Genomic DNA, 72,089 nt, shown 5'->3' on the forward strand with positions numbered 1-72,089 from the left:
CCCCCAGAGCAGCAATGGATGCAGAGCAGAACCCAGCCAGCACTGTGCAACTGCAGATTGTCCTGCTCCATTGTGCAAGACTCTGCTGAGCAAACACAAGGACGTGTGGAACTCAAGGGCAAATGTGGGCCAGGGCAGTGGGTCTGGGTTAATGAGTAAACGACAGGGAAAATGTCACAACACTGCAGAGAACTATTTGCCTGTCCTACATAGGCTGATGTTGGGGAGGTCTCAAACACTCGAGATACCCTCCCTAACCCCACAGCAGGTCCCAGACACCAGAGCCTCTACACCTCTGATGAAGGTCAGCATCTCTTGCAGAAAAAGTAACCTGGACACAGCTCCTTCCACCACTTTGACTCTGAAACAAGGATCTCTGTCCTGATACCTCAGTACTGACCTCCCACAGCTGGTTGTTTTCCACTGCTCTTTTCCACTGCCTGAGCGCAGTCCTTGAGCCCAGCATGCCCTCTGCCCTGCTCAGTCCCTGCATGCCTGCCTGCAGGCTGGGCTCCAGCCTGCACCTGTTTACCCAGCCCAAGATGCACAGGACGACACAGCCTTTAGGGCAGGATGACCGTGGCCAGGTGGTCAGTGGTCCCAGCTGCAGCTGCAACAGTAGGAGTCAGGCATTGCCAGCCTGCCAGGGCTTGAGTAGAGAATGTCCTGTGTCCCACAATAGGAACAAAACTCCATAGTGAGGAGAGATCATTTCTGCTTCTCTTCAGGAAGGCAGGAAGGCCAGAGCACTAGAATAACCATAAGCCTCAGGTGCTCCTCAGTTCCATTGCAATGACACAATGGGGCTTTTGATCCTCTCCCAGGGGTGTAAGTCCCACAAGACAGTGAGGCTAAGGGCAGTGAACTGCTCTCTGCCTTGAGCAGAGACTTGAACTGCAGTGTGCAGGTCCTTAGCAGCAGTTTGCAAGGGACAGGTTGGGCTCCTGGCTGTGCTGGTGCTTCAACAAGAGAAGACCTGGTTCTGCTGCAAGAGCAGTTGCATGGAGCTCTGCTGGCAGCCACCTACAGGATTACAGCTCATTTCTTAATCAAAATGCTCAATTCTGCAAAAGGGACGAGGGAAACACAGAGTAAAACTACAGATTCTGCTCTATCTCCTGCTCATAGCAGCCCCAAGACAGACACATGGCCACAAACACAAAGCCAGCATTTACTGCAGAGAGGATATCCAACAGCTTGCGATTTATGGGAGCAAATTAGCCACAGGGCCATCTGTCCTTCCCCAGACCACTGGCCTGCTCCTTGCTGGAATGACTGCTTTTCCTTGAGAGGATGTGTATCGAATTACTCACTTTTTTTTTTTTTTAATTGAATGAACGTGGGAACCACAGGTGGTGGAGCAGAGGACAGTAACCCTCTCAGCAGCAGCATCTGCAGGCCAGCAATGCCTCACCACACGCGTGGGACAGATGCTGGCTGAGGGCAGCCTGACCCCCAGATCCACCCAGGGTCTGCCAGCCCACGTGGCCACCCCACTGCTCCCTGCTGACACCAGCCAGGCTTGCTCTTCATGGCAGTAAGATCCGGAGCACCACAGCTGCTCTGGCTTGACCACAAAAAGTGAGTCCTTCTTTTGTCCCCAGACTCTTTCAGTTTAGAGACTTACCATAGGGGTAGTCGAAATCAGGGAGTTCTTATCAACACCAAAACCCCATCCCTGTGCCTCACTGCTAGCCAACCAGCACGAGAAAGAAGCCCACCATGGCCTAAGTGTAGAGCACTCTGGGTTCATGGCTGCTCTGGTATTTTGCCCAGTGTTGCCTGGTGCCCAGTGGGACAGGAACTCAGAACCGGACCTATGAAGAGACAGTGCAGGATTTTAACTCTTTGGTCCGGATTTCTCTTTCCCTGAAGAGTCATGTCCTTTTTCTCCTGGCTCAGGGAGCAGGGATCACACAAGCCCCTTACCTAGGCTCCCAGAACTGGGCTCATCTCTGCTGCTGCTTTGCAAAAGAGGCAAAAAAAAATTACTTAGGGAAAACACAGCATGGATGCTCACCTTTGCCAGCAAGGAACCCACCCACCTCAACATGGACAGAGCTACCACATGTGATTTAGTTACATACCCTTCCCAAACACTGAACCATCCCCCATCCACAAGCATTGCCTTGGGTGGGGTTTACTGCCTGGCCATGCTGATGCCCAGCCTTTTTAAGCTATGATTGTCCTCACGTCCTCCTCTCCACAGTCAAGGAGATGCCAGGACACTTGTAAATTGCTGGGCAGTGACATTCATCTTACTGCCAAAACCACCAGGACAGTGATGGAAAAGTTTATGGTTATTATCAATACAAATAAAAATAAAGGTTGCAAAAGATGAAAAATTAAAAGGGTAGCACTGGGTTAAGCCAAAAATGTTGCAATATGGCCTCCTTGGCCTCCCAATACGTTTTGCCTTGGGCAACCTTTTCCAGCAATGGTATTTATCAGCAAAAAGATACAGTTATTGCATTTAGGTTTTTCAAATAATTGAGTAATTTAATCTTTTAAGTGCCTCTGAGATCACTTGCTGTAATTAAAGACAGAAGATGAATGACTGAAGTACAAGAGCATTGGAGGGCTTTAAAAATGAACGTCCTTGACTGCATCTCCTGTGCATTTATGTAACGATGATCCCACATTAATATGACCAAACAGATAAAAGGAGAAAATAATAAGAGCTTGGTTGCATTATTTTTCTTCCCACCCAATAATAATATATCAGCAGCCAGAGGAATGTGCCCATGAATACCAAGCAGGAGCAACCACGTGCTGCCAAGAGCAGGACCCCGCCGCCTCCTGCTGTGAGATGCCAGGAAAGACAATATCCGCTCATGGATCCTGCTGCTATGTGGCAGATAAATGAGTTACAAATGTCTATAAAATTCACAAAATTGCATCAGAAGTGGACTTAAAGGCTCAGCAAGTGCTGGGAAAGGTAGCTGACACACTGGCAGTTTCCTGTCTGAGCATTTGTTTTCTCAGCTTTTGGAAATAAGGCCCATCTAATCCTAGTGGAGAGAGGGAGGCAGAAGGGTTGCTGCAAAGTAAAAACTATCGACAAAAAGTCTGTAAGGCCTGTAAACAGCACTTTGCCTTCTAAGCTATACACGTTGATGTACCTATGTCATACCTCAGCATTTAGCTCCCCATTTCATAGCCCAAGTGTATACAAATATGTGTCCAAAGGGGAAAGAGGGGCTGATGAGAGAGCTGGAGCTCACTGCTCCATTCTTCACACAGCACTAAGTGCCTGGGCCACTCATGTCCCAGACTGGAGGAGCAGCAGCCTTGCACCCTCAAGGCATCCTCCAGGCTGCCCAGAGAGGCTGCAGCTTGCTGGGAAGCCCTCCTCAACCACTTGCTCCTCTCCCTTTCCTGGCAGGGCACCCGATGGCCTCCAGCTCAACTGCACTATTGCCAGACTACAAAACTTTGTCACCTCGTAAAACTTTACAGCGCAGGTAGTTTATACCATTACACCTCTTGAACTGAACACTCCGCCAATTCACGGTTTCCTCTGGCGGGAGGAAAACCAGATTTCTTGGGTCAGGTGTTGTGTTTGTGCAGCCCTGCTGGTTTACAGCACTGCCGAGGGCCTTTTACAGAGTCCTAAATGCAGAAGGCAGCAATGCACCAGCCAGCTCAGTGCCGAGAGCCAAACCACCATTTCAGCCGGGATTTCACGAGGACATGCCATTGGCTCTGCTTTCCCTCCAGGTCCCAGCACATGTCCCACTTGGGAGGTGCTGCTCCAGCTTGGACATGCACCCCATAAGGCACAGCCCCAAGGGAGGCTCTGGCTTGGAAGCTCCTGAGAGCCAAACAGGTGGGACTGAGAAGTCACTACCGAGGTCCTCTCCTCCCCTGCAAGGACTGATGCCATAAAAAACATCAGGGAGAAGTCCATCATACATCCCAGGTTACAGGGAAAGTGTCAAAACTAACCCTTCCCCATGAAAAACCAAACAAAAAAAAAAAAAAAAAACAAAAAAACAAACAAAAAAACCCCCCAAACACCTAAAGTTTTGTGTGTGTTACTCTTAATTAGGAAGAAACCATTTCCACTAAGAGAAAGGAACTAAAGTAGAAACTAATCCCACACACTGTGAATTTGCAGCATTTAGAAAACATCGCTGCTGTCATTCGCAGTGCTTTGCTCAGTGCTGGTGACTGACCACCCCTCCTGCACCTCAGACACAGGTCTCCTGGGACTTGGGCCAGATTTGGATGACCTCAGGAGAGCTGGCATCAGATAATGACACTTCACCATGTTGTGAGTAATTCTTGTGAAACTCAGGAAAAAGGCTTTTGATAGTTAAATTCCTCATGTGGGAGGTATATCATTGCAGGAGATGTATCACTGAGGGAGAAATATGGGAAGTAGGGAGTTCTCAGAGTATATTAATTTTTTTAATTTTTTTTTTTTAACAACGAATATTCTAAGTCCCATGGCCCATCCCCACAGAAGGGGACTGCTCACTCAGCTCCCAGGATGAGGAACTTGCACATCTGCTTGTGCCTGTGGCTTTTATGCCCTGTTTCATTAGTATTTTCCCTGGCTTCTCTCTGCCTCACTGGTGCTTTTGCTACTCCTTCAGAAACACAGAAAGCATCACAAAATAATAGCCAGCAAAATGTCAGCACCCACAAGTGTCCTGGCTGCAGGCTGCTGCTATTTCAACTTTCTGATTTCTTAAAAATCTTAATTTTTCTCAGAACTGCTTGACAGTGGTGTTTCTGTTCAACTCATGAAGCAAAGTAAAAGGCTCTGACACATTGGGCCCTGACACTTTCTTCTCACCTCATTATTCCTTTTTTCCAATCTCTTAAAAAGGTGGGCTTAAGAAGAAGGGTGGGCTTAACAAGCCTGCACCAGCCATAGCCTTGAGAGGGCTGAGGAAGGGTGGTTTGGCAATTCATGAGTGGCACATTAAAGACAGGAAGAGCTTTCCCTTTTCTTTTCCATGCCTCTTTTTCTTGGCTTTGCCTGAGCAAAGAAGGAACAGGATTGAACTTTCCTTGCCAAAGCTAAAGTTTGGCACCTAAAATTGACTTCTTCACCCTGAGTAAGGGCATTTTCACCTCAGCGGTCTCTGCAAGCAGAACAAAATCAAGTTTTCTAAGTGACTAGAAAGCAACACATACAATGCAAGGAGAAAAGGGCAAGTTGTGTGTTTAAACATGCTGAGACTTGTATGTCTCATTCATTGGTTTTTCCCTTTCTGCTCCCACTTCCCTTAATCTTGACATTTACATTCCTTAGGATGTTTAACAATGATGCCACAAACTGACTGCTTAGTGCAGAACTATGCTGACAGAATCCCTCAAGCCTGGGAATAAGTCTACTGGAATAGACGAGATGTCAGATTTACCGCAGTGTTACTATAGAATAAGCTATTGCAACAAAGCCCTCTTATATTGGTATGGTTACTTCCACAGGCTTTCTAAATAGCAACACTCACTTAAGAAAAAACAAAACAAAAAACCAAAAAAAAAAAACCAACAAAAAAAACCTCAAATAACAAAACCTCTCCAAACTCCTAGGTCTGTTGGAAAAACATCTGTTTAGCCACAGGCCCCAGCAATCTCCAACAAAAGTTAGAGTTATTTATGTGTCTCTGGAAATACAAACAGCAACACAGACTCCTTGCAGAGTTATCACAATAGCCTCTCCTGAGGTACTCTGTACTTCATGCTGCAGGCAGAGAAACGGGACAGATTAAATTATGAGATCATGTTACAATTTGTTACATTCAGTATCTTTATTTCACTTCTGAGATTGTTATAAAAACAATATAACATTCATCCTGTCAATTAGCAAAGACATCCCTCCCACAGTCACTCTGCACAATCTTTTCAAGAAATAAACCAGAAGTTTTGCACACATGTCACAAAAATATTTTGAACAGATACAATGTTTAATCTGGAGCATTGAGTAAACTGGCAACAACATTTCATTCTATAAACACAGTTAAAAATCAAGAAAGTAGTCTACCTAAAAAACTGCACATTGAACATGCTGAGCCTGTTGCTCTTCAGAAAATAAACCACCATCCGCCACTGAGCTGTCTTTGCAGCCTAAGTAGGGAGCCCCCTCTGCTCAAAGTCCTTGCTACTGCCTGCATTTCTGCTCTGGATGCACAGATGGGGTCGGGAGTGCCAGATCACTGCTCTCATGGGGGCATCAAAGGCAGCAAGTGCCCCACAGCAGGACCAAAGGAGGCGGTTGCCACATCAGTTTGCACAAGCACACGGCAGCTCACCTTGGATCTTTGCCTATTCAAGGATTTCTTTGTTGTTAGTGAAGAGTGATTTTTGTCAAGACAATTGACAGGAGACTTGCACTGTCCCCTGATTACATAAAATAAGGCAGATTCCAGTGGCAAAACCATACCTTTATCTCCATCTGAATAGCCCATCTTTGTGCAATTCACTGGCCCAGGCAGCAGGCAGGATGCTTAGGAGAAGGCTTTGGCAACCACCGTGCCCTGCGCAAGCCAGCTGTGCTCTGCAGTGATATTTAAAAACTCTTCTGAAGGCAACTACACCAAAGGCTGTGTTAGTTCCATGGGTCATGGCTCCGTGAGGGGATACAATCATATAGCAACAAATCCCAATTTACCCACAAATTAGCTATCCAGCTGGTGCCATCTGCCTGTCGGTGGTTACATATCACCCAGCCTCTATGGGAAGAGCCTGCTGTGTCTCCTCTGTGCTAGGACTGCTGTTTCACACATTGTGCTATGCCTGGGCCATTCCACAGCACACAGCAGCAGCTGGATGGATGGGAACTGCTCGTGAAACATCAGGTCAGGCCAGTGCCCATCAGCACTGTGCCCATGACACCTGTGCTCTTCTGGAAATGCCCTGCCCAGGCCTCCTGAGCCCCCTCAAACCCAGGGGAGGCACACACACCTGGCTCCCCAGAAACATCAGGTCTGGTTGTTCGACCAACAGCAAATATACAACACACACACACAAATACAGAACACACAGGCTGGGTATGACCCGGGTACAGTTTGTGCTAAATGAGTGCCACTTTTTGTTACGTACTGCAAAGGCATCTGGCAGCTGGCGTAATGCATTGCACGGTGATTCATCGCCATGCCAGGGAAAAGCCATTCCGCATTTCATACACTCAGGGAGAGCTATTTCTTCATAATCCACAGTGCACCAGGCACCAACGCATAAATATGCAGCAGTTTGAAATGTTCTCTTCTCCAGCAAGTCCTATCAGTCTATAAATAATTTTTATACAAATTTTTAATACTTCATCACTTACCCTGAAATGTGTACCTTAATCTCAATACCAAAATATACACAGTTGCAAAGAGAGAGACCATTTAAAGACTGAAAGTGGAGGAAAAATATATTAATCATTATGAGAAGATACGAATTATTTTCTTTTTCTATACATTATTTAATAAAAAATATAATCTCAAATTACAAATTAAAATCGTATCTCATATGTAAGTTTTAATTTACAGTATAGAATCATAGAATCATAGTGTTCAGGTTGAAAGGAACCCTAGGACATTATTTAGTCATCTTCTAGTAATCTAGTAGATAAACATCACATTTAATACAGCATAATCAGCTTTAGTAGATAAATAATTCTTGATTAACAGAGAGCACATTTCCTTTAAAATGCTCTTTCCAGTGAGTGACGTTGTTCACATAACAATAAAACTACAATTACAGCTGAAGGCAATGCAGACCTAGAGTTAGAGAGCAGAGAAAAATGACCATAGTGCTTTATACTGAGGACTCTCCAAATGCAGCAATTCACAAGGCAGGCAAAATTACATAGGTTTTTTTTCCCATTCTCTCTCTACTTCTACTAATAAACAATGATGCTAACATTTTGCTATTTTATCTTGTTGAGAGAAAAACAAGAGGCCCTCAGACATCCAGTAATACTTTGGGATGAAATGCTGCCAGGTCCAGTTGCTCAAAGAAGAACTGCCAGCCAACCTGTAAGAGGCTTGGCCCAACAGCTCCACAGTCTCAGACCCTGGCAGCAATGAAGTGCTGCATTATTACACCAAAATGCTGGCCTTTAAAGTCTCTGCACTCAACACAAATAGGATGCAGACACCAGCCTGCTAAGTTATCCCAAGTTTCCAGCAGGTAAGTAGCTGGGCAGAAGCAGTGGCAGCTGTGTGCAACTTGCTGTGAGAAGTGCAGAAACAGGGTGTCCCAGCTGTGCCATGTCCCTGGGTACAGGGCAAGAGGGCACAGGATCAGGCACACAGCCTTCTGTCAACTGAGACAGCGAAGACATCCCAGTTCCTGCTTTTTGCCTTTTTTTTCTGAGCAAATCAAAGAGAAGCCCTTTAACCCTTCCCATCTCTTCCCAGTAGATGACATGACCCCTGCAATCCCTGGATATATCCCTGCTTCTTACCCCCCTGAGACACAGTTCCTTTAGCTGAAGTTCCCCAATGGCATCTTGAAGTAACATGTAGTCTCAGCACTACTTAGCTGATTTACCAAGAGCTACCAGCAGCACAGATTCATTTCCCCCTGTTCTTCCTCCTGCATCTGCTTTAGGAAAGGGGTTATTCTTTCCCCTGGCACAGCTTTTGCAATTCTCCTCCATGTTTCTTCTTAGTCACGATCCCTGCTCCAGTCAGGTTCTGGCTCTGGTTAAGAAACATCAGTGTTAAACCCTAGTTTGGAAAAGTAAACCCTTTTGTTTCATGCCAGTCTTGGAGAATTTGACATTTAGGCTCTTCCATCACACCGTGTTTCCAAAACCTACTTTCACCTGTCCAGTTCAGCGGGGCAAAACCAAGAAGGGGAAAGCATCTGCTCAACAAAAGTTCCCAGGGAAAGTTGTGAGACAACTCCAACCACAGGTCATAAGCCAAATGTACTATACCAGAGAAAATGATTTCTGGAAGCCAAATGCAAGCAATAGTTTCTCAATGTCAATATCCTGCAGTATCAGGCAAAGTAAATGCGTTCCTAATGTTGAAGCAATCACAGCATTGCGCATTCTTATTTCAGATTTCCCAGGGAGATGCAAGAAAAAGGACAGTGAGAGTTATATTCAAAGGAGCAGCTCTATTTATACCTTCTTTCTACCCTCTTGGAGTAGTAAGTAATGAAGAATATAGTAACAATAAAAGCAACAAATAAAAAAGAGATAAAGGCTAAAAATGATTTTCTGGTTCGGAAGAAGTGGCATTTGGGACATGAGGCAACCTCTTCTGGACACAGCAACTCAGGAGTTTCAGGACCAGGAAAACCATTATTGTCAATTATTTCTCTGTAATGTTTCAGAGAAGGCTTTGGTTCGTATTGATTTGCAACGTAGCTGTAGAGACCATACTTGGGGGCAGTCTTGTCATTAAAAGAATAGACAAAATATCCTTGAAGGTTAACGTTATCCAAGGTGTAAGCTGCAAAAGAAAACAAAGGGTTGAAGAAATGAATCAATGTCACTTTGCATTCAAGAGCAGTACCATACACCCATATGAAAAGGAGGGGCAGGGGGATGTTAAACCCACATCTGCACATCTCCTCTCAAAAATTAGGTAAGGTACATATACATCTATGAAGTGTTTCTCATAAGAAGTAAGAGTCTATCAGCCACTGCCAGACAGTGTGATCTGTGAGTATCCTGCAATTTATTTCCTTGTGCTTGGTAAACACAGCTGTGAGTGCCTGACTGTGTTTAATGATCAGCATGAAGCCTATCATGAAAAGATGGCTCTCTTTGTTATGTATGAAAGAATACAGGTTTTGGGTTTCCTGCCCCTCGTTTTCCGCAGCCTGATTCTCTGATTGCTCCTTCTTCCTTGCAGGACACGTCCTGATGGGGACAGTCAAGGCACAGAGGACATCAGGCCACACTTCTCACTAGCAAAGGCACAGTGACACCAGAAAAATCGCACAGCCACGCTGAGGTCGTGTACTGGGGTATCACCAGTGCAAGGGGAAAGGTTATGCAAATCACAGCCCTCTCCTGTTATTAACCCAGGTTTCTGATCCAAGATGACCTGTGTTAGTCTTTACTGAGAACATGTCCACAATCCATACTGCTACTGGAAGAGGCCCAGCAGCTGCAGTGTTAACCTTGAGCCATCTGTCCCGCTTGACAAAAATATCAATCCAAGGTAGTAAACTCAAACTGTAATACTTTATCTCTCAAAAATCACTGTTTTAACAAATTAAAGCAATATCTTCTAACAGATGAACACAGACCGAATTTTCATATGCCTCTCGAAATAATCGTTTCTGAAGCCACATGCAAGACTTTAGCACCTCTAACCTACTTTTCATGTATAAAATGAAATAATATTTACCTGCCCTTTTACAGAGCTGCTGGCCAGGATAATTATTTGTGTTTGTAGAACTGCAGGTGGATTTAATGGTGTTACATAAATAGTTGCTGCTGTTCTTTGTTTTCAATTGGCAAAGATGTACTTAAACAGAGTACAAAGCGCTTCAAAATACAGCCTCAATCCAAAGGGTCCTGTACTGTATCCTGGACTCATTTATCTGCACAAACCTGTTGGCTCTCCTGGAACAATGCAGGTGAGCAATATTACATGCACAAACATTTCCACACGCAGTCCCTGAAACCAGCTGGAGGAAGAAGGCAGAATAGGGACTTTAAGGCCAAGGCATACATGTACCAATCCCACTATTATTCCTCTACACTGTGATACTGAGGTAAGGACACAAGATTTCTAATTCATCTTAGCTACTGCACCAGGTCTTGCAAAAAAGAAATGCAAGTCTTGGAGAAACCTGAATTAGTCATGATGCCAAGGTTATGTAACAACAAGATGGACAAAAGTGCAATACCAGAGTGGGAGAAGAAAAAAATGGAAAAGCTGATGGGCCAAACACTATGGAGGAGTGTACGGTACCTAAAGTGGGAGATTAAGCTTTAGGAAAAGTACTATAGCTAGTTAGCAGAGACATATTTATCCATGACAAAGAAGGTGAACAGATAGGAAAATAGGTTAAGCTGAGAAACACAGGAGCTATTTACAGGCTGGACAGAAGAGGGGAAAAAGAAGTGACTGGGAGACAGTGGTACCAGAACAGTACAAAGGGCAAAGTTCTGTAAAAACAGATGCATGTGTAGGTGTTCTCGCTAATGGGAACTGGGAGAAAAGCCCATATCCACAGACACTTTGAAAACAGAAGTGCCAAGGAGACAAGCAATACAGAATAAAAACAGTTTGAAACCATAAGCCCAAATACAGCCAAAATATGGTTTTTAACTATACATTTATAAAACACACACCCAGTGCTACAAAATGCTGGACAATGAACTCTTGGGCACTTAATATTGATGTTCAGTAATTTGTGAAAGAGGTGGAAATTAGAGAGGAGGAAGTTAAGGCCAATAGTTAATAAAGTGGACAGGAACTGCCAGCCATCCTTCACTACCTATCAAAAGAGTGGAACAGATTATATAAAGCTTGATAAATATGAAATTTAGGAGATAATACATGATCAACACCAATCATCTTAGCTTTATGAAAAATAAATCTTGTCAAACTAACTTGACATCTTTTTTTCTGAGATCAGCAGATCAATAAAAGTAATGATGTTTGATGTTATATACTTAGAGCTTCACAAGGCAAATGACTTGGTATTATATGGCATTTGGATCAAGAAAATAGAATGTTATGAGGTCAAGGGAAGACCATAATAAATAGATTTCAACTGGTCTCAAGTAGAATTAAGTAATAGACTAGAAATGTAAATGCAGGTATTTCTACCACATGTAGTGTCACAGTGGGTATATTTCTACCATGGTCATGGAGCTCAGCTTTTAGCACTAAGTCATTTAATGACTTAAATATATAAGCAATCTGAAATAAATGTTAAAACTGTTTCTCACAGAATCTGCAAGTATCACAAAGATTAGAGACATAACTTAGCTAGTGTAGCAAGGCTTGCACAAGCAAGCAGCTGGCATTTGAACATGACCAAACATGAAGATGTCAAAGAACAAGCAGACCTACTTTTGAAGAGGCAGTCCTCCTTGGAATGAGGGGCAGAAATCTGTAACTGAGTTTAAAATCTCAGTAAATCACCACAGAATTTGTGTAACCAACCTGTTGTCATGGCCAAGAAGGCCAAGAGCCTGCTTGCATGTAGAAAAAGAGGAAGGTAAGAGGAGGTTATGTTATACCTGCCTAAGTGTGGCTGTGTCTGGAACAGTGTGTCCAGATCTGGGCTTACCCCTCTCATGACGAATCCTAACATACAGGGAAAACTTAATAACTCAGAGCTTTGATATGATGTTTTATAGCAAGGGACACAAAGAGCTTTGTCTGTATTTTCTATCAAAGAGATAAATGAGAGATAGCTTGTCTTCTGTCTGCAAATACCTACACAGGTAAAATAAAGGTGGAAATGCACAACAAAATTGCTGAAAGTTGAAGCTAAAGAAATTAATAGTAGAAGTGAGATGTATATATATATCTATACACATACTGTGAGGTGCCAAAGATTCTTCATCAGTAAAAATTATCTCATTTGGGTCTTGTGCCTTTCTGAAAAAACAGCATGTGTTGTATGACAGGATGACTCAAAATGCCTCCTTTTTGCCTTATAATTTATGAATCTTTGAGACAGAGAAAAAGACTGGTTTGTGTTCTGAATAGCAGGAAACAGTCCAGGAAACGGCATAATGAGGTAGACAGCTGAATTATTATTAAGATCACTGTTGGATAAGATACAGAGACAGCTGAGGAACAGAACTCATACCCAGCCGTAAGGCACATCAGTGAAGAGAAGCAACAAAGCAAAACAACAGCAGAAGTGCAGTAAGATGAAAATCTGACTAAATACATGTGGAGCTACTCGCATAACTTCTATTTAAATTTATTGAATCTATAAAAAAGTTCTTCTGCTGTCTTATGCAGAATATGAGCAAGGTCAGTCTTCCTGATGTTTAGTAATATCAATCAGTCATAAATCAAGGGGAAAATCACCTGTTACACTGTAGTAACATCTCATTTATGGAGTATTCTATAAAGGACATGTCTTTTAAAGCTAAACATACTCTATCACACTGTGTATACTAATAGTGGGATTTGTGACATATAAACCATCTGTGGTTCCTTACCTTTTAAAGCTTCATTGATGTAATTCTGTATGTAATACACTCTGAGCTTATCGTGCACCATATTCTGGTCATCATCAATCCCATTAGCCATAACATAAACTGGGACACCACCGTACTTTGATTTCACCCACTTGAGCAATTTACGCAGTCCCCAGGGCACTACTGCAACTCTGCTGGGAGAGTGAAGCCATGTGATGTCATTGATCATTTGAACTTCAAGGTAGTGGTCATATTTTACTGCATCTTCTTTCTCTGAGCCCACAAGGGTAGTAGTGTAGTGACTCAAGGCAAAAAAATCAAATGAGCCCTGTATTAATTTCTTTTCATCTTCTGAGAAGTAAGGCAAGTGGAAATTATACAGGTCAACACTATTTATTCGGTGAAGCCATGCTCTCATCACTTCTGGGTAGTCTCCATTCCCAAAGATGGGCTCTGCAAGCCAGCCAACGTCAAACTCTAAAATCCTGTCAGCAACATCTTGGTCATTCCTGGAAAAAGGACAAGCTGGTTCTACCCAGTCAGCTTGCAAAGCTATAGATATTTTGCCCTTCTGAGATCTCCTGAATTCTTTGTCATAAAGATGCCACACTTTTGCATGGGCTTTCAACAGGTTGTGCCCTGCTGTGTATGTCAGGTTTTTCACAGATGGTTCATTCATGGTGATCCAAAATTTGACATGATCCCCAAGACTTGTAAAGCAGAATCTGGCATACTCAACAAAAGCCTGAACAGTTTCTGTGTTTTCCCAAGCTCCATATTTGGCAAGAGAAACTGGAAGCTCTTGATTCTCAATCATAGGTTGCCATAAAGCAACAACAGGAGTTATGTTAACTCTGAGAAGTTCACTAGCAAAACACTGATAGTAATGTACAAGTGTGTGGTTGATTAGAGAAAGGTTACCTAAAGGAAGGATTAAAGACCATTTCAGTGAAAAATGGAAGTGTGTGACATGCATTTCTTGCAGAAGAGAGATCTGGAGCCTGATAGCAGCGAAGTCAACACAGTGACGCTTGCGCTTCAAGGCGTAAACTCCATCCACTTTAATGAGCTTCTTTGTCTGGTGAACATCCCACACATAAACACTGGAGTCAAGAAACTGGGCAGGTGTTGTGTCTACCTAGGAAGAACAAGAAACACACCAGATTCAAACTGTTTGTTCTAGGTAGGTGGGAGCATCATAACCATCAGGCACAGCCTAGTGAAGGAATATCCTAAGTCAAAACATTACATTCAGCATCTCTGATACTGGCATCTCGGGCTCATATGAATGAATGACTTTTCTGTTAACAAGTGATGTCAGGAAAGTACCACATCTATATATAATTTCTACCCTACTTTTCAAACAAGCTTATGCTAATGGTAATCATGTTTATGTCTTCTCTAAGCTGCTCCAGTTTCCAGAAGAAACAAGGGATTGTTCAGGGATAAGGCACTAAGCCTTCAACAGATCTCAAGAGAAGGAGATCTTCAGTGAAGACGACAGTAAGTTTTAAATTTTTTTTCTTTCAAGATTAAGAAGGGCCTACAGAGAGACTGTCTGTTCTAAATTACCCAGTACATTCAGTTTCAAGACCACTCCCTGAATGCAGTAAAAGAAATAACGAATACAACATCATTTCTGTGTTCTGTTCCTTTCCTGACTATGATGAAAGATGACTAATGCTCTGCACTTGATTTTTAGCAAAACTTCGGTTGACAAGCAAAATTCTTCCTTCTTGCTAAAGACATCCATCCGTTTTTAATTAATTCATACTGAAGTCATTTCCAAGTTATTTCAGCAGGCTGTTGATGTCTGAGTGAATTTTTTGGGGCCTCTGAGTAAACCCACTATATGTCACTCCAACAAAAAAATGCATTTCCCAGAAGGCTTTAGGGTTTCAGATGTCAGAACTGCCTGTATGACACACAGTAACAGAGTAAAAGATGAGCTTCTCAGGGTCACTCAGAATTATACTTTCACTTTTTAATGAACACAACAAGGACTAGAAAATGAAAAATTGAACTATTTAAAATAATGCACAGTGTGAAATCTCCTCATTCATACTTTGCATAATTCTTTCTAGATCCAAACCACAGGATAGCGGTCCCTTGGTTTTATTTGTCCTTTTCTCTTTCTTTTTAATCTTCGGTGTGCTGTTTCCCCCTAAGTTCAGATTCCTTGTCCTGCCCTCTGTTTGAAAAGCAGGTGTCAGCCTACAACCAGTGTTCAACTTGTAGCTGAGGCTCTGCAGACTGTATAAAAGAAGCTGCTGAAAATCAGTTGCTATTTTCTCCGGAGAGGTCAGTACTGTGCTTATAGAAGAAAGTAATAAAAAACAGCATGTCTGAGGGAAATTGCTTTTCTGGAGAATTGTCCCTTGTAGATTACTAAAGCATGCATTGCCACTAATACTGTGGGAATGCTGTCAAAACAGTTTTTCCACTGCGATGCATCTACAAATCAAACTACCTAAGTCTTACAGCACAAAATGTTTGAATGGCCTTTTGAAACGAAAATATTCAGCTTTGAAGGTTTTGGGGATGGGAGGGATTTTTTTAGCTGTTGTAGGCTGACTGACTCTGCAACTTTATAGTTGTTACTGACTCCAAAAGCAGCAATTCCATTTCCAATTCTTAATCTATCTGAGAGCTAGGAGGATGACTTGAATTTTCTTGGAAATCGGTGCACGAGGTAAGGAGGCTGCAGTATTTTTCAAGAGAACAAAGCCAAATCTTACTTTTGGAGTGAGAAAAAACAAGCTCCTCACACTCTAGCCTTAAGAAAGATTCTGCCTTCGTGGAGAATATAAATTAAAAATTCTGTTCTTGGATCAAGCCTTGGCTTTGAATTTACACCTCTTTACTGTGGTTAGAGAAGCTCTGCAACCCAAAATAACATCTGAGAATTACAGAACCCAACAGTTAAAGCAATCATAAGGTAAGGTACAATTTTCACTCGTGTTATAAAGTCTTATAATTTGAAAAATTCTCCCGAAGTATCAAATCAGTTGAAGTAAAGATTGAGAGCTGTGAACCAGATCCATAACCTAGCTAGGTTCTATCCAGGGGCACTGCAGGCCCTCATCAGACACAGTACGAAATAAAATGAAATATAAGGAATACAAAAATTTCATCTAAATCTAATACTGTTCACTTCCTTTTATATAAAATCCTTCTAAGAATGGTACCAGGATGCATATGCATAAGATGTAGAAACATGCCACTGGAGTTTTAAGAGTTTCCAGGAAGTTTTCTACAACATATATTTACAGTTCAGCAGATTTAATTGACTTCCCTCTGAAAAGAACTGACTTCCCATAACTGATCACATGTGTTAAGGGAAGATGAGCATCAGACTACTTTCCATTTCCATACATTTTTCTAAAATTTTATTTATAGTATCTCAATCTGACTGATTCTCTTTGGCCACACACAGAAAGTCTGGTGAAAAATGAAAGAAACAGTGTTTGGCACAAAAGCCTTGTATCCGTCTCCTTGCAGCACTCTGGTACTACACACCTAGAGTGTGGCAAAGACACTCTATTCAGCAAATGTCACTGTGAACTTGTGCACTGATCTGGCTGGACAGCCTGTCAGCTTTATTATCAGACTCACCTGAATGTAGTTGTCAACAATTCCCCAAGCAAAGCCACAGGGAAAAATACCTTCTATGGGCTGGTTTTCAGGCAAAGGTGGGAAGCCATTTTTTTCTATCACCTTTTCATAGAACAAGACAGAAGATTTGGGCATCAACTTCTTGTCATGGCTTTGAAAATCAACATAAAACAGTCCACGTCGAATGCTGTATCCCCTATGCCACTCAAAGCCATCCAGGAGGGACCAGACTGTGTAGCCAAACACGTTAACTCCATCATACCGGATAGCTGAGGAAAGAACAAACCCAAACGTATCACAGTGCTCATTTTTCTTCTGTAGATTACACTGTACCAGCAATGCTTGCAGCAGTAGTGTCTAAGAACAATGCAACAGGTCAGATAAGTATCTCAGGGCCTTCCTCAAGGCCTGTTCAGGGAACATATTTCAACTGCCCTCGGGGAGCTGCCAGGTTATGGTAGAAGGCAGCAGGGGTACCTGGCTTGGCTTTAAAGAAGCGAGATTTAGAAAGAGAAGCTGTGCAGCAGTGGTTTGAGCAGTGCTGCTCATCAGGCATACCAAACCTCAGCCTCAGAGCAGAGCCTGAGCCATCTGCAGCCACGGAGCCAGTGACTGCCCTGCACTGCCCTCTGCTCTGCTCACACTGCAGCTCACTCCAGGGCAGCTGTTACTGCAGCACTACCCTGTATGCAAACAAAGTTCTACTCCTTTTCATCTCCTCCACTCCAAATACATATTGAGAAAAACCTGACAGCATATTTGGTGTGCACATGAATTTTTATTACCACAGATTCTAAGTAGAAGTGATTATGCAGAAAGACTCTGTTTATTTGGTAATTCTGTCTCTTTACATCTTCTATGGCACAGCATTTTCCAGCTCAAATATTTAAGGGTTTCTAAAAATATGTGCATGTTTTAGGTCAAGTGTTTGACTTATAAAAATCACCACAGACTTCAAAGGTTAATGTCAGGATCTATTGGCATCTGCTAGTATTACCAGCATTATTGTAAGATTCCAAATGGTACTTACTTTTAGTTGTATTAAACACTGAGATTCAGCAAAATGTTCCTGAGCAAGGCTCAGCTCCAGGAAAGCACAAAGGAGTGTGCTTATTCTAATTACATAATTAGACCCACCCTAATTCAGCAATGCATTTAAGCACATTCTTAAACGTTCTTTTAAACTGGTGTTTGGCTCTGTAAAAAGTTTATCTTTATTACTCACCATTTTCTGTCAGCCCAAACTGGATACTGACTGAACATAATATTTACCAGCCTAGTAACACTGAAAGCATTATTTCAGGCAAGCAGAATAACAAGATCCTAATTTCCTGGCTTTACTAACGCGCCTCATTACAATCAGCTACGAGGGACCACATGGATTCTTGATTGTAACCCTGTTTCAATCACTTAAAGGAACAATGGGGTTAAATAAGCAACAAATTTGGCCCAGTTTTTGTCAGAGGTCATGAGAAAATGTCTAAGGAAATGGAATATTTCTACTCCTAAAGGCACCATTCTTTTGTGTTTGGCAAATGTCAGTATTTTTCTAACCTCTGCATGCACCCATGATGACATCTGCCATACCAGCAGAGTAAAAGCCAGTACAGGTCCACTGTGTGAACCAGTCTCAGTGAGAATTTCTTTGAACAGCATCTCACCCTTCTGTAAGTCATCACACAGCACCCCCACACTTCCTAAGCACCCTGTAAAAATCCTCCTCAAATACTTTTACAAAAATGTATTAACTTTTAAATGTCACCTATGAAAGAAGCAACTCGAAAAATGTTGGGAAATCCCAAGAAGTCTGGAAGTCTCAAACACAGTGTCCCACATGGATTGCATATTACTGGGAGACCACAATGAAAATTAATGGTTTGGGTTTTTTTGGAGTCTCTTTCTTTCTTTCTGTGTATGTCTCTTTTTTCTTTATGTCTGTTGGTGACCAAATGGGGCTGACTGAAACCTAGACTGTCCTTGCTTTTGAAACTGAATGGCCTTGTCCATACTACCACTGCAAGTGACTCCTGACCTGAGCAATCCCACACAGCACGCCTAGAAGTGTGATACTGCACAGACCAGAACTCTGCCAGAACTGGGTTAAAAATTAAACAGCAGTTTAGCTCATGCTCTGTTTGGCTCAAAAGCATAGAAGTTATGCAAGGAAACATGGCAAACCCACAAGTATCAAATACAGATCTTTAAAACCCTCTGCTCAGCTGCTCTCCAACCCCAGTGCCTGAAGGAGAAGTGTGTGAAGCCCTCAGCCCACACTTCCATCTGGAAGGTGCCCAAGATCTATATTTTGCCTCTGGACATACCTGAGAACAGCCTGGTCCTACCTGTCACAGGCCTGGCTGTTCCTTTTCTGCTTAAGACTCTGAATTCAGACCTGGTAACTCCCCAGACAATGACCTGACCTCCACTAGTCAACATGACCCAGAGGAGATTGAAGACCCTCCCAGGCAACACGCTCTGCTTTACCAGGCACAATCCATTTGTTTGTTGCACCAGAGACAGAGAAGGGAAGTGAATATGAGCCCAGAGTAAGTGGTGAGATACCCACACATGGGAGAACACATCTTCAACCAATTACCAGCTCTAATTAATATTTAACAACTTTATATTACAGCTCTAGTTACTCTAATCAACCCTAAATGGTGCCCAGGAAAAAAATAAGAAAAAAGAAAAAAAAAATAGCAAACAGGGCTGTGAATCCCAAATAGATATCCTTTCCCAAAGGAAAATTAAAAAATAAATTTTAAAAAATGTACAGAGCTTGTCTACAGCATGCAGTGTCAGAATGGACATCTACATCAGCACTTCAGGTGAAATCAGGAGCCCAGTTTTGAGCAAATCTCCCTCATCATGCTTCAGTTCACATCACACAGTGGACTCAGGATGCATGGCATGGGTTCTTTTGGGGTGAAATTATTCCAAAAATGGGCTTCAGGAATACCTACAGTGTGGATACCTGGCCCTCAACACCAATTCTGTTTTACTCTACAGGCTTGCTCCAACTGGACTGGACTTACTTTTTAACAGAGATGCAGAAACAAGCAGGTCTGCCTGAACCAGTGCATACACACAACCAGGAACAGATACTGGCCAGATTTAGCAAGCAGCAAAATCACACTTATGTGGCCCCATGTCTAAATTAATTATCCTTGCTTCTCAGTGCTACAGCCCCAGTGTCATTTTACTGTCCCTTCACCACTGGAGTGAATCTCATGGTAAATACCTCAAAAATCTTCATATTACAGTGCTTTATTGCACTGGATAGACATATCTACATCTCTCAGAGAGAAAGCTTGTGCCTTTGTCTTTGGTTTTTAATGCTGTCCAACAACTCTGCTCACAGCCGGCATGATGCCTTTTGTGGATCTTTCTCAACTAAATTCCCCAAGGTATTGCATAGACAACTTTGGTATTTACACTGGATTTTGCAAATTCTAACAGCAGATTTGGGTGCAATACTTTCCATTTTAGTGATACCAAAGTCCCTTCTGCAGACCCAGTCTGTCTCTGCTTTCTTTGTTCTTTTTTTTTCCTACAAAAGGCTTAGCCAAGTGCTAGTATCTTATGACAAGCCTGTCAGACTGTTTTTGCCGTTATTATTATTTATTGAGTGATACAATAAAAGGAAAGACACTTTGTAAATTGAGATTGCTTCCAGCCAGCTGTGATTAAAAGGCAGATCCATGTATGTATTTCCAGCAACTTAAAATCTAAGCAGAAATAGGGGCAAGTGGACTATGACCTCTTCATGAAGATGAGCTCTTTGTCTGACTTTATGCAAACTAGTGATACTGTACTTGGAACAGTTACTGTTTTGCTTCCATCTTTTTATTTTGGATCCACTGGCTCAGGTATTTATTCACCTTTTAATTTATTTGCAATAATTAGGTTTCTGGCATAGCAGATGAAACCAGTTTGGGAGTCCTCTGCATCTTCGTTACTGCTGAGAATAAAACGAAAGCAATTTTTATTCATTCACCATATGAAAATGGCAATGTAACACAGCGTCTATCTCATCTGAACTAATAGCTACACTAATACCCTTTAAAACTGTAGACTGTAAAGGACTGTAGACAAGTAAATCACTTAATAAATTTTAAATTAAGGAATTAAAAGACAATGAAAGTGGAAATAGGAACCCAAATAACTTATTGGCAACTGCTAGGATTGAAAAAATGTTTTGCCACAAGGAAATGGGAAAACAGAAAATAGGTCTCATCTAAGGCTGTGTATTTTTCTTACTGTTTGGAAAAAAATAATAGGTTAACAAATTAAATTATTTTGATTATACAACCTCAACCACTCAGTTCTCCTTTAACTCATGTAAATTCAAATTACTGTGATTGATGCTCACAGCTGTACAAATGTAAAATTTGTGCAAGGGCAAGATGCAGAATGAAAAGGTTCCAATTTTTTGTTTTAAAATGTACTATTTCAGCCTTATGGGTTTTTTCAGAGGAATTCCTATTGCACAGTATTTACCTTCCCATATACATATCCCTATGTTTTTTACATATGCATTCAGATAAGGAAAGCAACTATTATTACATAACATAGTAAATTCTCTTAAGTCCACTGAGAATATAGTTTACATGTTATGCACTTCCTCCCACCAAAGACAGCAGAAAATTTCCTACTGACTTCAAGGACAGCAGCATCAAGCTCACCAAATGCTATCTGCAGATGCAAAAGTTCTTCAAGAAAAGAACAAACTCAGGAAAGGGACTTGAAGTCTCATTTCACAAGTGCCAAGATGAATGCTAAAGACTAAAATCAGTTTTCATCCTGGTGCTTTAACACATCTCTGTATTGCATTACGATTTTTTCAAGCATGAATTAATACAAAGTAAGTCCTACCTTTTAAAGTTTCCATAATGAACTTTTTGAGATAGTAAATATATTTGGCATCATCTCTCTTGGTGGTGCCAGAAACAAACCAGCTGTTCTCCACAATGAATATTTGGGGGTTGTTATATTCACTGTTTATCCAGTAAAGGAGCTGCCTCAGGCTTATTGATTCCAACTGCTGGAATTTCATGTGGGAGTCCAAAAGCTGGAAACTCAGGGTAGCTCCAAAAGAAAGACCAAAAAAGTCTGCTGTTCCCTTGATATACTTCTTCTCAGCCTCACTGAATTCAGGCAACAGAGATGAGAGGTTGCTCCTCATGCTCTCTGGATAGTCACCATCAATAAATATGGGCTTAGCAAACCAGCCAAGCACGAAATCAAGGGATTTTTGGCATTCTTTTATGTTCTTTTCAGTCATGCGCTGGGGTTTTATCCAGTGGGAGCTAAGGGCAATGGACACTTTCCCTCTTTGAGCTGGACGGAAATGGTCATTGTAGAGATGCCAGACCTTAGCATGGGCCTGTTGAAAAGAAAGACTGTAATTAACGGACCCGAAAATCCATTTTAAGTAACACAATTATTCTCAAGTACTGGGGCTCAGTCTTATTCATTCATCAGTAGTTTACAATACCTAAATTAAATTTTAATACCATATTAATACCATGTATCAGCTAGAAATTGCTAGTTGGTTGGGGAAAAGAGCATCTCAGTTTTCCATGAGATATTATTTCAGGCACTGAACACACTTCTGGCTTTATTCACTTCTATTATTGAGTTCAGACATACTGCCAGTATTTACAAAAATGAAAATGCATTTAACCAAACATGTTTGTCATAGGTTAGCAAGCATAGTCCCGGAAGGGACGTCCTTGCTAAGGGGTGCTTACAGTTTCCTCTGGGAACTGATAGAACCTATCAGCTGGCCAGTTTGAATATGGACAATTCTCTAAGCCACTTAAAGTTGTGATCACCTCTGTGATCCACATTTAAGAATAGGCAAACTCCCCCTCCAAGCTCTCTCTCGTTTCCGGCGCTGGGACAGGTGGCTGCAGGCCCCGTGTGGGGGCCAGCGGGCCCGGCCAGGCCCTGCCTGGGCCAGGCCGGGCCGGGCCACGGCCATCCTGGAGCCATGGACCTGTTCCAGCCGTGGAACCCCCCCCCCCCCCACTGCCTTGCTGTGGGCAGCCGGAGCGGCTCGGCTCTCCCCCCCCCTCTCCACTGCGATAAGAAAAATTCAACATTCCAGCTGCAAAGCTGCAAGGCCGAGGTGAGAGTAACCCTTTTATTGCTGTGAAGAGCTGAAAACCTGAGGGAAGAGAGAGAGGAGATGCTTAAAGCTGAAATTCTGTTGTGAAGCTATGATATATCAGAGTATCCTGTTGTAATTTCATGAAGATATGGGGGGTGGAGTGTTCAACTCGTGAGCAAAAGCACCTGCGCTGAGATAGGCAGATGCTGACGCAGCTGTAATTTCATGAGAAGTTTGGACAGGGAGAGATGAACCAGATGAGGACTTTTGCTCCAAACGGGAAAGGAGAAAACCTCAGTCCGTAGAGATGAACCAGATGAGGACTTTTGCTCCAAATGGGAAAGGAGAAAACCTCAGTTCCTAGAGATGCTCCCAGAGATAGTCCTAACGATGAAGATGATGAAGACCCTTTGCTCCCAGGGAAGGAGAAGGGCCTCTGTTTTTGTTTCTGAACGGCTCAACCTTAAAATTGTACCCCAAAAATCTTCAAGAGTGGACCCTCGAAAGCAGTTGCGGGAAAAGCTGCAAGTCGGGGGAAAGGACTCACACGCAGGCAGAGACTCCTCTTCCTAAATGGACTGAACAATATTTGGAAGTGGGCGGCTGTCTCGTTGTGATAATGTTTTCATAGCATGAGCAAGAAGAGACTTCTCTTTCTAAATGGACTGAACAAGGTTATTATGGAAGTGGTAAACAGACTGAACATCTTAAGGGTTGTCTTTTCACATTGTCAGTGGGAGAAGGGAGGAAGGTGGGGGGAGGAGGAGAGTTCTGAAGGTGGTATAATTTTTTTCTTCTTTTAGGTCTGTTAATAAACTTCTTCATATTCTTTCAAGTTTGGTGCCTGTTTTGCATTTCTCCTAATTCTTATCTCACAGCAGATAAACAGTAATGAGTATTTTGGACCAAACCACTACAATGTTTAAAAAACGTTTTCATTATAGGAATATCACTTTATTTGCAGATTCACAGATCTGTAAAGAAGAATCTTAAGAACTGCCCAGATCTCTGAAACAATAAAAACAAACACACACCTTTGAACTTCAGAACACACAATAGAGGAATATAGAACTAGCAATCTGGATGTTAAAAAGTCTACTGAAAAACTATTTACCACAGGTCCTGAAATATTATTCCAGTAATTCAATTTAATCTATTAAATTTACTATTTACACCTAGCATCAGACTTTCTTGTCTTGGTATAATTTTTTCTTTTACTGTAAGAATATATTTTGTACCGAATTTCTTTCCTGAAATCTTAGAGAGTTAGTTATAACGGTTTCTTGATGTTCCCTTTGAAAGCTAAATAGATTAAGTTCCCAAAGCCTTGCATTATCTTCAGGCATTACCTTCAAGCTCTTTAACCGTTCTCACTGCTCTCCTCTGATTCTCTGCCAATTTATCATCATCTGTCTTAAACTGCAGAAGCAGAATTGGACATAATATGCCAGGGACACTCTTGCCAGCAGTAAAACCAGAGACAATTTACCACACTCTTTCTGCTTATGTGGCCACAGAATTACACTGTGAGCATATGCACATCTAAACTACCATATCTCCAGAGCCCATAACCATCTAAAACGCATCTTTTCTTTGAACCTCGCTTATCAAAGAATTTTGACTGCTCTGTGAATCAGTATCCCATCTTCTGTAATCTACATATTCATAGAAATTGTCATGGGTTTTTTCTAGGTCATTGATAAAAAAGGTAAAAATATGAGATTTGACAATGCAAAGGTGGGAGTGGCCAATACAACAGAGCCAACACACTCCAGAAGGACCCCAAGATGTTGGAGAGATGTGCAGAGAAGAACTGTCTGAAATTCCAGAAAGGCCAATGCAGGGTCCTGCACCAAGTAATCCCATGTCCCAGGACAGGCTGGGGGCCAGTCTGCTGGAAAGCAGCTCTGCAGAGAAGGACTTGGAGGTCCTGGTGGACAACAAGTTGTCCCTAAGCCAGCAGTGCCCTTGTAGCCAAGAAGGCCATTGGTCTCCTGGAGTGGATTAGGGTGGAAGAGCAGTGCCAGCAGGTCACGGGAAGTGATCCTGCCTCTCTACTCAGTCCTAGTGAGGCACATCTGGGGTGCTGTGTCCAGTTCTGGGCTCCTCAGGACAAGAGAGACATGGAGCTCCTGGAGCTGATCCAACAGAGAAGAACAAGGATGACTGGGGGACTGGAGCATCTCTCTTATGAGGAAAGGCTGAGGGAGCTGGGCCTGTTCAGTTCAGAAGAAATGACTGGGAGGGGACCTCATCAATGTCAGTATCTAAAGGAGAGCGCCAAGAGGATGGATCCAGGCTCTGGTCAGCAGTGCTGAGCAATAGGGCAAGAAGCAACAGGCGGAAACTGATAGACCCACCTGAATATAAGAAAGATCTTTTATACTGTACAGGTCACCAAGCACTGGAACAGGCTGCCCAGAGGGGTTGTGGAGTTTCCCTCACTGAAGATATTCAAGAACCATCTGAATGCAATTCTGTGCAATGTGATCCAGCATGACTCTGCTTGAGCGGGGAGGCTGGACCAGATGAACCGCTGTGGTCCTTTCCAGCCTGACCCATCTTGTGATTCTGTAATTCTGAGATCTACTCATTAGAATAAAAACTACCTAATAACTCTACTAACAGTTTACATTTGCATTTTGAGATTCATCACTATTTGTTCCTATGTGCTTTGATGACATGAACCTCCACTCTCACCATACAGAGTTGCTGATCCAATGAACATATATCAAAATGTCACATGCATTTTTAGCCCTCCCTGCAATATAAATCATATAGAAAGCCTTATAATTCCACTCCATGCAGCTGGCATGTTGGAAAATTTTATCATTAATTTATTGATAGCTGCTGTTCAGAGTTTCATTTTCATATACTCTTACCATTTAAGCTTTGACATACAATCACTTCCAGTTGCCAGCATTACTAGGAATATAATTTTTTACATCAACATTGTTAATTACCCAGGAAAATAGCAAATTCTACCATTTTACTGCTCTAGCAGAATTTTAATTATCACTGCTGGGAGAAAAATCATTGGAAGTAAAGGACAACTAAAGGCAAGACCAATAATCAAGGCTCAGTTCAGCAGCCCCCATACAGAAACGTGCTGCCTTTGAGTCATCGTGGGATATATAAAACATCTGCACAGATCTGACAAGGCCCTACAGGAGACTAGACCCACACCCTTTCAGAGTGGTCACCAAAACCCAAAGAGAACAATCTTTCAAACTGTGTATCACAGTCCACATCTATGTGCGTATATCTAAATCAAGCTCCCAGTTGCAGACTTCAGTGTAGATGCTCTCATTTACAATACATCAATAGCTCCAACAAACATGATGCAGCCTGACCATCTGTCTGTATTAATACAACAGGTTTTGATGCTCGTGAGAAACTACAGTAACGACTTCAAAATCTCATGCCAAAAATGAGAGCTGACCTAGGTACAGACTTCATTTTACTTCACACCGAAGCTCTGTTACGCTCAGGAAAGAACAAAAGACATTACGCATCAGGACAAACACCCAACACTTAAAATATGATTTTTAAAATGCCACTGGCAACAAATTTGTTACCTCTTGTAACTCAAACTTGCACACCCGAATTTTCTCTTGTAAAGGGGCCGCATATTTTTCCTCTGTTGGACGTGATTCATGCCCAGTTTACCATCTCAAATGTTAAGATACCACCATGCACACTCTCAAACACATAATTTCATCTCTGTCATCTTCATTTACAAGAACGCTGCCCACCCACAGAACACCTTGAGGACTGTGGCCCCCAGAACTCTTGGCCGTCCCTGTTTCCTATCAGTGAAGAGAGATCTTCCAGCATTTTAGAAGCTTTGGATCTACCACGAAGAAAGGAGGAAGAGAATTCTACAGATTATCCCTCTACATGCATAAGGAGGTGCTGTTTACTACCTCACTGCAATGAAAAAAGATTAAGTGTAGCAATGTGGAATTATCTCACTCAACTTTACTTTCTAAGTAAATCACCTGGTCTACCTCTACAGAAAATGAGAAGACTGTTGTCTAAGATACGAAGTGTGAGTCACTCTTTGGGAGTCCATCTCCCTCCACTGATGAAAGACAAAACCTGTTACTCAGTTTAGACAAGACATATTCTATAGGCAGATGAAAGCTGGCAAGAAGCCCACTTAGAAGTCTGCCCTCTGGAGTGTGCATGAAGTGGAATTATATTATTTCCATTTTAAAAATGTTAAATGTAGAAAACAGTGCACTGAAGTCCCCAGGCCCTGTGGATGTAGATCAATGAAGCAGTCACAACTGCAAGAAATAATGCTGGAAGAAGCCAGTGACAAAGCAGAGAGCCTATATAGAAATTTGGAACAGAATTCATTTGCTTAAAATGAGGTGGTTAGTAGAGTTTTAGAGACTTCAGAGCATTCCAGCCCATATTCCAGCCAGTTTCAGAAAACTGTGAGTCTCCCAATAAACCCTAAATCCCATCTCTCAGCTCCACAGAGACACCTGGGATACTACAAAACACATCAAATTTGCACCTATAGTTATCTTCAGGTAAATGAATCCTACTTCTAGGGTGGGACTCCTTTTTAGCTGAAGACACCTTATGTATTTCACTGTCCACATATGAGCCCAAGCTGCCACTACAGGCAATGGAGATCTCTTGACTCCACCAGCTGCCTTAACACAGGCAACTAGTTGCCACTCCAGAATAATAAAGACTCAGCTCACATCTGCCATTTCCAAGCAGGAGACCTGAATAGCCTGGGAAGGTTCAAACACATTTCCAAGGCAGAAAAAGACCCCCCCTGGAATATTATAGCATGGGCTAAGTCCTACCAAAGTCCTGCAGCAATAGCAGAAGTAATTCAACACAGGCACACAAGCTTCATAACCTGACAAAGTCCTACTGTGTCAGAGATTGTCTCCTCTATGGCAAAACAGATCGATATAGTCCAAGAATCACTAGGTGAAGACAATGTAGTAATACAAAGACATTTGTTTGCCTGACTACTCCTCTAAATTCCATGATCATTAAGATCTTCCTGAGTCTGGCACTGGTATGGATCATTCTGCAAGGTCTCAGTATGCACATCAATCATGATGCATAACCTTAACAAGAGCAAATCAAGAATTTTAACTGGGAACATCACGATTCCATAATTTGTGTTCACTCCTCCAGAAGAAGTTTTCTCAATTATAAGTTCTGTGTCTTCTGAACCAGTAATAATACATTCATTTCACAAATAAACTGCACTAATACCTTGCTCTCCAAGCTCAGATGAATTATCCTGTTTTAACTATTTGCACATTAATGAAACTGAATTGGAAAGTGTTACTGTACTTAGCACTGCTGAGGTGACACGTCAAATACTGTGTTCAGTTCTGGGCCCCTCACTACAAGAAGGACATTGAGGTGCTGGAGCGTGTCCAGAGCAGGGTAACAGAGTTCATGGAGGGTCTGGAGCATAAGTCTCATGAGGAGCTCCTGAGAGAACTGTTTAGCCTCGAGAAACTGAGGTACAGGGAGGACCTTATTATTCACTACAACCACCTGAAAGGAGGGAGTAGCCAGGTGGGGGTTGGTCTCTTCTCCCATGTAACAAGTGACAGGACAAGAGGAAATTACCTCAAGTTGCACCAGGGGAGGTTTAGATTGGATAGTAGGAAAAATTTCGTCACTGAAACGGTTGTCAAGCCCTGGCACAGGCTGCTAAGAGAGGATGATTTTTTCCAAGCTAAATTATTCTATGGTTTAGCAATACAAAAAGAAGAGTTAATTGGAAACGGTGTACAAAGGGGTTTTGATTAGTAGAAACTGGGCTGATGTAACTCCAACAAAAACGTCGTTATTTAGTTCTACATCAAAAGCCCTTCTGAAATGGAAATAAATATTTGAATGACATGGGAAAACCTAGTATGTATAAGTCACAATGTGCCTTGTACCAGGAAGGGGAAAATGTGTTGTGTTTTTTCACCCGTATCATCAAAAATAAGTATTTTAATCAAAAGCTGCCACAAAAGGATGACACATTTTATGTAAGTTTCACCCTTAGATCCTAAGTCAGTTTTACCCACACAGTCTTTGGGCAAACATTCTCTTTCACAATCAAGTTATATTCTTAATACTGAGTAACAGATACAGGTATGTAGAAATTGCTTAAGGTTTTCCCCGTATTTTAAAACTAGTAAAGTAACATCTTAATATATCAAGCACAGGACTTTTCTAGATGTTAGTTACGTAGTAACTTTGTTTTTCCCCAATAATTCCTTCCCAAATACGTAGTGTTCTAGTTTTATTTTTACAGTCTGTTAGTCAACATTACCACAATGATCAATTCATTTCGTATTTTTGACCAATCTCAACAACCTTGCAACAGAATTAGGCTTATAAATGGTACTTAGAACACCAAGCGAACATTTTTCAGTCTACAACCACACAATGTAAAATTTGCTAGAATTACAGCTCTAAGTATTGATCACACATCTGAACTACACTCTTTGTCCCAGTTCCTTTCTCAATACACTGTTTTTCACACTGTGCTGGTCATTGGAAGATTCTGATGCCTCATGAACATGAATGGATTTATGGCAGCCACACACTAGGCACAAAGCAATACCATGCCTATTTTAAGAATTGGGAACAGAAATATTACAACATTGACAGAAGAAGAAAAATTAAACCAGATACCTCAAGGTATAGACCAGTGTATTAACTCCAGAATACGTGCCTCTGCTTAATGTGGTACTCACCTCTACAGAAGAAGTACCCAAGAAAGCATTAAGTATTTGTCTGAAGGCACAGTGGCTAGATAGAATACCATTTTTCCTCATCATAGGCAAAATAGAGCTTTGCTAGCTTGACAATAAAAGGGAGAAGGCAGCCTGAAAGCATGAAGCTAAGCCACAGGCATCAGGATGCATTGCAGGTACTCCAAAAATATTAGCAGAAGGGGAAAAAAACAAACCCGAAAGATAAGAAAGCAGGTGAGAGTTATTTTTACACTTTGTTATTGAATTTTAGAGCAGATGAAAGTCTTGGAAAGCTCTTACTTTCATACACTGTATGCACAGCCATAATGAACATTATCAGAGATAGACATGCAGCAGGGAGACACAGTGACCACAGTGTGATGGAAGGAAACAAAAACCTCTTGATCTCATGGTGGCTGCTGCAGGAAACCTCTCCTTTGAAGTACAGAAAGCTGAGATGTTATGCACAAGCCCCGAGTTAAACCTCTCTCAGGCTCACCTCGCTTTGAAAGGCCACCCACTGGGCCAGCACCCTGTGGTGTGGCAGCCAGAGAGAAGGCAGCTGGACTGCACAGCGCACTCTGCAAACCCCACTGGCACCATCAGAGGCTGTGCAAACACAGAACACATCCTTTGGCACGGACCCATCTCACCCCATTTTTGCCATCACCTGCATCTGAAGCACTTCTCATGCAGAGCAGGCAGGCACACCTCCAGGCCACAATTCACTCAAGACACTTTTAATGTCCAGATGAGAGTGAGGCAAAAAAGTGCCTGTTCCCCTCCACTCACCACACAGACAGGCTAGCACAACCACTGGAGTCAACATCCTGTCCAAATAAAGTAAAGCACCAAGAGACAAGTGGGCTGGAAAGCAGTTTCACGTCTCCAGAGATGCAAACAGTCTCTGAAAATATAAAGGTCATCTGGAAAAGAATTAAACAGCATTTGACTTTGAGAAGCAATGGGAGATGAGATAAAAATAGCTTTATTTCTGATAACAAGTGCTTCTGAGACACTTGATGTGTTTAATCATTTTCCGTTACCTCTGACAGAAAAGATTAATTACGGAACTGAACCAAAATAGGAATGTTGTGACCCATGTGAATATTAAAGATATGAGAGATTCTTAAACAGAGTACAAAAAGAAGATAAAAGTACAGAGCAGTACTCTTGAGTGATTTAGAGACAATCTTGCAGTGCTGGAGTGAAATAAAATAGTCACTGATAAAAGACTTGAAATCTGGGACACAATGCTCAGGCAGTATTTAGGGGATGACCAAAATAAAATCATTGCCATCAAAATTGCTTTGGGCGTGCTGGAGCTACATAAACATACAAAAGCTCCACTACTGCAAATGACCTGCAAAGTCCTCCACCAAAGCATGAACGTCTTGGAAGACAGGCCAGGCTCCAATCATCATAATCATACTCAAGTACACAAAATACAGATACAAGGGGAAACACATGAAGAACTTAGTTGTAATCCAGAAAAGCAAGCACACAGAACTGCACAATCTGTAGTAAACAGCACAAACCAAGACAATGCCACTTTGCAAGAGCGGGTATTTGTCAGACACATGAACAAGGAGGATGAAAAAAGCACCTCGACTTCAGAGAAACTCGTAATGGGAATGACAGTAACAGTGACAACTGAATACACCATTAGCCAGGAAAACAAATGGAACACTAGTGGATTTTAAGCCACATTCTGCTTGGAAAGAATGATGCTAGAATCAGCAGTGAGCAAAAATATTAAGCATATAAAACTCTCATAAAACTCACATAAAACTGCTGTATCAAAAAAATACATAGAATACATGAAAGTGATAAAGCAGTGCCCAGTCAGAGCACTGAGAGTAAACGAATGCTAAAAAACAAAACTCCCAGTATTTGTAATAGTAATGTCAAGGAGAAGGCATCCATTAAGACTCCAAACCTTTGGTTTCCTGAAGGTTTGTACAAACTGGATGGAGAGAGTAAAAACCAGCAGAGGAGGAAGCAGTGGACTGCCCACAGAAGCTCTCAAACTACAGAACACAGCTTTAGAAGCCAAAAGCCCCAGGATTCACAACTCTTCCTTGTGCTAAGGCAGAAGCCAAATGAGAAGAATGTTGCCCTCCAAAGCAACAGTGAGGACAACCAAAATAGCACACATAATCTTTAGTGACATCAGTCTTAAAAAAAAAATACTTTTGGTTAAATGCAGAATCAAAATAACTAAATAAACATATAAAAGGCAAACATTTCCAATACCTTTAAGTGTAAAAATTCTGGAAGAGATGCCTAATGTCAAGCATGTTTCTATGTTTGATGAATCACCCGGTTTTCTGGTAGATGCGTATAGGGAAGCCAAATATTCATCTGTTCATATCCGGCCTCTCAACATACCTCTCTACATTTGCTAAGCCAGGTGTTTCACAGGGAGAAATAATGTATTTCTGATGGTTTAGTGAAGCACATGAAGGAAACTGCTTTGAAAAGTCTTGAGTGGTTAGCAGAAGCTAAACAAACAAGACAGTGTGTTAGAAAGAAAAATTTTCTTAGCAAGAGATAGAGGTAAACACAAATAAGACTAAAGTCCATCATCAATATATGTACCCAACAGATAAGGAAGTGACAAAAAGATTTCAGCTTGCTGTACCTAATCTAACTAGCTAACCCAAAAACCCAGCTTGGAAAGATGTTGAAGCAAGCCTACAGTTTGGCAGGAAAATTATAGAATATAGAACACAGTTTACTCATTACCACCATCCCTGCATTTAAAGAACCCAGAATAGATGCTCTGATGCTCTGGTGTTAATAATTAACCCTGAATCTTATCTTGGGCACACCAGTAGATTAAAAATAAATCGACCCAACTGCTCCTGTATAGGTACTGGAACATTTTGAGTGCAACTTAATGCTCCCAGAAGACAGACAGAAAGAAATCCCTGTCATGCCATTATTACAAGAACATCAAATGATACTGGCTTTGGAAAATCCATATTTGTGCAGTTGGGAAAGGCTGACAGGCTGGCAGTCAGAAATCACTCCTGAGGTATATGAATGTGCTGCCCTAAAAGCTACAAAATTTCAACTACAGATGAACGGGTAGAAGCTTTCCCCAATTAAGAGTCTCAAAAGAAATTAGACTACAGGAGTATTCATGTCAAAGTGTTTGAGTCCAAATCATCAACCACAGAAGCAGTAAAAATATCCCCAAATCACAGAAAAAAGCTTACTGGAGTAACAAATAGTTGCACGAAGATGAGGCATTTCTGATGCTCCAATCTGGCCTATCATAAAAGCAGACAGCAGGATTTACGGGGTAATGCTTGGATTTTGAGCAATTAATTCTGTTATACCATAAACCACACCTGTTGTAGCAAAAAATGCTAGAGTCTGGCAGAAGAGATTTAGCATATGCTGTTTTTGTGATTTTGTTATGAGGGCAAGGCTGGGAAGAATTTTCCCCTACATTTGCAAGGCAGCGATACCATTTTAAAAGCATCTAGTGCCCCAGGATTTCACTGTGCTCTAGCTTTATGTACAAAAAGGAGCTTATATTGTACAAAAAGGAGCACATGGTGCTCCTGGGAGACTTAACATGGTGACTCAGAAATTACAGAGTGGGTGAAAGGTGCAATTACCAAGCTCAGCATATTCAAGTGTATGAACAGTGTGGGCTCAGCAGAAGAGTGAACTACAAGAATAGCTGGTCTCCAGAGCATATCATGGGGATCTCATCCAATTTGTTCACAAGAAAAGTCACTTTAAAGAGCCTAGAACAAGAGAAAGGTGGCTCCCTCTGGGAGAAGACATTAGGCAACCACTATAGAATTACTTACTGTGTATTACAATAAATGTTTCTAGAAGGTAAACTAGATCCTCTCCCTTTTCAGCACCCAAAGATACCAGCTCCACGGCTGCAAATATAAAGTGGAAGATCCTTTTTCAATCTCACAACAAAACAATACTGCAGTGCCCAAGTACACCAAATGGCTTCAGAAGGTATTTCCAGATAAATGTGCTGGTGGATAGCTTTTCCTGTTGTGAGTTCCTCTGTGAGAAAAACACAACCACTGGACATCAACAGTAAAGGAACCGGAAGAGTCTCCATCAGCAGAAGGTACCAATGAATAATATGAAGGCATTCGGCTCAAAATAATTGTCATAGGAATTACAAGTTTAGTCATCATATATGGAACCAATCTATTAGAACAGAGCTCTGTGCTACAATATAGGCAAACAAAAACCAGAAGGAAGGAGACTTGCTTGAGGCAATTGCTGCAAAATTCTTTTAAACCAAACATTTGGATTGTACATGCTCAAATCTAGTTCAGTGACTTTCATGATAACCTGTGTTTACTCTGCTGTAAGCCTGGCCACTAATTTTAACCACTCTGAGATTAGAATTAAGCATCAATGACAACAGGTTATGGAATAAGATGGAATGTCTCATCCTCTAGATGATACAAAAGCAGCACATCAGGATAAGCAATATAAATTGAAGGTACCAGTTTTCAATTTTCAGACAACTGTTTAGATTACAATTTGACTAGATGTGAATAGGCAATTCTTCCTTCTTTCTTTAGTCACTCTGTAACTATTTATGTCAGACACAGTTGTGTTCCCATGCATACTCGAGGTAAAGCAGCCACTACAGGCTTATCTCATTGTGTGTAATCTGCCTGAAATGTTCTGCTTGGGCACATGTAATAGAAATGACTGAAGTGTGTGATTTCAATTATACACTTTTACAAGGAATGCTCAATTGCAAAACTCACAGAAACTGTACAGTAAATTAACCTTAATCCAGTAACTTTTGGAGTAGCTTTTGTGTCCACTCAGATCCCAGAGAGAACCTGCTTAACCACCCGCTGCTACAAAAGGGTGTGGGTCACCTGCAGATCTTTGTCAAACTTGTCATGGGAATTCCACAACACAAATGGCAGCAGGTATCTGTCCTCCAGCCACTGAACCCCACCCCTATGAAGCAGAAAGCAGCTCCTGACCCTGACACACAGCATTAGTAGTCAGAAGGGTTAATGTCCATGTGTGACCTAAGATTCAGTTGCTTAAACAGAATCATCCAGTACCATTTGGGATGTTCTGGACTATCAAGACATTGTGCAACACATGACCTCTGGAAAACCCGTGTCTTTTGAACTGGTGACTGGAGGCAAGACAGGATACTCCAGGCTTCTCAAATGGTACATGCTTATTATGTGTGCCACTTCTTTAGCCATAGTCTTCTATGTAGGCTTCATAAGAGGTAGCTTTGTGATTGCATCAAGTTCCGACTGTGAGAAGGACATACACTCTCGAACAATATATAAGAATGAATCAAAATTCCGGAAAGACTCAGGAAAAACAAAAGGATCTAAGTAAGACTTTTTCACTCCAGATGTTTTACACCAGCACCAATCCCTGAAAGGCTGACAAGGTGAATCATAGGACCCTGCAGATGGACAAGTCAAGCAGAACTGAATGACTCATAACTAGTGGTGTGGATGCCTCAGCAGTCTGTCCATCTTTGCACCAGCACAGTGAACCACAGGGCTAACTGACAAGTTTTAATTAATACAATGGTTATTACTAGCTGTAATTCTTCCTTAACGTTATTGCTTCTACTAAGCTAGGCTACAAAAGGAAGATCTGGGAAACTGTGGGAGGAATTCAAGCTGGTTACTCAGCAAACTCACATCTCATCAGTGGAGATACAGTCACTGGAGGAGGCAGACTTTAGTCAGACATATTTATTTTGAGGAATCACTACACTCCTCAGCAGCCACCAAGAAGATAAAGAGCAGCTGCTCAAATCAAAACTCAGAAGAGGAAAGAGAAATACCAGTTCAGGGAAAGATGGGGAAAAATTATTCATAAGGGGAAGTGAAACTCTTGGGGTACCACATTTTTAAAGAGCAACAACATGAGTCGAGACGGAAGACAAAATGGGACGTCCAGTTTTAGACTGGAAACAAACTTTGAACCTTTGCATTTCTTCAGGGGCAAGGATGATTTATGTGTATTTACCCAGTTTTTTCTAGAAGCTTTTGACTACACTGCAGTCACAGATTAAACTGAATTCAATTTATACCTCCATTGATTTAGGAAATACATTTAGAACCCCATCCAAAGCATGCTGAAACCATGAAAATACACTTTTGAGGTATGAATAAGTCCCTTTATGTCTGTTTCTAAATGCATGTTTAATGGTAGATATAAAATTGCTTTACTGCAGAGATGAGTGTTAACGCAAAAGTGTACACATAAAAGTTTTCCTGCTTTACTCTTGTAGCCGGCAAACAGAATAAGAATCAGTTATTTCTAATAAAAGCTGGACTCTTGTAAAACAGGTAACTGCAACAAACTAAAGGTATTTAAAATTAAATATCTAATTCTTACTTTATAAACAAAATCTTCGTATTGTTGATTAGCTGTTGAAATTAAGCTGTTTTGCTTGTTTGTATACAAAGAATCTAACTTGTCTGGCTGACATAATAGTGAATATATGTTTAGATGTTGTTGATAAGAAGCTGAATGTTAACAATTGATATAAAAATACCATCTACAGTTCTTTCCTTTTTCAAAGCATACCCCGTATTTTTATATGAAGCAATATAGGATAGGGGGGTTTACTACATTAATGTACTGCAATCTCAGCCTTTGCAATGAAGACAAAAAAAGTCACAGTGAAACAGCTAAAGCTGCTTTTATCCAGTCCTCAGAGAAATAAAAATTTTAAAAAATAGAAAACAGTGAGAGAAAAGGAGGTGTGTTGTTAGGGTGATTGTTTAGTCTAAACCACACAGAAAAGGGCGTGTGCTGGGTAATACACACAGTCAAAAATGCTAATTAGCTACTCTCCTTTCAGCAATCCTTGTTTCAGCTTCTGTGCTCTCACCACCACAGTACTAGACACTTTCTAACCAGAATTAACAGCACATTAACAGACTGAGGTGTTCCTAAATATTGTGTCAACTGAACAAATTTTAAATGTATTTAGCACAGTTAAGTTTAGACTTTAGCAGCACAATAAGCACTCCTGGAGGTCTAGCATGTGATTTGTTTTAAAGTGCAACTTAACATGTTTAACTGCTCTCTGACAGTGCACTGTTCGCATTGTCTTTTGGAGATAAAGTAGTTGTCTCTCTTTGATATTGGGCTTTCTTTACATAAGAAACCTACAAAATATTATTTTCCCTTTGGCTAACACTGACACTGAAAAAAAACCACTGAGTTGAAGGAACTGGCACAAGGGGAAACCAACAAATTTTATCTTTTGTCTACTATATAAAAGTGCAATACTAAACTTCAAATTGCTCTAGAACAAAGTATAAAGCTAGTGATGACAAGACACTTGTATACATGATTGAGAATCATCACTGGGCTATGAATATAAAAAATTAAATGCATTTACATCTACCTATTTTTTTTCCTACTGATTTCAGATAGACTGAATACTTTTTCACCCCCCAGCTATTTTAAATACAGATACAAAAATATAAGGACACATTAAAACCTTAACTCATCAATTAACTCAGAGCTTCAGGTACACTTTTTAAGCAATTTGTCTAAGGTTGGCTTTTATTTCTGTATAACCATGTCCTTGGAAATTCTGCCAGTATACTGTAGTATGTAAATATAGTATATCAAAATAGAATAATATTGTCCATTATTTAAAGAACACATATTTTGGGAGAAATCCCAGTTTCAATATCAAACCATACTAGAACAGAAATGCAAGTTCACATATATCTGTAGCAGCATCATTCATCCTCCTTTGTCCAGCTATAGAAATGACAGAAAGTAGCACTGCTCTACTTCACCGTTTCCATGAGGGCAATATCTCATCAGTTGTCAGGAGGCCATTCACAATGTGGTAATTAGATCAGTATCTAACCATGAGACAGATGCCTGTCATTTAAATATTGCCTGTTTTAAAGGAAGGCATTTCAAAGGAAAGAATTTGTATAGATGCCTTGTTTCTAAGTAGACTGACCAAAGAGTTATGCAGGTAGACCAAAAACTTCAACAGATTTCCATGAAGACATCCATCAAAACACTCTCAGAGCCACAGAGGTTTTTGTAAACTAGGTGTTTGTTACAGCCCCACTGCCAGACAAGAGATTGAACAGCGACATCTCAGGCTTAAATGCAGGACAGGAAGAGAAATAAATCCAGCACCTCAATTTTTTTTAAACACTCTCTTTAATTTTTAGACCAGTCCAAGCTCATGTAAACAACCAGATGACTTACCTATATTCCAGACTTGTTAGATGGACAAGGAGCTTAAGCGTACCACTAACATAATATGGAGCCGGTGAATTTCCAGACACAGGATCTACATCTGCTTTAGCAAACAGTAGAGCTAAGGACCCAATATCTACAGTAACCCATAGACCAGAAGGTGATAGGCAGCTAGATTACACCAGGTGTGCTCCTGCACAGCAGCTTCCAAGTTATCTTTATCCAAAACCAATCCAAACTATTTCGGGCTATGAACCATAGTACAGAAATTCGCATTTTTTATCAAAATCAAACAGGAAAATAATCTTCGACTTTGAGAGATTCCATATGGTGCAGGGAGAGCTGGCCAGCCATTTTATCCTAGAGAGAAAGGTTTTTAGTAGCCACAGCTACGGCAACACAACCTTCAACAAGTATGTAGTACAAAAGATATTGAAGAAATGGGTCTAAGACAGGATACATTAAATCAGGATGATGCTTTAGATGTTAAGAAATTCACACATTATACAGTGGATGTGGAATCATGGTTCAATCAATGATGCTAGAAAAAGCAGAGCAGGGCGCAATGTAGTAATTAACTAGTTGCCCAAACACTAATGAAAAGCAAATTGTTGGCCTGAATTAGGGTGTGAAGGGCTTGAAGAGCCAGGTGTTGTTTTGCTGAGTCGAAGGGAGGAAGGCAGGGAGGGAGTAAGAAAGGCAGGCAGGAAGGAGGGGAGTAACTTGAAGAGATTGCATCGCATTAACTGAACTTTCCACTGGAAGTTCTTTTTATAAATGAATGCTCTTAGAGAAGAGCTAAGATGTTCTGCAGGAGACACATACACAAGTTCTTACTGCCTTACTGAGAGGAAAAATAATCTCTGTAGAAATAAGCACCTGGAAAAAAAGCAAGGCTCCATCTATAGCAGTCAAAACCCACTTTCTTCATACTACTGAGATGGAAGAAAGCTGAAATGTTGGAAAGAAATACTGAAGAAACATCAGGGATTTTATGTATGTACCTTGAAACATAAAATAATTCAAGATTATTAGGATACGATTTATAGTCAAGTACATTAGATGCATTAGATGTTTATTATCAAATGAGCCACTGGACATATTTGGTATACTTTATATATATATATATATATACACACCTTATATACTTTATATATATATAAAGGTTATTGCTACTCTGAGAGTACTGCTTTCACAATCCCTCCTTTCAGGGATAACCCTGTGCTGCAGGAGAAAAGCAGGAATGAAAGTAGAGGCCTTTCACAAGCCTGATCTACTGCAGACCAGTTAATCCTGTTAATTGTCAATCTTCCTAATTTCCTACAAGATGATATTTTCATTGTAGACTCAACAATGGATGTCACATAAAAGTGTGAAACATTCTGAGTAAAACACTGCACATGCTTTGTTAAATGATACAGTAAAGAGGAGATAGTGATGAGCGATATTACCATGCTAGAATTGCGGGGAATTTTAACAGAAATACAAAAAAAAAATCTTACTGAAAAAGAAAGTCATTACCATATTTATGATCCTGTGCCTACTATCTGACAGGGATTAGGAAAACTGGATCATAAAATTAGGAAGAGCCTCAAGGGTATCAGATTCAATTCAGTGCTTCTATGGGCAAATATATGACACAATCCTATTCATAACCTGATCCAGATTCACTTTAACATAGGCTAAGGTATTTTGTTCATACTACTCTCTCTAGAAGATGACTACAGAATCACACTTCACAAATGGCTTTCTTTTTCCCCTGACTTTCAGGTCAAATTTATTCATGCTCAGTCCAAACACTCTTGTTCTTGCATTAAAACTTTCCCTGCACTTAGTTATTTTCCTTCACTTGTTTTTACCACTGATCTCTTTACAGATAAGAAGAATATCCTCTCCTAGTGTTCTTGTTCAGGTAAATAAGCCATGTTCTGGTAAGGTAATTCCTTATCTTTGCTGGGAAAATCACCTGGTACAGACTAGAAACAAATGTGTCTTTGTCACAGTTGGATTATATTCGCATCTGATGGTCACGCTGTGATCAGCAAGTTCTCATCTTATGGAAAAAAAACAGAGTCTTTCTATTCCATCTGTTTATTATTTTGATTATCCTTTGCACTGGCATGGTCTCCTCAAGTTTAGCTCATGCTCTAAGTAGTGCAATCCTAGCCTGTGCAAGACGTGGGAGTTAAAATACATTAAGAAGTTCAGCTGTGAACTGCCCTTTGTGACTGATGCTTCTACTTTCAGTGCAACTCACTATGGTACTTGTTTTAGCAATTTCCTAGCTACTGCTGAAAATTCTCATCTTTCTCCACTGAAACAGTAACTCATGTGCCACCATTTCAAACGTCTTACTGAAAATACAGATTGATTAAGTTTATCATTTTTCTTTTTCTGGACAGTTATCACAGAAAGCTATCAGATGGGCCTGGCTTGACTTTGATACTGTAAATTCATAGCATTTTGTGTTCATTGCACCTGCAGTTATCAACATTTACCTAGCCCTCACCCTCATTAACCTTTCCTGTCTATGAATCCCAGTGCTCAACATGATAACCTTTCTTGATAGATCTGACAAAAAACATTTTGGAAGTACAATTTTTTTTAACTCTCTTTTTCCCCACTACCTGATGGCTGTATGTCTTTCCTTGTGCTACTTTTTCTTAGGTGACTGCAAGATACCTGTGTTTTGTTTTAAAATAATGAGGTTTTATTTATTTTTAAGACTGAATGGGCATTTTTAAATTTTCTGCTTATCACAGCTAGTAAATACCTATTGCATTACTTAAATTGACATGAGGTTCAATAACTTCCTTGGAGAAAATAATGGGGCCCCTAAAGGAAAGAGGTATCTTTTGTTTCCAGACAGAAGACGACTGTGGCAACTAGTGTATGTTCGCATTTGCATATCAGTTCCAACTAGTGGTAAAAAGACTGTTATTTTAAAGTGGGGGGGGGGGGAGGAAGTTATGTTTTAAACAATATTTTACAAGGACTGCTCTCTTTATATTTTTGGAAAAAGCATGAAATGGTTTCAGCATACTCCAGCAGCCACAGTGGGTCAGCAGCAGCTGACTGGGAAAAATGAATGAAGAGCCACAAGATGGGGTCGCTCAATGTCCATGACATCTTACATGGGACACCATGGCTACTTGCTTGCTCTGGCTTTACAGGATCAAGCAGGTGCTACTGACCACCCTTGTGGGGGGAACATCAGCTGCTTTCCTGGGTTGGAAGATTCAGCTCCCTGGCCAGGAAAACCAGGGGAGAGTATGTGATACAGGTCTTCCCCACAGACATGCACAAGATACCACATGCCTGGAATAGGGGAGACTCAGGCAAAATTTGCATTTGATTAAGACCATATGTCACCCTCTGAGAAGTCACAGGAACACAAAGCACCTCAAGCCAATTTTTGAACTAGCCCCTCAGTACTTCCCTCTTCTGTCATCTACCGAACCTCTCCACACTCTAATTATACTAAGGATAAAAGTCTGTCTACAAAATGTCTGGGCTTGAGTTTGTCACCACAGGTTTACCTATATCCCACAGACAGAAATGGGACAATTATTGTATTTTTTGTCATAGAACAAGAGATACCATGCTCACTACTGTCCATCACCTGGAAGAGGAACCTAGGATGGCAAGTTCAAATGTAGGTTTCTCTGGTGAACACATCCTAAAACTAGCTCAAGTGTGATTGCTGTCCCCTGCATTTACTTCCACAGTTTTCAAGGGAGATGGCTCTACTGCATCTTACAGCAAAGCCCATGCATTGCACTCCTCCCTCTCCACCCAGCCATCACAAGCCCTCACACAGCGCCGCTGCATAACCCTGGAGCTCCTGGCCCACCACTTCACATTACGTAGCTGTACGCTGAAGGACTGCAGGCAGCCAAGGACAACTTAGTCCGTGTCTTTACTCGCTAGCTGTGGTGCAGAGCCAAAGTACATACAGCTCCACCCCTGGTCAGACCAGTGGACAGCTGCCTCAGAGCTGGAGAACAGGTCCTAACTGCTCTTCTCTCTGGAATCACTGGGAATGCTGCCAAACCACTTTAAAAGAAGTATCTTTACGCTAAACAACATTTTATAATGGTTACTGGAAAGCCAGCTATTGCAAGGCCAAGCAGATGCCAAACTGTGTCTCGGAGCTGATGCAAACACTGCCTGGAAGACCAACACAGTGATGACGCTTCTGAACTGTGGGACAGGAGTAATTTTCCATACTACAGCCTCACTCAAAGTAGCAAAATGTCCTGCTGCTGACAGCATACTGGGGGTGGAGGTGAACTCTGGGTATTTTAACATTGTTTTTTCGGCCATTGGGGAACTACCATTTGCTATTGATAATCTTTGCAGGTTGAAGACTGCCCCAGCTGTACCAACAAATTATTTCCATGCCAGACAGGATATGCAAACATGAGCACGGGGACTCTGCAGTCTCTAATCTCCACCCAGCTCTCCTATGAGCACCATGATGCCTGTCTCGAGAGCTGGTAGCCAACTGACACCAAAACAGATCGTTCTGTATGGGCCATATCCTGCCTTGGTTAGGCAGACTGGTTTCCTTGCATGTTCTCCTGTGTCCCCAATCTGGATGAGCCAAGCTGATAAAAAAATTACTTTCATATCTCCCAGACTACTCTTCAGTTAAACCATCCATTTCACAGTCAATAAAACAAAAGACAATTTTTTCACTTAGAACAGGTATTTAGCTGTATGTGAACTACCATGTTATGCAACAGTTGCAATAGTGTACTTTTTTTTCAGCATTTACATCAGCACTGTCATTCCACCAGTGCAGAACTGCAGTGGTTTCATAGGCCACACTCCAGAATGACACCCACTGCCTATATGTCTTCTCTACATCTTCTACTCTTTGAAGATTTTGAGACACAAAACTGATGCTCTGGGCTGGTGCTTCCAAAACTCCTCTGCATAGTTACTGCACAAAACAATAGTGAGTTATTCAGGGGCGGGATCGATAATTAATCTTACCAGAAATATAATATGGGGACTGAGAATGTACTATTTCCTTACACTTGTAGGAGAGTAATAATAGAATATAAGAGTCACACTACAATGGGTGTCTAACCCATCTCATTATCATGGAAGCAGTTCCAAGATAAGGTGCTTCAGAGAAAAATCTTCAGCTGCTTGCACCAGTCACTCAAAAACCTGGAACTGCTTTATTATGTAACAAAAAACCTGAGTCTGCCGGGCAGCTTGTCATTGCTACTGTTTCTATTTTATGTCCAATGTCAGTGTTTGTGTCACAGCAAGCCTCCCTCTCGGGCAGTTAACAGTTTATTTTGGTAAATTACTCTACGTATTTCACATAACAATTAACTCCCTTGTCTGTGTATACCTGCCAGTATAATTTTTTGCCCCTAGACACTTAAATAGCTCACTCAGGCATTTCTACGCGATCTTGGGTCTACAAAATGCTAGTGCCCCACAGGTCTTTTGAGACCCTCCAGGTCCTTTCCCACACTGGGAACATGCTGCTCCAACATATGTTTGACTCTTTCTTATTGCTCACTCTTTTTGTAGTTTGGTCTTCCATACTCACTTCATCCCTAAAAAAACATATTCCCCAGGAGCATTCACTCAAACTGAACAGTCCCAAGACAAAAAAATGGAAAAGAGATACAGGAATCATGAAGCTTAGTGGCCTGCAATATTGTAGCAAGCCTCTAGCCCCAAACACTACACAATAGCATATGCCCCCTCCTGGAGAAGTGAAGACTCCCTTCACAGCACCTTCCAGGGCTTAAAGGGGGGCTACAGGAAAGCTGGAGAGGGAAGCCTTTTCACAAGGGCATGTAGTGATTAGATAAGGGGGAATGGCTTTAACCTGAAAGAGGGAAGAGTTAGATTAGATATTCAGAAGAAATTCGAAGGTGGTGAGGCACTGGAACAGGTTGCCCAGCAAAGCTGTGGATATCCCATTCCTTTGATCAAGCTCAGGCTGGCCAGGGCTTTGAGCAACCTGATCTAGCAGAAGGTGTCCCTTCCCATGTGTAGAAGTCTAGAAGATAACCTGTGGACCCTCTGATTTTTGTCATTCCTTTTCGACCATTAGCATCTATGAATCTTGGGTGTTGCCTCCCCCTTGAGGGTGGGAAGTCACATCATGGCAAGAAGGTTGGAACTAGATAATCTTTACAGTTCCTTCCAACACAAACCATCCTGTGATTCTGTTATTCTATGTTCATGGCATTATGAGCTAAAAAGCCAGTTCCAAGATATTTAACACAAGAAAAACATGCCAAACGCTCTAGATGTCATAGTGAACCACAGGAATAAACCAGGAAAAGCAAAGATATCATCACAATCCTAAACTCTTGCAACAGAAGGCAAATTACTTAGGTAAAATGCCTTAGTGATCCTGGGAGTCTGGCCATGGCATAAAGAAAGGGGGAAAAAAAGATACCTAACAAAAAAAAAAAAAAATCACTATTCCTTGACAATTTAAATTCTTTCCTGACCACAAGGCAAGACCCTGCAAAACCAGCTCCCACAGGCCAGCATCAGTATCTAATCCAGATCAATGCTCATCCCCTCTGGTTTCTACAAACCTACTCCAAATTACAAGTAACACAGGAAACATTACTCTCCAGAAGAGTCCAGCCTGGGTAAAGTGAGATCTGACTGGTGGGGTTTAGGGTTCTCGCCTTTCATGGCTTGTTGTTACAATGCTCTTGCTACAACCAGTTCACCACCAACCAATTTTGAAGTGGTTTCTAATTCATTACCCTAAGCTGAGATATGGAAAAAGCCTCTTTCTGAACTTCCCTGTGCCACAGTTTGCTGGTTCTAGTACTCAGAATCAGAATGACCGTGCCAATTTGATGCTGCTTTCATTAGAAATTTTTCCCCTTTTAAGCAACTGCCTCCTTCAAGTACCACTTTTCTTTTTACCAGAAATAGGAAAGAGGAGCTGGATAAATGACTGAATAATTACAGTTTCACACAAAAGTGGCACAAGCAGCCCAGCTACAAATAAGAGACACAGAGTAACCTCTACGGTGCAAGAATTCTGTCCTGACAGCTCCGTTTTACTTCTTTCATCAAAGAATAAAAAGCATCAATCTGCAGCTTCAATAAGTCAGTCATATTGCAGCAGGTTAAACAGCAATTTCACAAGGGTAAACTGACCCAATTTGAAGCAGTGGGCACTCATCCAGTGACAGAATACAGAAGGCAGGGTGTGAAATGACTGACTGACTCACTACATCAAAATGAAATTTTCCAGTATTATATTAAAATAGAAAACCAAGAATTTCTACAGCAAAACGATTGATATTTATTTCTCCTAGTTCTCAAGTTTTTCTGGAAAACTGAAGTCTCTCAAATATTTTCATTTCAATGAATCAGCACATTCCAGTTTCAAAGGTTTTAGATCTTTCTGACTTGCTCTAATGACATTATATTACTTTGTGAATTTGGGAGGTATTAGGAAGATTAGAAAGTGCTAGCTAATATGACAGGGCGGTATGAAGAAAAAGGGTTTTTTTTTTCCCCACCAAGCATATAATTAAGATGCAAAACTGCAGCTGAATCATATTCCCACAGCTCTGTTCCCTGCCCTGTGCGATATACCCCAATACTCTCTTCTCTAAAAACAAGACACATATTCATAGCTGGCAAGGGAAGTAGGATGGTAAACTGAGTTCAAGAGCTCCTTCAGTGTATTTCCAAGGTCTTGCATTTCATACACAGAGATGCTGCTTGAATGTGGGAGTGTACATTTTCCTCAAGATAAGAGGAACACATCTGTTCAATCTGCGAATTTACTTAACTGCTTGAAAGTGACAGGGTTCCCCAAAAAGCTAAAGGGAAAATCAATTTTCACTTATTTTCCTTAAGCTCCTTTGATAAATCCAGACCTAATGTATCATCCCTCCTTTCTTTAGCAGGCTACTCACGGTGACCCACACTCCCAGTCCTGGTGGCAATGTAGGGACAGTTAAATGGACACCATAAGCCAAGACAAACTTTGAATTAGGCCCCATCCTCGTGAAGCATGGTCTGTAATTTCCTTAAATCACCAGTCAGCTTCCTCAAAATAATTCATATGAAATTTATAGAAAAAAATGAAACAGGGAACAACTCATCCTTGAGGACTCCAGGCCATCTCATTTTTAATGCTAAATATACACGTGAAAATGTAGTATTGCCTCATAAACCCAGCTCCTGCATTCCCACTCTTGGACAGTCACCCCCCTCCCCCCCATCTCACCAGATCCTCATGCATTATCTGTTTTCCCAATACTCCTCCTTCCTATCACCCCATGTTTTGTTACAACTCTTTCTGGCCTAGATTTTTGCCTCCTGAGGGCATATATAACTGGTGATGGACATCCTGTTGCAGTGGTCGTTCTCTCTGCAAGCATCATTTGTACCCAAGTTAACGCTGTACTGTGACAGGAAAAGAAATGAGGAATTAAATAAGTGTATTACAAAGACCGTGTCACCACTGTACAGCCAGGTGTCAGCTGAACTTTCTTCTCAACCATAAGGTCAGATTTGTTCAATTGATTTTTAAGCAATATGTTATTACTTACAAAATACATTTTTTAAAAAATCACTGAGCTTACAATGCAATATTTTCCCAACCTACTTTCTCAAAAGAAAAGACATGCTGCATAATTCTACCATTTCCATATATATCTAAGGAATCGTAATTAGAATAATTAATCAGTGACTATGTTCAACAGTTTCATGCCTGCAGCAAAAAAATTATTTAATTTCTTAAAATGCTGGAAGTTAAACAAACAAATTGAGTAAACTTTGCCCTCAGCTCTGAAAAACAACTGATCCAGAGCTACTACATATTCAAGAGAACAAGAAAAAAGCTGACTGAGAAAAGACATTGGAAAATCACTGTGAACTCTTACCAGAACATGTGACCAGCAGCTACAAGTCTGTCCCCTTTCCCCACCCAACCATCTGAAATCTTTTCTACAAGCAGGATCAAAACAGATGCTACTGTCTTCCCAACTGTAAAGCAAATACCTTGTAAAATATAATCCCAGTGGTACCAACATTTTCTAGCCCTTAGTAAGAGCATTAAACTGATAAACCTACAAAAGCATTCCTGGGTTGACTTTTGGACTCAAAAAATTGCAAGGCATTCCATAGGATACTCTCTCCCAAGCCAATTTTGAACCGTTCAGCTGTCTTTAGAGGTGTGACTAAAAACAAAATCGAATCTCAGCTGTCAGCATCAGAGCTAATGTGCAAGTAACAAAATGACCATGTGCAGACTGAAGTGACAGTCCCCTGGCAATGTGCATGGTCCCCTGTCAGCTCTCCCCATTGCTGAAGAATGTGTTGCAGGGTGTCTTGCAGCACTCCCTGGCCTTTCAGCTCGCCAGGCTGGCCAGATCCTGAGATGTGCAAAAGCCCCTGTGCTTTCCATCACGCAGATGTCATAAAGATCTAGCCGTTGGGTAGCACTGGAATCACCTGTGGCCCCAGTCCCCCAGTTCCTATACCAACTGTTGTAAACAGCATCTTGTAAAGATTTCAGTAACTGGGAGAATTTAGAATATGGGTTGGGGGTTTTTCAGAATCAAAACAAAACTAAGCTTTAAAGTTTTGCAATTCTTCATAACACAGAAGTCTACCTCTTCTCAAAATAAACATACACAGAGATGAAGCTAAACAAATGGGCTTCAATGTGGCCAAATCCAGATATTCTTAAAATGCATTTTCTTACTCCATGCATCTCAAAGGACCCTCCCTGACAAATCTCCAGGGAGACACACCACAAACCTAACAGACAGGCTTCTTATGAGTGTTTTGTGCTCTCAGATTAAAGCTGAAGCTACAGTAAACCAGAAGTTGCCATCACTGATAGAGTAAACAAACTGTTCACTGTTAATATAGACTGTATTTTGTTTTTTTCATTGAATGATATTCTCAGATTTAGACTATGCCTTATATCATTGTTATGAACTTGCAAGCAAAGAGGAAGATTTCACACTTACTGGTACTGTCACCTCCACTGCCACCAAATGCATCAAGTCTATTTTCCCAAACTGCTCTAGCTGTCTTAAAAGATTTTTGTTCCTACCATTAATACTGAAAGACCATTCCAGCAGCTCTCTCTTCCAAAGCTAACCATGACTTCTAAGAGTCAATTTAACTGTACTGATAACCTTTTGTGTGTGCATGCATTTGGTCTTTTAACTCTGAATTTTCTTCCTGTCATTGATATTTATGTCCAGAAGTATTTACAGAGAGCATCAGTGTGAGTCTAATTCCTTCCCTTCCTTGGTATCGTTCATTTTCTACTCAACCCATTTTACCAAAGGCGCCAGTCCCTTACATTGGCCAATATCACCTTCTCCTTTTGTACTTTTTCTCCCGTCTTGAAAACTCACCTTCTCTTTCTGCTGACACATTTTCTCCCATGTGAAGTAATTCAGCTGTTCTCCAGAAGCCAGTCTCTTCTTTCATGGTCATATTCAATGAGTCACCTTCTCCTTCAGAGATCTGTCCAATCTTCATTTCAGTATTTTCCTAAGGATCCTGAGATGTTGTCTACAACCATATTCTTCTGCTCCATTCTTCTGTTTTAATCTAAAATCAACATTCACAGTTTTGACTGTGATATTTTTCTATATGCTTTGGCAGACAAATACTAAAGTATGAGTAAGTTTTATTTAATACTTAAAACTGGTAGCACACATCCTATAATTGCTAAAACCTGCCATAGAATCACAGATTATCTTAGGTTGGAAGGGACCTTAAAAGTCATCTAGTTCCAACCCCACTGCCATGGGCAGGAGTGACATCTTCCACTAGACCAGGTTGCTCAAAGCCGCATTCAACCTGGCCTCATCATTGTACACAGAGATCACCTCCTCTACTTCTTCAGAAGCGTGTCTTCATAATTTTCTCTTCTTTATCATTTGGGGAAAGAAAAATAGAAGAAATTCTCCTGCATACCCTCCTTTACCTACAAGTCTGCACAAGTAGACTCCTTTGATTGCTGGTTTCTTGGCTTTTTTAAAACTTTGTCAACATAAGGCTTGCACCTTCAGATTAAGTTCAGCAGTTTATCTGCTCATCAGCAACAACCAAACACACAAATCACGCACTCAGTTGCAAGGATTATCAAACTGCCTTTAAACTCTGCCAATTACTAACTGAAAGCCACAAGACTCTTAAACTGCAGCTAAGCAAACTACAGATGTGTCTACATACACATCTGTTCTTTCACATTTCTCCAAAAGAAGGATCTGCATCACAGTAGCCAAAATAATTAAAACAAAATGCCTCTAAATGCCTACATCCTGTCCTAATTGTCACAGCTTGCCAACATTGCCATCAGCTGTACTGACATATTCACTGCTTCTAACTAGTTGAAGAAAAAATAAAAGACGGGGGGAAAAATGTTTTGCTCCCCGGAGTACACTGGGAAGAAGATGCTGTTAAGAAAGAGCTAATAAATGTGAGGAACAAACCTAAGGTAAGCCCAGTGTCAACCAAAGCAAGAGAATTTGACCTTCTAGAAGATGGGTACTTGATGAGTGGAACAACTCTCTCTTACATGATAGAGCATTTCTACTTTTCAAAAGAAAGGACAGCCTCTGCACTTCCAACCTGCCGATGGTCGTGGAACAGAGGTTGCTACTTGACCTATCAGGGAAAAAGCTCTCAGAGCTCCTAGTTTTCAGTCAAAAGGGAAATACAGGCATTAAAAAATGATGAACTATCTTGAACTACAACATATGTCTCACCAGCTTTATTTTCCAGGTCCCAAGTACAAGTAGGAATTATGTCCATCAACTACCTTTACATACTGGAAACCATCCACAGAAACAAGGTGAAATGGAAACTGGAAGTTTGTAATACAAAGGAATACAGTGACACACTTCATTTTGGATTCCTCAAAACTACAACAAATACAGGATCTCTCCTGCTTGAGGAGGAGAACAAAGAATATCTCACACTTCATGAGGCTTTATTAATGCAAAATGAAACAGTATCAAGGAGCTTTACACTCATGTACCCGGTGAGATTTTACCAGATGTGAATTCTGTGTTGCCAATCTAAACGCCCCTATCTGTAGCAAACTGCAGTTAACCAGCAGTCATTATCTTCCCAGCACTGAGCAGAGCCCTGCCCAACATGAAAAACTGCTATTTAAAAAGGAAGCATACTAGACTACCTTGGCTAGGAACCAGAAATATCACCTAGGTACCTCCAGCAACAGCTACAACAACAATTAGAAATCAGGCGGGTGGCACTTCAAATGAGACATGAAAACAGATTTAGGGCTGCCAATAGAATTTACCAAGATTCACAGCTATACAGCCACAGCTACCAAGCACTAAAAACCTCATCATGAACAGACTCTCAAGAAATCCTCATCCTCATAATGAACAGCAGAAGAGCTGAGGTGGGACTTAACATGCCTACAGGCTTGACCTGGTTTCCTTCCACACAGAGAACACACAAATTCTGCTTCCACTCCACTCCAGTCACTTCCGTGTGGTCTTTCCAGGTCCTGCCTGTTGAGTTTTGCTAAGATTTCCTATAATTTCTAAAAAGCTTTTCAAGTTATGGAACCCCTACACTTGAGGGAGGTCCACTCTTACTCTTCCATGGTAACGCTTTATTCTCAATGCAGTCCTGGTATTTCTATGAGTAAAGATCAAAGTACTCTGTAAAGGTAACAAACTGGTTTTTTTATTACAATAGAATATTTGAAAACAACAATCCTTTTGCAAACATGTATGGATTCAGGTAGGAATGGCAAAGGGAAAGTTATGTATTCCATCTTTGGAGCTAATTTTAATAAAATCAGCATTCGTGAAACCCAAACTCCTCTGTTTATCACATTTTAAAATCAAACTCAATGCTTTTTTTTTCTTTTAATGATTAAAGCTTAAAAACTACTTGCTATAACTTTTAATATAATTTGTGAACATAGTGTAACTTTTGGCAGCTACTGGCACAGAAAACTGCAGCATCAGACCTGAACTTGCACTATTGGTTTGACTGCACTTCTTTGTCAAATATGATATTTGAAAGAAACCTGATTCAAATGATTAATGAGTAGAACAATCACTAGTGTAAATAGATACTACCCAACTGATACTGAAACCCAGGCAAGAATCAATTTCTTCTTTGTTCTTCTTTGAATTACACTTTAAGAAAGCAAGAATAGGAAAAAAATACTATTATTTAGAAGTATTCCTCCTTTTTTCTGAAAACTAGGTATGCCTTCACAACTATGATGAGCTGTGTTACTTTCAGGAAAATCCCAAATCATTCCATTTGCACTGAGTGAAAGTTTAAGGGATGTCTGAATTTTGAAAGAAACAATACACACGAAGAAAAGACCACTCTCCTACACTGGAATTACTGATACTTTATTAGGTTTAGCACTGAAGGTCAACAAAAGAGTACTTACCTTCTGTTTTGGAAAGAGTTTTGGAATAGAAATCAGTCTGTTGCTATGTGACTGGTTTCCAGGCAGCAGTTCCACTCACTTCTTTGGGGAAAAGACATGTTCTTCTGTTTCTGCAAATGCTGTTTATATTGAGTAAATCCAAGTATGTTCAACTCAAACAACATACTGTGAACCATTAATGAAAAAATGCATTTGCAAAAACCAGAACATAATACACTGACCTCTCTCAACTCCTATCTGGAGAAAGAGATGCATCATATGCATGACAGATTGCTGGCATTACATTTTCTGGCTGTTGACTTGAGAGAATGCCAACTTTTATGAAACATACTTGATCCATTCCATTTATTTTGTGAATAAACATGAACAGCTTCCTCCACTTCTTACCACATTTGAAGGGCTTAGACATATCAAAAGCGACAAGTGTCAGTGGAAATACTATAAAAGGGTGACATTTTCACTGAATACTGATCAACATCCCTCAAGTATGCACCAAGAAGGCATTAATAAAGTAATTTTTTCTTACAAGTTTTTTACACTATTTTTATTTGGTCCTGTCTATAAAAAAGTGTCTCTGTCAATTTAGCATCTGTTATGACTCACTTAAGGAAGTTCAGAAAAATGAGAGGTAATTTAAAAATTCAGTACAATATGATGAAATCCATTCAAGCTGAATTCAAACATCATTACTTAAATCAAACTTCATTGCCCTGTTTTCACCAACTCTGAATTGAACAACCTAAATTGAATCAAACTCTTATTTGATTATTTTTTCAGATAATAAATAAGTTGCTCAGGAAAACAAAACCCAAAATCCCCATTTATATCTGTTGAATTTCAAAGAACTTAAAGGAAATTATTTTGCTTTTTAACATAATTAGCATCCAGTAAAATAAATTAGGAGGCATCAGCTTTCATTAGCTTTAGCTTTCCACTTATGCAAGTCTTGGCTTTGAATAAATGCAGAAAGAAGACACTTAAACTGCGTACTGTAAATAAGTCAGAAATCATGCATATTAAGAGCTAGTCTGCTCATTTGCTAAGAGCCAAACAATTATAACAACAAATTCTAACTTCAAAGAAAACCAAGCGTGATGGCAAACTCAACCTCTCTGGAAAAAAATAAAACACAAGAATGACAAAGAGAAGGATTAAGAAGACACCAGGGACCAGACCTTACGACATAAGCAGCAAAAGGCTACACAACTGAAAGGGGGTTTTCTTTGTGTGAGAGGATTCGGCCACATCCTTTCCAGTGGGTCTGTGAGGATGCTATCTCCCAGCAACACTGTCCAGTGCTGCACATATCCTGCAGCTTATGGGATAAAGCAGTACTGCTGTGCACCCCTTCGATACAAACCAAAGCTGTGCACACTCCCAAAAAATGACCAAACTCACCAACAAAATTATACAGCCCACAGACACACATTCAAGAACAACATTCAAGCTGCAAAGTCAATCACTCAAGAACTGTGTAAGACAATTTAATTTACATTTAAATGTAATTCACTCTTTACCATATACGGTAGAACATTAATCTTTCCTTACACAACTTAACCTAACCCTAACCCAGTATCTCCATGGATATCAGGCTGTGAAGAAGCTGTATTGTGTATCTTCCTCCTACTTCACCGTTTGTACAAGTTGAAAGGTGTAGTATCAATACGCTACAGAGAAGTAAAAAGGCGAAGGAGGATCTTAGTGCTAAAGCTGTTCACTTCTCTGTGCTGAAGGGCTAGGCTCTACCTCTGCCTCTACTAAGACTCCTACCTGGAGAAGTCAGGGATGTAAGCTCCTCTGCACATAATGTATGTCCCTCATTTTCTCTGCAGGTGATTTGAGATTTGGGGATATGACTTCTAGAAGAGCTGGAAGTATAATGTAACTGACCAATATTCTACAAAGATCACACACCAGGAAAAGGGCACTAACGACCAGTGGCCACTTTGGCTCCTAATTGCATCTGTTTCAGCACCGCATTCATAAAATGGGGGATGGGGGGAAAGGCAGTACCTTGCTGCCTTCCACTGTGCGTAAAAAGAAATGCCCACTAATGTGCAAATCCTGACTGACAGTCACTGGGACAAAACTAAATACTAAGGTTCTGTCACTAAACCAAGTATCAGTAGACCCTCCCAGTTTAATTATACTGTTTACATGGTGTGGGCAAGACTGTGCCTCAGTTTCTCATCTGTTAAATAGAAAAGTATCTTGCTTCACAGAGCTTTTATGAGAGCAAGCACATGCTTGAGATTATGAGGGACTCTGATACTATGGTGATTCAGGATATACTCAAGCATGAAACACAGCCAAGTACACACCGTGGAAACTAAATGAAAAGCTTAATGTTTTCAGGACGAGGAATTTAACCTGAAATTTTACCCACATTTTCTCCATCTATATTTTCCTTTTGACTTATTTGTAGCATTAAAGAATGCAGAAGTAATACCAGAAAGCAGAAAAAAGTCAAATAAGGCAAGTATTGGATGTTTTCTTTGTGCTCACATCTAACACACAATACTCATTAGGATAACATTCTTGCCAGTAAGTGTGTGCTTAGCAGATAGACATTAGCAGAATTTGTGAATGTGTATTAAAGTACAAGAGACCATATCTAAATGGTCACCCCATTCCAGTTGGCTGAATCCTTTTCACCTGTCATTGGAAGGATCCGTACACACTTTTGCTTAATTCTCTCTGAAAACCCACAAGGGTTGACTCCAGCAAATATTACAGTTACACCATATAGATACACAGGATAAAAATTAAGTTAGCAAACTGCTTGTACCACTTACAAGACTAACTGGGGAACTAAGGGTGTCTTTTACCAAAAAGTGCTCACACTCAAAGAAACATCACACTTTGTCAAGAAAATGTCTCCGTATGAAATTTTGGCCACCTCTAGCATCTCCATCAACCCAGTAAGCCTTTTTTATCAAATACACAAATTCCCTGTACAGTTGTATTAAGCATTTCCACCTTAGAAAGGCAGTGCTGGACTGGTACAGTCCAGGGACTGCAGACCCTCACCCTCCCACAATGGCAACTGAACTGTTGCGGGCGGAACAGGGCATTTCTGCAAAACAGAGTTCTTTAACTCTCCACCAACTCAATCGCAAAGTTCCTGCCTTACACCTTGAGTTTTGCTTCCTTTGCCCATAGATCTGCTGCCCACGCTCTGTCGGGCACATGGATTTGTCTTCCGTGCCAGTGTCCGACCAGGGGCCAGGTGTGCCAACGGGGCTGAGGGTGGCCTGCGCACCCGGCACCTTGGCACGGCCGAGGAGCTGCCGGGGCCCCTTCGCGCCAGCCGCCATTTACCTGGAGCAGGTGGTGGGCCGCCAGGTACCCCAGCCGCGGGCCTCCCCGCACGCCGGGCGGCAGCCGCCCCGTGCCGTAGCCATGCCAGGCCACCACGTAGGGGTTGTCCATCGTCAGCCAGTAGCGCACCTGCCCGCCGAAGTGGCGGAAGCACAGCTCGGCGTAGTCACGGAAGAGCTGGGGCAGGACGGGGCTGGCCCAGCCGCCGAAGGCGTCCTGCAGGGCCTGCGGCAGGTCCCAGTGGTAGAGGGTGACGACGGGCTCGACGCCTATCTCCCGCAGGCGGGCCAGCAGCCGCCCGTAGTGCGCTAGCCCGGCGGGGTTGGGGGGCGCCGTCCCGTTGGGCAGCAGCCGGGCCCAGGACAGCGAGAAGCGGTAGTGCGAGACTCCCAGGCGCCGCAGCCCCTCGACGTCGCGGAACAGGTTGTTGTAGCTGTCGCTGGCCACGTCGCCGCCCACGGGCCCCGGCGGGGCGGCCCCCGGCGGCGTGGCCGGGCGGTGGGCGAAGGTGTCCCAGACGGACGCGCCTTTGCCGCCCTGGCGCCAGCCGCCCTCCGTCTGGTAGGCTGCGCTGCCCGTGCCCCAGAGGAAGCCGTCGGGGAAGGTGTCGTGGAGGAAGAGCTGGTCCTGCGGGTAGGGCAGCCGGGCAAAGCGGGACCAGGTGCCCACGCCCTGCCCCGGCGCCCCCAGCCCCAGCCGCCCCAGCAGCAGCAGCGACAGCGGCAAGGTGGCGAGAGCCATGCTCCCGGCGGGGCTCCGCGACGGCGGCTCCCAGCTCCCCGCCGCCCCATTTTATCTCACCTCGCGCCCCCCCCTCTCCCGCCCCGGTGGGCACGGCCATTAATAATTACCTCGGAGCTGCCGCCTGCATCCTTCCCGGCCGGTTCCACCGGGGAGAGCTGCCGCCGGGGGCGGGAGCCAGGGCGTGAGACGGGGCCGGCGGGGAGGAGAGGGGAGAAGAGGGGCTCCTCGGGGAGAGGTGAGCCCTCTCGCCCCCTCAGGGAGCACGTGTGTACCCCCACGGCCCCCTGAGGGCGGAGATCCCGGTTCCGGGCGGCAGGCGGGGTCCCGCAGCCATTTGCCCGCTCCACCGGGGGCCCGCACCTCGCTGCGACTCCGGTGCCCCCTCGGAAGCGAGACTCTCGCCGCTGCCCTGCGCCCTTTCCTCCCTTTAGAAGAGCCCGCGGAGAGATTCGACGGCCGGACCCGTCCCCTCCGGGGGGCTGAGCGTAGCCCCCTCCCGTCCCCCGCTGCAGTGCCGCCGTCGGGGAGTCCGTGGGGCAGCGGCCCCTGCGCTGGACCGAGAGGGGGAGCGATGACGGGGCCGAGGGGGAAGGGCGAGGAAATAAAAACGCTTTTCCCTTCACTCAGTGTCTCCGTCGTGCTGCTTTAGCAAGACACATCGCACCTGCGATCTCTCATGTAGCAGCAGTTGCAGAGAAACTCGTTCTCCAAGGACATCATACACTCACTCCTCCCCGCCCGCTCCCCGGGAACTCACGGGCTGTCACCTCCCAGTAACCACAGTTTTCTTTCCTGGAGTAGGAAGTTGGTATATTTGGTTGTTTGCTGCACACAAAACAAGTTCTAGTTAGAAATGCCTCACGGATCTTCACGGAGATGAAACAAATCGAGCTAAGTTTGATTACTGAGTTACATTTCCTAGCTGAGCAGGCGTGAGGCATGGACTGTTCTTTAAAGGCAGGTCTCAAACTGCCCTTTGCGTCTCCCTTGTACAGAACAGTTCAACCTAGACTGCGAATCAAGAAACAGCCCAACACATTGCAGAACGTGGTATTCAGTGGTGTGAACTCTTAACAGAATTTGGGGCACCTAAGAATAAAATACATCCACTAGACAGGCTGTTAGGCACAGAGAGATGTTCCCAGGAGATAAGGCTGTTGTTTAACTACAGAATTAAGGCATTTAGATAATTTCCTTTTCGTTTTAGAAAATAAACGCCCTCAGGGGAAAATTACAGATAATCACTAATAGTGAGTCAATGTATTTAAATGCCAGTTGTGAACGTTTCCTTTTGTGCACAGGATGGGCTCTCACCTCTCCCAAATGCAGGCAGGGAATTTGCCATGCCTGTCCACCTTTTCTGCCCTGATCCAGATCAGTTTTGGGGATTGATCTCTGCTGTTTTTAAAGAGACCAAAGATGTAGGGGACAGGATTGGAGTTAGTCTTCCACTGTTGGCAATCAATTAATTGCCGTGTTAGGGGGATGGAGGTCTGAACAGTCAAGGGGACCATCGACAGCCCTTCCCTACGGGGGGAAGTTTGTAGGGCAGAACAGGAGGTGACAGGCCCAGAACCAAGGCTGGACATTGGCTTCCAGGAGTGAGTTTGGGATACAGTCTGACAAGGTGCTGGAATTCAATTACAGTCTGAGTAAGTAACTTCAGGTACAACAACAGAAAAAGCTGTTGCCATCACCTGCGACTTACTTGCAGAAATTGGAGATTAATTGTTAAGTGCACTGGGGCATTGTTGCAATTGTCCCTGTGCAAGGAGTGGAGAGCCAGGCTCCCGTTCAGTTGCAGACCTGACTTCAAGGGAAGCGTAATGTCTTGACTAGATTTTGCTGACAAACTATTTTAAAAGTTGATATGTACAGGCATGTCTCAGAAACACCACCACCAAAAACAGGGTATTAGTGATGGTAAGTATATTGCTAATATTTAAGGAAAAAAATTCATTGAGTATATAGGGACACGAGATTTTGAAATACATCATGGTACATTCTCTTTTCATGTGTTAATTATTAACTAAAACCTAGATCAATCCTATTTGTATTTGGGCAGCACCAATAAGGAGACATTAAACTGAAGCTCCTTCACTAGGAACTTGTTTCTTCCAGAGCCTGTCAACACTCAAGGAAAAGAAATGGCCTCATGGTGTTACTCTGAGTAACTAAGATCTTTGTCAACTTCTGAAAAAGGCTACGTTATCTAAAAACTGTCCAGGAACCCTACAGTGACTGCACTCCTGAAGCAAGAAGCCCATTTTTGTGGGACAAAATCTGACCATAAGTTGGTGGCACAAAGCCATCACCTCAGCTGTCACTTTACCTGCATGTCTGTCAGCTGAAAACTTTATCCTTTTTTTTTGTGTGTGTGTAAATGACAGAAAATGTGCGATGTGGCCTCCAGTTCCCTGTGTTGTTTTTGTTTTCTTTCTTAGAGAGCTTGTTTTCATGTCTTAGGACAACACAACCACCAACTGCTCTGAGCCAATGTATTTTTTTTCCTAGCAGACAGCCTAACAAACTCTGTGCAATATTAACCATGCAGAAAGGTCAGCCAAGCACTTGCAGACATCCAGGTCTCCATCGTTGCTCCTTGAGTTCAAAGTGTGGCTCCACTGTGTCTGTGTTGCTGAGCAAGCACACTTTCAATTCTGCCCCAGGTAAGCAGATCAGGATTTGACTTTCAGCCTCGTTGTATTGGTGATTACTGAATGTTCAACTTTCGATAATATGTATAATGTATAGTACTGTGTCATTATAATCTTCCTCCAGGCTGTGCTGAGATTTTCTTTGCTTGCTATGGAGTCAGTGCATGCAATCAAACTCGAGTGTTCTGACTGAGCACTTCTGTTTATATCCCAAAGAGGCTGAATCTTCTGGGATACTTAATTTTAGGTAAAATAGCTTTATTACTGCTTTCGATTCATTTAACAGCTTTCCCCGAGGTAATATCATGCTTCAATGCAGCAAACCCCTTTATCATTTTAAGATCTCCAGAGAAGAGCTAGAAGCTGTATACCAGTAGCATCTGTGATGGAACAAGTGATCTCAGTGCCTAAAACCATCATTTCCTGTTTTAATGCCCCTTCTCTGTTCACAAACATCCTTCCAAATGCATGCAGCCCTACAGCCAGTTGAAAATAGCCTTGTGTAATAGATTTGCAGTCTCAGCATTTCATCTCAAGCCACAAAAGTATTTGCTAACACTTGGAAAAACTGCTTAAAAAATCAGCACCTGATTTAGACTCGAATGTTTCCTCTGCTGCTGCCATCACTGTACACATAACAGCACTACTTCTTTTTTCTGTCTGTTAAATGCAAACTGCTAAGCTGTCAAACTTTACTTTCACTTCCTCATCAATAGCTGTTTCCAGTGAAAAGATGTCCAACAGCATTCTAGATTTACCTTCTTCATCCCTGCCAGAACACCACAGACTACAAGGCAAATAAGCTCCTTCTCAGTTTTCTGAGAGAAGTTGCAAGTGCAGTTTTCTTGAAAAAATGCAGCCTTCCATACCTGTTCCTTCTTTCTCACATGATCACACTGCTTACATGCATTCACTGTACATTCAGAATTACTTTAGAGACAGCTAGAGACTGATTGTATTGAAATTAGAAACAGGGTATTGTCAGGTTCAAAATATACCTGCTGATGTAATAAATGCAGTGCTGTGGAATGCTTGGGAAGATGTTGAATCCTCCTCTCTCTTATCTGCAAGTACCAAGTCACTCTCATCTCCACTTTTTTCCAATGCCTTCTTCTGAATCATGGGCACTCTAGTCATCTCCTGTTTCAAATTCTTTTTTTCCCATAAAGAGCTCTGAATTAGTACTCTTTCATTGTGTGGCAGGATCTAGTGTGAGGTGGGAAATTAGAAACCTAAACTTTAATTGTTTCCTCTTTACACTTTTGAAACTGTGTCTCCAAGAAGTGGGCAAAACCTAAACATCACTTTGTAGGAAAAGTGGAATTCCAAGTACTTTGAGCCTTCTTACTTTTCATGGTAGCAGGGAGTAAATTCAGGGCAAGCCTAGAAATTTGTGTTTTACTCGCTTGGGGCACTGATGACAATCCTATTGTAACCTGGGAGGTGACATGTGGTGCCTGGATGCTTCCTCATGTCTGTGTGGCAGGAGCTGCAAAGCCTTTCAAGTCTTGCAAACCATCCATCAGGAGAGCCCATTTCAAACCCTGAATCATAAAAAGTGATGGGAAAGGGAAGAAATGTGAAACACCCGTCTTGGAATGCATTTGGAAATCACATCTTGGAAATGCTATCTCTTAATTCTGGGAAGCCACAAACACCTCCAATTATCCAGGTAATAAGACGACAGTTTGTAGATGATCTTTCCATCTTCAAAAGTGCCTTCTGAATGGGTGAAAGAGGGAATGGGCGAGAAAGAAGGGGGATAATGAAGAGGTGGATACAGCCTCACTCTTCCAGTCCTGGGCAGGAGACATGGATTTGTCTGGAAAGAGGAGTTCAGAGGTGAGGGAGAAGAGAAAGGACAGAAGAGTGCTCCTTGCCAACTCCAGCCATACAGCTCATGAGCTTCAGTTGGTTTTTAGACAGGAATGGAACCCTGACTGCAGTGGCTGAAGAAATGGACACGTTTCCATTCACACAGGCGCTGAGCCTGTATGAACAAGTGACAGTGGGTGTCCAGGGAAATTACAGGCCAGACAGGGAGTTGCCTAATGAATTTTGGATAGGGTAGAAAATCCTGGAAAGCAGAGTGACTGGATCACTCACAGGAGTGAAATTTATTTAACAATTTAGATGAGATCTGGAGGGACTGGATCTCAACCCTAAGAGCTGCACACCTGTGAAAATTCCAGTCTGCGGTCTCTGATGCAGTATAAAAAGGACCAGAAAGACAATTTCATTCTTCTCACTCCTGTTTTAATTTCTATTTGTGATACACTGTTATCATTTTGGAACTAATTTCATTCAGTCTCCACAGGAAGGCTCAAAAACTTGAGTCCTGTGTCTTGGTCTAGAGCTGACAGCACTCTGGAGACGCGTACAGTGACTGTTCATATACAGTCATCCTATCTCTTCAGTTCAGGCACAGCTGAAGCATTTCCCTTGACTCTTCGAATTTGTTCTATTTTAAAACTTCTGCCAACATGCCACGTCTTCTATGAAAAGAAAGATCCACAGGGACTTAAATGAAGAAATAAAAAAGCACCACTATTAAAAAATGGAAGTGCAATGCTGAGTTTTACGTACATGAAAGTTGAAATTTCTATGCATTAAATTCAGTGAGGGAAGAATATGCTGCAAAATTGCTTCTATCATCATATCTTTAGATCATTTTCTGTCAGTAAATTGATAATAATTACTCCTGTACTTGCTAAGCCTGTATTTCAATAAGCACTTGAATGACAACTTAGTTCAGATACTTATTTCTTGTTGGGTTCAGCTCATGAAAAAATTGGTCTCATTTACTACAAGGCAAAGACTAGCTCGCGAAGAAATAGGATTGGTTTAAAACAACTATTGTAGTGTGATAATTCTTTGTAAGATTTTCTGCCTAAATGACTCTTTTGCAGTTAAGAGTTATATCACATTAAACTGAACTGAGATGAAACTTTGTAAACTAGTAATTTAAAATATATTGCACTAAGCTGCTGCATCACTAAATGTACAGGCAACACTGGCTGCAAATGCATAAACATTTTTCAGGGCTACAGTTATATCATATTCTTTAATAAACACAACTGTTATGTTATACAAAATCAATTTCCACTGAAGAGCAAAAACTTAGTTTCAGTTCCATGTGAAGTACTGAAATGTGATTTTTAGTCAACTGAGAAGCCGTTCAGTCTTTTAGTGCTGCTTCATACTAACGTAAATGTACTTGGGAGCCATTTCCAGTTACTCTACCAAGGCTTTACTCCTGTGTTTCCAAGATTGGCTCAAAACCACCAGGAAGTCAAGACATTTATTACCAAAACATTAAGTATGCACAGTTACACAGGGTCTGCCTCTTCAAATGTGGTTGAGGAGTTGAACCAAATTAGGCCATCCAGGACAGACTATGCTGCAACACTCCAGGCTTGAGAAGTAGACCCTTCTAATAAAAGAAAAGAAAAATACCTTGACAATTACTGCAATGAATTTCACCTCTGAGATATGAAAGCATAGATGCATGGCCAGTAGCCATTTTGCATTAAGCATTTCTTCACAGCTGCTACCTAATGCATTACTTCAATAACTGAAGGTCCAATAATTTCCATAGTAAGTAGGCTTGCAGCAATGAAATTTAAAATTTGTTCCTGGGCAGCCAAGTAATGAGAAGTTTGTGGTCAGTTCATCACACATTGTCTCTGCTGCTCCTTCCTCCTCAGGGAGAGGACTCCTCATGTGCTTTCCATAACCCAGCGTGGGGTCCTGCCCATGGGAGTCAGTCCTCCATGAACTTCTCCGATGTGAATCCTTCCCATGGGCTGTGGTTCTTCGTGAGCTGATCCAACTTGGGTCCCTTCCACGGGATGCAATCCTCCAGGAGTAGGTTGCTCCACCATGGGTCTCCTGTGGGGTTCTGCCAGGAAACTTGCTCTGGATGGGCTCCTCCATGGGCTGCAGGTGGATCTCTGCTTCCCCGTGAACCTCCATGGGCTGCAGGGGCACAGCTGGCCCTCCGCATGGTCTTCACCAGGCTGCTGGAGAATTTCAGCTCTGGTGCCTGGAGAACATCCTCCCTCTCCTTCTCCACTGACCCTGGTGTCTCAACAGAGAAGGCTGTTCCTTTCACATATTCTTACTTCTCTCTCCAGCTGCAATTGCTCCTCCATAGTAACTTTTCTCCTTCTTAAATCTGTCATCCCAGGAGCTCTACATCCATCACTGAAGGGCTTGGCTTGGCCAGTGCCAAGTCCATCTTGGAGCCATCTGCATTTGCTGTGTTGAACACGTGGGAAGCTTCTGGTAGTTTTCATAGAAACCACCCCTGCTACCAAAACCTTGCCATGAAAACCCAATACTTTGGTAATTCCACATTTGTGTCCTGGGGGCCTCAGGGCATCTCAAAAGATGCCTGTGTTCAGGTAACTGAATTGAGCCCTTGACAGTTCAAGACAATCTAAGAAATGTAATATGTGCAGCCTAGAAAGTGATTCAGCTCAGCCTAAAGTAAGCACCAAGGAGATTCACCTGCCCAGATATGTATGCCTGGTCCCATCTCCAGCAGCCAGCCCATGGTGTCTGGCACATCCACACTGGAGTTGCCGATATTGCACAGAGGGCTCATTTCATCTGCCTGCATATGGTTGAAATGACTTCTGGCTTGGTATCCCATTTGTCTTCAACTTAATATTCCAAAACAAAAGAAGTCACATGTAGATCTTGTGTTATATCTGTCAGCTTTGGGTAGACAAGGTGGTGACTCTGTGGCATGACACAATGATTGTCGAACAGCACCATCTACCCTCCTGTGGCCAACCAAATGTGGGAGATTCATGTCCACCCGTAATGGCCACTGGAAGTCAAGCAGAATACCCTCATACATTCAGAATGGTACCCAGTGTCATGTGTAAGGATGGGAGTCTTGACCATAGTGGTTGTTTGCCTCTCCAATTACACAATCTGCTTTTGCCAGACCTCTGTGAGTCCTGCATCATCCAGCTCTTTTTGAAGGTATGTGGGTGTCCGAATCTCAAACAGTCTCACTCTACTGATACTTCAAGAGAAATTTTTATCTCAACACCTTTAATGATATTCCTTTACATCATACATCTACTTCAATCATTAATATAAGGCTTGCTTTACCCTCATCTGAAATCCAAGGAGGTCTATTCTTTGGAGCAATAAGATGTCCATCTATTCCTTAGAGTGAAATCAGACAAAGGATAACATTTAACAGTGTCAGGATCTTAATATTTCTTCCTGAGCAGGAGGCAGTCTGTTTAGGTTATTGTCCCCCTTAAGTGACAGACTTACAACCCCTTCTTTAGACCAAACCATCAACAGCAAAACAGGAAGCCATGTGTGCTACCACTGCCTTCAGCTCTCTGAGATTAGGTGTTTGTGAGACTATTTTGAATATTCTCAAGGTCAGTGATTAGATTTCAACCAGCCTCTCTGATTCACCCCTACATTGCATATCTGCTACAAATCAAAGAAGGATGAGCAATCTAATAACAAAGGACGAGCCATGCCACAATTATAATGTGGGTAGCTGAAGGCCAGGAGTAACAGAAATGCCACAGTGATAAAGTAACACATATTGGCACATCAGTGTTTCAGTCCTCCTCATGCATCAGTTAACTTCAGAAAAAATTAGTATCTGAGAGATTCTAAAGAAAGAAGTGTTTGGTATGTTTGCTCATTGGCTGTGAGGAAAATCCCAAGTTGTGGCTGAAGGAGGTATTGATTAAACTTTGATATATGTACATTTGAGCTATATGTAAGGAAGTTAAGCAGTCTTATCCTCTAAAATTGTTGGGCCCCTAGGAAGCTTACCTACTTTTGGGGCTGCATCTAAGCATTTTCCAAGTGTAAATCTTTGATTTACAATGTTCTTTCACATGCGCACAGAATGTAACCCAGGCAAAAATTCAGCTTGAAAAAAATTCAGCTTTGCAGCCCCTGTAACTATGTTCAAATGCATTCATTGCTGGAAGAATGTACCCCCTTACCAACATGGTGCATGTATTCTTTATCCAAACCATTTTTTTGTTTTTTAAATTGCAAAAAAATTTCCTTGTAGCAGAAAATCTTTCATAGATACACGATGAGGCAGTCGACCCACAGAGAGAAAAGCAGACCCCTGCCATTGTGAAACGTGCTTCATAGGAGACAGCAGTGAGTTTTAAATCTATTAGATATTTTTTTTTTAAATGTACTACAGTTAGGCATCATCAAGCAATTCCATCTTTGGGCTGAAACAGGGAACGGACTCTTTGCAAGGAAAGTGGGGGAGAAACAGTATTTCCCAGACCGATTTCTCTGTTAGGTACTATGGGGTAGCTACTGAGTGAGCTACAATTTTTGGGGCATGCTGTCAATGCAAGTTTCGTTTGGGCAATTTATAGTCACAATGGCTGATATGGCACTTTTCTGTCTGAATTATGTAGATTAGTCATAGATACAAGAAAACTTTGTCTTTTTTTATTAACTTAGCATTTAAGTTCCTCTAGGATTGGCTTTCAGCTGACAAACAGATTTTGGCTGAAAGGAAGGCAACTGTCCATTTCTCATTGTTATTTCTATCTTCGGTTCAAATCAGTTTTTAACTTAAAAAGCTGGTAAATTTGAGGAAGATGATCTACTAAATACATCCACTTATTTTTCATGTGTATTTTTCATTGCTGCCTGAGAATCCCTCTTATCAAAAAGCAAGGACTTTTCTGGATGTTCCCTTACAGTGGATGTGCTGTAAGGGCAGAGCATCACTACCTGCAGTGTGTGAGGCTTGTCTTAGCATGTTTGCTGTTATTATTATTTCAGCAGGCCAGCAGCGGTTTCCCGAGGATCACAAATGAAAGCTGGAAAATGTGATTTTTCAAAGTGAGGCAGGTATCTCCAAAAAAAAGCTCAGCAAAATTTCACACCATGGAGAGAGCATGCTTCCCAAAGCTACGGGCATCCTCCAGATCCATCTCACAGCTGTCAGTGCAGTCAGCACTGTAACACCTCAAGGTCAATGGATTTGGTCTCCAGAGACTGCAGCAGCACTCTTGTCTCTTATAATGCTGACAGGCTTGGTTTGGTGGCAAAGGACCCACCTGGTTTGGTGTCTTCAAGCCATGCCCCCTACACACTCATGACCTGCCTGGTGAGGCATTTCATGTTTGCCTGTAACAACGTGTTCACACAGCCCTCTGTAGCTCCCTGTGACTAACACAATGTGTTTTGATTTCTAACTCCTCTTTTGCAGTGCTCAAAACAGATCAGGTGTCTCATTTCACACATATCATTGCTCAGCTGCATCCTGCGCTGTTCCCATTCTTCACCTAAGTCCCAGACCATACCACATATGATACACTTCTCCTACTCCTACCATGAAAGGACATCACACTCCAGAGCAGCATCTTGCCTATACTTTCACATTACTGCTTTAGCTTAGGTCAAGGATTTCCATTTTTATTCTCAAATCACTTTCCAGGCTTTCTTTGGCCAGTGTTGGACCTATATATGAGCAGTATTAAATGGGGCTGCAGAGTGAACTCTCTCAACAGCAAATGTCAGCTAAATACCCATGAGGAGGTGGCCACTCCTTAAAGAAGAGGTAGGAAGGCTCTTAACTGTGAAACACATGTAAACTGGAAGGAGTATCTTTCTTTGAGTGTCAGCTTCACCTACAACATGATATAAGGGAGATGTCTTTAATGTCCCTTCCAACCCAAACATTCTATGATTTTATGATAATAACGCAGTGTAAAAAGAGTGAAGACTTTTAGCAAAGTCTTTCTATACAATAAAAAAGTCTCTTACATACAAGAGAATAGTAATATTAGTAAAAATTCTTCTATGGGCATAACTATGTTAATTGTGGCTTGGTTTGTGCCTCTTCTAAAATGGGACTTATGTTCACCAGCAAAGGCATTTTTATGCTTCTTTAACAGGGGGCGTGGATGCATGAGAAGATCTCTGGTTGGTGGCAAGTGCTATCTGATCTGCAGTAACAGTCTGTCCAGGTGTGTTTGATACATGCAATTGTAAACTTGTCATCCCTTAAAAGAAACGTTTCCCCTCTCTTTCTCCTTGTCCAGCTACTTGACCCCAGTAATCAGTACTGCAGATGCTCCAGGGACCAGGGAGGTCACATATACAGGCTTGTGGAGCAAAATCCCAGAGTCTGGGACTTGCACTTGATAGGGAGAAGGCAAGGGAGAAGCTATTCCATTGTACATCTACAGCAAACTCTTCCCCCTCAACACCCAGCCCTTCTGCTTCAGCAGAGTAGCCTGCTTCTTTCAATCATAAGCAATAAAAATCATGTGACTAATAATCCAGCCAGTTCTGTCCTTTCTCACATGCACCCTCTTTTTCCAGTAACCCCTCCCCTGATGCACTCAAATGGAGCCAGGGAGCCAGACATGGAGGACAGGAGCAACACACGACCCATAAGCAGGAGACAAACCTTGCTTTGCATAGGATTTTAATTTCTATTTCTGTTCGGAAATGGGAAATGCTTTGGTCACCCACAGGCCCACTGTTCGAGTAAAGTAATCCAGTAGCCATATAGGGCATGAAACAAGGATGGTTCTGCCAGAGCTACTCTGTCCTAAAGTAACCTACAGGTCCAACTGTACAGGTAAATAAAAGAGAGCTGTGGCGTACATGTACACTCATCCCCTAATCAGTTTAATTGCTGTTCTGTCTCTGCTTTTGCACAACTCTCTGCAAGACTAATCTGCTACAAGGGGGAGCAGCCATAACCACTGCAGACCTGAGCCAAATGGTGCTACTTAGCCCTAGGCACAGGAATCAGTCTCTTTTATTCACTTTTCTTCAGCAGCATGAAAATGGCTAAAAGTGCAATTAGCCCTTTTTGTTTGGTACAAGGATTTTATTTTTTTAAATCTACACATGCAGCAATAACCAGCAAAACATCTCCATAGCTTATCTAGCATACTTCCCTACCAGCTCCTATTCAAAGGACACCTCTGTAAATGCACAAAATTCTGTGCAGATTTCTGACAATGGGTATAAACACCTGTGAAAGTCCTTACAAACTTTTCTTACTAGCTTTTAACTTGCTGTTGTACCTTGTATTGCCAGACAAAATGGCCTCAGGTTGCATCAGGGGAGGTTTAGGTTGGATATTAGGAAAAATTTCTTTACTAAAAGGGTTGTTAAGCACTGGAACAGGCTGCTCAGGGAAATGGTTGAGTCATCATCCCTGGAGCTATTCAAAAAACATGTAGATGTGGCTCTGAGGGACATGGCTTAGTGGTGGACTTGGCAGTGCTGGTTAATGGCTGGACTCGATGTTCTTAAAGATCTTTTCCAAATTAAATAGTTCTATGATTCTATGTTCATACTGCAGCCTAAGGGATAACATCCCACACACAGACCTACCATTGTTATCGCTAGGATATGAAACCCTTAACTCTTCTCTGCTCCCCTCCAAGATAGTTTGTATCACACAGGGACTGAATTTCCCAAATTCCTGATTCTGAGCATCAGAAACATCAAGGATAAAAATATTGGGTGCTCCTTGTCAGGTGGGATAGGATTGGTCTAGGTAAGGCCAAGGAGATTCATGGTTTCTGGAACTGCGAGGGAAGGAAGGCGTAAGAAAAGATATTGTTAGGCCAGCTGGGCAACTGCACGTTGTTGATTCCATGAAATGTTTGCTAGGGGTCTCAGGACTGTAAATAAAAGCTTGGATTCACATATGTTAAGAGAAGGAAACAAATTTATGGTGGTTAATATATTTTATATACATGATCTAAATGAATAGTGTAGTTACCATGTCTCAGACAAGTTTACAAACAATCCTAATCCTCTCACTTCTGAGAAAGTTACATGACCATCAACAAGATAGGGAAGAAATTCAGTGTGTACACACATGCATGACATATTTCTAAACACTAGTGATAAAACTGGTGCTAAATGATGATAACTTTAGATTACGATTATACAACAGAGCATTGGTTTTTTTATTCCCATGCCTTAGATTTGCAAAGTTTTCCTACAGATTTTCTCAGAAAAAATAATTTGTTTTTAAACCCTCAAAACTTGACAGTACTTGAGCTGCTAGCATATAGCATACTGTCTGTAATTAATATTATTTAATTGCTTCTTTAAAATCCCTAATCTATAACCATCTTGACTTTTACCGAAAGATTTTCTTGGCACTCTGGGGGAAGAAGGGAAAGTGAAGACATCATCGATGTGAATGTGAAGCTTTGGAAAGGGATGAAAGGCACTACAATAATACAAGTTGTTGCAGTGGTTATCAGTAGCTTCCAACAGAGATTTGTCTCCAGATCTCAAGACCCTAATGATGCTACAGAAAAGATCTCATTAAATATCCAAGTTCAGAAGATCATTTCAAAAATAAGTCAGATGGATGAGGCACAGTGTTCTTTAAATGACTGCTGAAAATTTTTGAAGATTAGCCTTTCTTGCTGGTAAATGTATATTAAACCCTAAGTTATTATTAAGGTGATTTTATCTTAGTGAGTTTGTCATCCAAATGCTATTTTATAGGATATGCTGGGAATTTTCCAACAGAAACTATTTTTGGTTGGAAAACACAGCTTTATCAAAACTACAGCTTTTTAATGGAAATGTACATGCCAGCTTTGATACAGATGGAATTTTCATATCAAAAAATCAAAGAAGTGGAGAAGCCTAAGTCATAACAGCCTTCTAGCTTGGCTCATTTATCTGGCTGTAGGGAAGACTGAGATTTCTGGATTTGCAGAAATCTGCCTGAAGACTTGAAGATCTGTTTTCTACCATCAAGGAAAGCACTCCTTTCACCCAGCTGTGCTGGGATGAGTTGTTTTTCATCTAGAAGCAAGAGAGTGAGAAAATGAAGTTTACTTTGCAACCCAGTGGTCATAACTCACACATGCAGTGTCATTGCCAGAGATGCAATGTGATGATAGCAGCAATGTACAAGAGAAGAAACCAAAGGGTATTCATGTCTCTGGTCAGAAAACAGCAGAGAAGATTCAAACAGTGATCTGCCTTGTCCCATTTGAGTTCCAATTACATCTTGTGACTGCAGCCAGACACAGTGTGCATGGAAAGTACACTAGGCAGCGTAGTGTAGCAGTACACTCGGAACATGATATTCCAATGATATAAAGGACTACAAATGGAGGAGAGACTCAAGAAGGGTAAAGTATTTTGTCTTTCCAAGGGAGTGACTGACCATGAAAGCATAGACACATTCTAGAGAAACGCTCTGTGATCTGTAAAAATAAGAGCCTTTTGCTTCCACATATCTTATCTCTTGACAGAAGTTCAGCCATTTCAGATTCTCTCCGGGTATCCAGAATTGCTAAGTAAGCATGCCATTGCAATAAGAGAACATGCTGTAGCAAGACAATAAATGTGACTTGCTTAACAACTGTGTTATCTCATAGGGACAGGCACAAGAGTAGATAGCATAATCTAAGTATCCATGTGCCTTATGCAAAACATATAACAAACTGTGAGTCACACACTTTGAATTATCATCTATCCATTTTCAATGTAGCCACTCCCCTTGAAAAATACATATAGACAGTCAGAAATTAAATATGAGAATTGTCATGGAATTTATTACAAAAAATGAAGCCTCGTACCTCCACCCTTAGTGGAGAAGGGTCACCCACACTTTCTTTCTGTGCTGCAAAAATACCTTTTGCAATTATACTGCCATGAATGGACTTCTGCCATTTGTTTGTTCCCCATTACAAACTGTCACTACAAATGTGGTTTTTGTACCTTGTATTGTGGGTACACCTCACCTTCATGTTAATGTCTTCATACTGATGATAGCTAAAAGCCCTTCCCCACTGCAATACTTAAAATTCTTTTGTCTGCTTGGTTTCTGTCTGAATAATGTAGAAGGCCCAGAGTTCATTTTGAAGCAAAGCAAGAACACTTTTCAAATATTTCCAATCCAGCTTTCATTTCCTCATACATGAAAGTTGTTCTCAAACATACTATGTTGTTTGTACCAGATATAGTTATAGATAACAATGTTAATCTTTTTTCTGGTCATATTTTATATTTAAAATCCAATTACAAATGTCTCTAAGTAGATTAGAGTTATTAGTTTAGAGTTAGAACCCTACCATGAGGCCTGATAGGTGGCTTTGAAAACATTGTTTGCTGTCTCCCAGAATACAATATACTGATTTTCTGTAGCTATGTAACATGTTTATAGTGTTCATTAATCATTAACTAGCCTCTTATAAGTTTATTTTTATTCTTTATGCTAAGCCTCTAAGACTCAGTATAAAGAATAACATTTCTCTATTCTTTACCCTCCCCTTTTATCAAACAGACATCAGTCTTCTGATTATTTTTAACTGGTGCATCTTCTTTGCGAATGAAATGCACACCACCAATTTAAAACACATATTATGGATTTTTAATTCTAACTTTGAGGAAGGAGTTAAATGATACACAAATCTTGAACTGAGCCTTGGCCCGGGAATGTACTTGACCCCAGGGTCTTCATTGCTAATGTAAACTCACCAACCAATTGCAGTCAGAGTGGCAGGAGATCATGTTAGGTGAAACCAGTTGGTTTTTAGCTGCTGGGGCTGGAGTATGGGAGACTGGTGTTTTTTGAAACCACTTGTGCTTTGCCTTATGTTTGTAAGGTGTAGATGACCTCTTTGACATCCAGTTCAAACTGGGATTTCATCCCCAGTGTCATTTGCTAGATGGGATAAACTGGAACCACATCTCAGGCTCAGTTCACCTGCTGGCCGTGTACAGGTGTCCCATAATGTCCTGCTCAGTGTATCGGTGTGGGATGTGTCCAGCAACAGCTTTCTCCTGGACACTTCTGGTCCTCTGCTGAACAATGACTTGGACTACAACAGTAGAATTAGAACAGGTACTGTTCTAATTACTGGAGTGAGAATATAAATTCTATTTCTCTCTGGGGATTAATCACTGCTGATTAAAATCCCTGTTTTAAAAGGAAAACAAGATTTCTCTGCTTAGAGGGCATATGCATGCTATATTTGCTTCTCTTTACTTTATATTCTAAAAGAGTTCCAAAGCAATATTTCACCAAAAGGAAGGAGTTGGGATTATATGTGATCTCATTTGCATGCACAGTGTGCCTTGCCTTGTAAGAATATATTTGACTTGCTTCTTTCCTTTGTTAATATGTTTTACTACCATGATATTAGAAATGATGGCTCATAAAAAGATCAGGGCTTTGTACTGCAGTCTTCATTGTGGACAACCTGAGAAACATATTTCTGAAATTTCTTTTTTCACCCTTGAAAACTTGTTTTGCTTTTTTTATGTCAGCATGTCTAGAAAAGTCACAGAACTACCATTGAATGGCACAATCAGGGAAAATTTATTCTCCAGATGCAATAAAAGTTACTGTATTTTATTTCCTACTACCTGGGGAAGAAATGACTTCTAAAAGTCTCCTATGATTTTGCAAGAAGTAAAAAAAAGAAGATAAATTAGTTCCTGCAAATTATACATTTCTACATTGCAAAAGCATTCCTTTTAAAAAAGTGTGCCATTTGCAGAAGAACTAAAAGAGGGATTTTCTAATTGCAATGTTCTCCTTTAATTAAATTTAATCAGATATTTTGTAGCACACTGTGTACATATGGGTGTTCAATAAAATTCTTATTACTCTCATCTCTCTTAAAGGTACAATAAACACAGAATGACAGACTCATTTCACCAAATTTATTATAATATTTTTAAATTAGAGACTAATTTTAGTTCGGTCATGATAAAAAGCTCAGTTTTGCTTCCATGTAACTGTTTGGAAAAATTTGATACAGCTGTAAGAATTTAGACAAATTCTGAGACTTTTAGTTTGGCTAATTCTACAACCCATACTATTAATAGCAACACAAAAAATCTCCTGTGTGCTAAAACTAGACCTAAAGAGAAAATGTAATTATTAAATAGCTTCAAATACATTGAAACACCTTTGAATTCTTTGATGAAATATTCTGGTACTTTCTAGAAATGTGCCTTGTAATCAATGGCAATTGCTATCATTTCAAAATGTTAAAATATATTTTAGAAGATACTTTATCTGAACTAATACTTTGTCTGTTGGCTAGCCTCTTACTTCTGATAATTTCTTGGACTGTATGAAGAGGAAGAGATTTAG

General features: G+C 41.5%; 1 protein-coding gene across 1 annotated transcript; it reads right to left on the minus strand.

Moving 5' to 3' along the window:
* Positions 1 to 5,750: 5,750 nt before the first annotated feature.
* KL (klotho) lies at positions 5,751 to 55,342 on the minus strand. Its single transcript, XM_042014264.1, is given in 6 exon segments — positions 5,751 to 9,410; positions 13,106 to 14,222; positions 16,700 to 16,968; positions 21,575 to 22,085; positions 54,552 to 55,318; positions 55,321 to 55,342. Coding segments are annotated over 6 exon segments (3,024 nt in total). The 3' UTR covers positions 5,751 to 9,072.
* Between the last annotated feature and the right edge of the window lie 16,747 nt (positions 55,343 to 72,089).

This window comes from Corvus kubaryi, unplaced genomic scaffold, assembly GCF_017639235.1.
Source record: "Corvus kubaryi isolate FWS band 111438036 unplaced genomic scaffold, C.kubaryi_AGA036_p1.0 split1-65, whole genome shotgun sequence".
In the NCBI taxonomy this organism is placed as follows: Eukaryota; Metazoa; Chordata; class Aves; order Passeriformes; family Corvidae; genus Corvus; species Corvus kubaryi.